We start from the raw sequence: 72,089 nt of genomic DNA on the forward strand, positions 1-72,089 counted from the left end.
TCACGAGCCAAATGTTCGATAATCTCTTTGCTAGGTTTGTAGCTGAATGCTTAGGTTCATTGTCCAGTTCGGGACTTCATCAGGACTACCTTAGTGGATAAGGCATTGTATGTGTCTATTCGACAAACGCACCACTGGTCGAGATCTATTACCCTCTCCTGATAAGTCCAAAACAAAACGGAACCAGTGAGCTAGATCAAGAGTATGATGGATTGGCTTATCCGGGACGCCAATCTTTCTAAGTTAGAGGGTGCAAACCGTAAGTAGGTACAAATTCATGGCAGTTAAGTGTAACAACCTTAAAGATAGGATGATATTTTTTTATTTTGGATGATATTTTTATGTTTGTGAGGTCAAGTGGAATGAAGCAGATAGCCATGGCGAGTTCTTCATCATATGCATATGCAGGCGGCATTTCAGCTCTTCCTCTCTCGCAACCGAAGAAGCTATCAGCTACTCAACTTACATGTAAAGGTTTGTTCGATTTCATATAACTTATAACCTAGGGTTTCAATATATGCATTTGTTACAAGTTGTGACTGAGAAATTAGGTTTTTGTTGTTGCGAAGATTCTTCTAGTTCTGAAAGTCTAAACTTAACTGGTTAATACTAATTACTTATTCTCTCTGGTTGTTTGATTATATTGATTTTGGTAGTATTTAAGTGTGTATAAGATTTAATTAAAAATTGAGGTCTGGTTACATCTTGCAATATGTGAAATTTGGTACTAGTTGAAAGATATAGAGCTACTCTGGTTGGGATTTTTGCTCATTTTTTAGGTTCATTTTTTGTATATTTAAGTGTGTATAAGATTTGATTAAAAAGTTATGGATTTGTTTAACGTTTAGGGTAGAGTGGATCGACTGTTTTTGGTGAATTTATCATAATTTGGTTTGGTAAAAATGATATAACAAGTATCTGGGAATGAGTGAGGTAATTAGAAAAGGAGAGTTACTTTGAAAATGAGGGAGATTCAGACTTTGCCACTTTGGATTATGATAGATTTGAATTAAGAGTAAAGGTAAGCGTATTATGTATACCTTGAGCATGTTGATACATCATATGATGTTAATCAAGTATCAGGCTGTAGAAAGCAAGATCATTAGCCTTAGCTACCTTGTATAGGGGAAGTATGTTTTAAGCCGCTAAGGACTCCTCTCTTATTCGGAAATTGTAAAATGGATATGAAAATGATTAAAACTTCTTATATCTGATGCGCAGAGCCGCAGACATTATTGTTATAAGTTTGCCATCAAAGGCAAATCTATCAAGTTGTTGGTGGTGCACATGCTTGCTGCACCTTTGATGGTTCTAGCATGGCTTATGAAACCTATGAACTAATAATGCATGCATATTCGTGAGAAGAAAATAGAGTGTAGACCAGCTGTAGCAAGAGTTCGAGTCAGCAACGAGTGTTGAACCCTTGCATATATTTTCACTAGTGTTTATGGCATGAATGTGCTTGTAACCAAATGTGGATACTAAGATTTCGATATATGATATGTGGTCTAAGAGGATGGAGGATTACAATAATGGTCCTTAGGTAAAAGCACACAGTTCTTCAATCTTTCATGTAGGAATTTGTAACCTTATTGAATATATATGTCTATGTACCCTACGATCTCTGTCGCTTTCTCTATACAGTGTTGTATGCTTGAATGTGTAATTTAACCAGATTCCGTTATAGAGAGACATTACACTTTAATCTACTTTTAATTTTGTGTTGTACCCGTCAAGTATGATCTAACAGTACATTGTTTTCATGCATCCAGAAAGAGTTCATTTTCATAAATTTTCAACAACGAGAAATTCCGCGTTTTCAACAAAAGAATGTCATGGATTGGTATCGAAGAAAATGATATCCGTAGCTCCCAAATGCAGCAATTCCTCAAGCTCTGATGGCGCCACCGAGGAGTCATCTAATAAAACCAAGGCATGTTACACTCTTCTTTTATTAAAGCAATAGAGTGAGCGAATAGGAAATAAAAAAAAAAAAAAACGATATTTCATAAGGTTGTGATGTGGTTTACAAGCTGAACCAGATTTCATATCCAACAAAAACAGTTGTTATACTTGATTAAATTTTCTGACTTCGTTTATGGGTTGATGTTTGCAGGTTCCATTTGGGTATAGTCGAAAAGATGTTATTCTTATTGGAGTTGGAGTTACAGTTATCGGCATTGGTCTAAAAAGTGGATTAGAGGTATCCCTTTTCATCTATTACCGCTATGTTTGTATTATCACATATACATAATAGTAATTATATGAATTGAGATAATTGTGGCCCAGCAAATCATATATTACATCGTTTACGCCCCTTTAAAAGTAATATCATAATCAATTTGTAAATTCCTTAACTATAGGATTTGGGCTACACTGGTGGTTGCAATTATTTTGTTATAGAGGGAGTATTAAGTAATTCGTGGTGGTTATGAATACAAACATGAAACTTGTGTTCCGAGTTAATGACGTGATCTATGTCTTGATGTTTTGTAGTACCTTGGAGTTGATCCTCTACAGGCTGGGAATGTGGTCCAGTTAGTGTTGGTGTTAGGGCTTACAATCGGATGGATTTCGACGTATATTTTTCGTGTATCGAATAAGGAAATGACGTATGCCCAACAATTACGCGACTATGAAATGAAAGTTATGGAGGTTTGATTTCTTACTTGGCGTTCTCTTGTATCCATTCTTATGCATAGTATATGGTCATTTGGGGGAAGGGACCCGTTTTATTTAAAAGCGTGTAAAAAGTATTTGTTTGGTCACTTTTTTTAATGGTATTTTTTTAATTAATATAGTTCTTTAAATAAAATGATTTTGGTTGTTTAATGTGTTAAATTACACTTCAGGTGAATTTCGACTTGTTTCCTGTTAAGCTAATTTCTTAACTTACCTGTTTGACCCGTTAGTGATTAAACATAATCTGAATTGATCCATTTAATTAGAAAGGATAAGAGTTTCCACCTGACTTTTACTGCATCTATTTAAATAACATTTTTTCTTAAATAACCCAAATCAAAGTAAAAGTTTTTATATCTACAGCTTAATTACTTTTTTTTCCCCCAAAAATAACTAGTAAATATATCTTTTCATTATAATCTTATTTGAGGTTTTATTATGTTTCATTTGTGTATGGAAAACTCAGTAACTTTTAATAAATAATGTATAAAATAGAGATAAAAGTTATCTATGGTCTTTATATGATAACATATGAAATCTTTTTCCATTGATTCCTATTATCGATGTTATTAACTTGAAATTTGTGTGATAATGTTTGACTGCAGAAACGGTTGGAGGGTCTAAGTGAAGCGGAACTAGAAGCGCTGCTTGAACAAGTCGAGGAAGAAAAGCGTTTGGCAAACAGGGATTAGTTAAACCTGGATTGCGTTATCCTAGTCCGGATACTACCAATCTACCATAGTTTAGTAAGTGATTACACAACCAAAATTTGAATGTAATATACAACTCCTCCCTGCAACTATCTTAATGTTGTAAATGATTATGACAATTTTATTTTTGTATAATATGAATTTAAATACTTTAAAAAAATAGATGTAGACAGAAGTTAAAAAGAAAAGCATTGCTATTTACTACTATATTAGTTTATCTGATTTAAGTCTACATTTTCTCACATTTTTTTAAATTAAAATATTATATATATATATATGTGTGTGTGAGAGAGAGAGAGAGAGAGACCACCTAATCCATCCGCTCTCTCTCGTCCAGAAATCGGACAAGGGACGAACACCGAAACGGATCAAATCTCCAAGGGTGTCGTCCCTTTCCGAATGCCACACCACCACCACATATTTGTTGTTTTGCTTCGGTTATAGCTATTCTTAACATATTATTTATGTTATAGTTCTAACATATTATTCCGTTCCATGCTTATGTTGTCTTTTAATTAAAATGTTATAGGTATATTATAATAATACATGTTGGGGGCATTAATGTCAAAGGGGGGACGGGGCACTCCCCTTCTTCGTCACTTAAACTCTCACCATCAACCAATTCTATTGTGACACCTCATTTTTATCACTTGAACTCACGAGATCAAATTAGTTGTGGTGATGTTCTAGCTTATCACTTGAACACCCTTCTCCTTCCCAAGAAATTCCCCACACTTCAACAACCCCATCGCAACACGTCTACTTCCCCACCTTTTTCCTCCATCATGATCGGGTGCATGAACCTGTGAAATCCCATCACGCCAAAGATGGAAAGGGTTGTGACTCTCTTCTTGTTGAACCCGCCGAACCCAAGGCTCTATCATGGGAGTGCACCGGGAGTGCCCCCTCTCCCCAAAGATATTACAAATGTTTTTGATTTTGTTTGTTGAACACACTTTTTACACCTAAATACCAGTTAACCTTGCACTTGCAAGAATTTTAACCCACATTACTTGTGTGTGTGTGTGGGGGGGGGGGGGCACCATACTACTAGACCATTAGGTCATGGGTATACAAAACAATACCCGCAAGAAAACCGCAAACCTGATATATATAATAAGTAACAGGTACCCGACGAGTACGCAACAAAACTTTTATAATCATTTATATATTATAAGTTTGCAACATTTAGTTGCATCACAAGTTGTATATTGTGTTTCAATTGTTTGATGTGCTTATTGTTTTTGTACATTGTTTGGTTGTATATTATCTTGGTATTTAAAGGTGATTTTGATTTTGTTTGGTTTTCATTTACACTCCACCGCTCCACCTATTCTCTACCTGCCACTATCTACCACTCCTCTGGTCGACCACTTGTCAGCTGCTCGTTTATATTGAACTTACACATCTCACATACTCGCACCATGTTTAATGAAATTAAACCATATTACAAGGATGTAATAGCAAAATCCCCTTTCTACAATAGACAACACATTATCCACAAAAAAAAAAAAAAAGAAAAAAGAAAAAAAAAACCTCACAACAAACCAATCCATAACAAACAAATCCAAACCACTCACTTCCACTTCCACTTCACACAACAGAACTAGAACACAACAGCAAACATCCTCATTTTCACCAAACAATCTCTGCAAATGAAAACCATTTTAGCACCTCACTCTCTCTCCTCTCTCTTCACCCCCAAATCCTCTCTTCAACACCAACACCACCACAACCCCAAACCCACTTGTTATAACCTCAAAAAGGTTTCAAATTTTCAATCTTTTTCATCATTTAACACAAACCCAAATTGGGCTTCTCATGTTCAACACGGATTAGCTGCTTTAGCCATCTCATTGGCGCTTAATTTTAGCCCAATTTTGGGTGGTGGGTCTGCATTTGCTACTGAATTTGATGTGCTGAATGATGGGCCTCCTAAAGAAACTTATGTGGTGGATGATGCTGGTGTGTTGAGTAGGGTTACAAGGTCTGATTTGAAGAAGTTGTTGGCGGACTTGGAGTACAGGAAGAAGATTAGGATTGATTTTGTCACTGTTCGGAAGCTCACGGTTAGTGCACACTTTGATTAATGTCACCAAGAAAGATCTTTGAGCGTTTATATGGCAATGGGTTGCAAATGTTTTATCAAACAAAATGTTTTTTTTTTTTTTTTTTTTTTTTTTTTTTTTTTTTTTTTTAACGGCCAACAAACTCAATCCCGAGCACTCTCGGGACATCCACTGGACAAACGGAGTACTCCGAGAGTAACCTGAGTCCACCACCAATTCCGGGGAAAACCCGGTAACCCACCCGCCCGTAGGCACGACAGTGAAGTTACCGGTAAAACCCGTTTGGCTCAAGGATCCAACCCAGGTTTCCGTGGGTCTCCTATCATTGCCCATCAGTGCCTCTGCACCAAGTGGGAGTCGAACCTGCATCTCTCAAGAGAAATGCAAGCCCTCCACCAGTTGATCTAGAGATCATTGGCCAAACATTAATTATCTTTATTTTTAAAATGCTAATCCGTGTTTTAAGTGGGTATTTGGAACTCATTTCTAAAATGATTAATGTTACTTTAAATATCGAAATAAACTAATTAATCTTTGTGTTTCTCAAAAGTAATAACTGTTTCAATGTGGATAACATTAATTATCTTTATTTTTATATATGGTTGTTTTTTTTTACAAAATGAAAATTTTGAAAAATGAGAAAAAGGGATGTTTGGATGATTGGATCTAATCCTATCATTTGATCTAACCTTAAGACACAAATGCATGGTTTTTTGGCCATTTTCTCCATAGAGCTTGAAAAAGGTGTGTTTCTTTGTTATGTGGTTTGTATGTAAGAATGATCATTTGAGTGATTAATGGAAATATAAATAGTTAATCATAGATACTTGAGAAAGTTTGTCCGAGTTCGATTATTCATACAAAATGTAATATCTTTTTATAGGTTGATGGTTTGTTTGCAAAAAAATTAAACAATTGATTGAGAAAGTGATTAGATTTATAATTTGAGCATGGTGTGTGGTTTGCAGAGCAAAGCGGATGCATTTGAGTATGCAGACCAAGTTTTGGAGCGTTGGTACCCGACACTTGAAGAAGGAAACAACAAAGGGATAGTGGTACTGGTGACCAGTCAAAAAGAAGGTGCAGTCACTGGAGGCCCCGAATTCATCAAGTCTGTTGGTGACACTGTTCTCGATGCCGTTGTATCCCAGAACCTTCCCGGTAACCATCTAACATATCTTTCATTATGCTATAAATTGATAATACAACATTTATCTATTTTATTATTTTAGACCATCTTTAGCTTATACATTAGATTTATCGACTATATATAAATTGGCCATATGATAACTAATAATAACAAAAAGTGAGTAGAATGATTATTAGTAATGTTGCTGTTTCCTCTCGTTTTTATATGCCTTGTTATGATACTTTATGACTATGCAGTTATCGGTGATATATCGGCTATTGGTCCCCTGGTGAGATATCGGTACGGTACCTATATAATGGTGATATATCGGTTATTGGTCCTCTGGTGAGATATCGGTACCTATATTATCGGCGATATATCACCGATTTCCCTAATATCAGTACCTTTCTTCTTAGTTATACCATTCGTCTTTCTTCTTATTGCTGCTATTAGTGTTTTAAGTCTTAAACAGTTCCTACTCGCTAAAATAGTTATTGTTTTGCAAGTTGTAAAAGGTTAATTTGTTAATGGTAGGAGAGTATACTAAATTATTAGTGTTAAATTGCAATATATATATATATATAAATTCAGCATGATATTAAAATTACTGATATCTCACCGTGATAACCGATATCCAGTTTTTTTATCTCATTAAGCCATTAACTGCATAGCTTTAAGATAATGTAAGATGTAAAGCAATATTTTGCGTTTTCTTAAAACAATTTCTATCATTTCCAGCCCATAACAATCCGAATATGATGTTTGTGTGCATTACTTGTATATCATCACCATTTCTGAATTTTTTTATTTGTAGTGTTGGCGGTGGACGAGAAGTATAACGAAGCAATTTACAGCAGTGCTAAACGGCTAGCTGCAGCCATCGACGGTCTTCCTGATCCTGGTGGCCCGCAACCTAAGGATGCCAAAAGGGAATCCAACTTCAAAACCAAGGAAGAGACGGCTGAGAAACGAGATCAGTTTACAGTTGTTGTCGGAGGTTTGTTAGTTATCGCTTTTGTTGTTCCCATGGCACAATACTACGCATATGTCTCCAAAAAATAGCTGTATTACATTACCTGTCACCGCCAATGTAATTAGAAATTCAAATTTCGAATGTGGATCCGTTTAGTTTCTGGTTAAGGGATACTGTGTTAATGCTCATTCGGTGTATGGTTTCATGAATAATTTGAACTTAATCGGTCGATTTGAGTTGTATAAGTAGAACAAAAACAGCTTAAACGGGTCAAATTGACAAGTCAAAAGTATCCCAAAATGTATTGAAAATATATGTATAAAACTTCTCAAATCACTATATTGAAAAATTGTTGTAATGATATTAAACATAGTTCACTATATATATTTAAACAAAACAAAAAAAAAAGTGAGAATTTTAACAGATGAGAACCACTTTGCTTGTGAATGCACTTTCAATTGTATTCACCGTTAATATTTTATTTAGTGGTTATCATTTGAGGCTCAATATATGTGGTACAACCGGTGAATCTAATATTAGAAACTAAGTATAGTATATTTGCTAGTGAATACACTTTCAATTGTATTCACCGCTAACACTTTATTTAGTGGTTATCATATGAACCTCATCAATATATGCAGTGTGTTGTGGTTCAAATGAAACCAGTAAATTTTTAGGAACTAATTTTATGCACCGGTGATTACATGTGCGTGTCTATAAATAGAATACAAATCTTAATAATTTAGTGAGTATATTCATTGGTGAGTACATATTACTATTAGGTAGCGTTTGGTACGCAGGAATGAGAGGTGGAATGGAATGGACCATTGCGAGGGAATGAAGAAAAGTGTGTTTGGTTGGTCGATGGAATGGAATCGTCCATTACAAAATGCATTCCATTCCCTCAAAATCATTCCATCCGTCCCCCCTGTTTTTTTTCCATTCCATTCCTTCTTCGCCCTTTATTAACAACACCACAACCCACCACTATTGCCACCACCCACCACCACCACCGCCACCTACCGTCGTCACCCATCTCCACCGCTACAAATGCCCCGCCGCCGACTCCGACCACCACCGTCACCACCCAGCGACGACACCACCACTACCAACACTGCCACTGTAACCATCGCCGCCACCACCGCCCGACCCGCCACCTCCACTACCGCCACCCATCGTCGACACCGCTACCACCTCCGACCACCGCCCACCACCATCGCCACCGCCACCGCCACCGCCGCCACCCACCTCGTCGTCACCCACCACCACCGCCGTTGTCGCCACCCGCCGCCATCACCACCTACCACCGCCGCCACCCACCGTCACCGGTACAACTGCCACCTATCACCATCCACCGTCATTGCCCACCACTGACCACCATCATCCGATTTTATTCCTTCGTCTTTTCTTGCCAACCAAACAACAAAAGGTAATGATTAATTTCATTCTCACATGGTAACCAAACAATACATGGAATGGTAATGATCAATTCCATTACCTCATCCATTCCATTACATCGTCCATTCCATTCCACCGTCTATTCCATTACCCCATACCAAACATACCCTTAGTATTACTTTACTAGGGTGGGAGTGGCTACAAAGTCCATTTTTTCAATAAAGTGTAAAAAGTCATAAAACACCATAATGTTAACTATAAAACACAATCATAACCCACAAATAACAAAGTGACGATTACCAAAACACCATATTTGTGGGTTTTGTGTTATGTTTTGGATGATAAGGCTTTGATTATCGAATGACTAACATTAGTATGTTTTATGTTGATTATCATGTTGTGTTTTATATTCATAGTTCTATGATGGTGTGTTTGAAGTTTTTATGGACTGTTAGGGTTTGGATATTTTGTTTTAGTGATCCTCATTCTCTTAGGGGAGGAGGGGTGGTTCACTAGTGATAGTTTCTATCACTCCCACTATCCAATCAAACCATGCCATGTCATCACCCAATTTTCTATCACTAGTGATAGAAATGTAGGGGGGGTGGTATCACTAGTGATGGAATTCTATCACTCCCAAATTTTTTATTTTTCATTTTAAATTAGAAATTATAAATTTCAATTAAATTAAAACCAGTTCTTCGCCAAACAAGAAGGTTCGTCGCCAAACATGAAGGTTCGTCGCCATTTTCTTTCATATTCAACGCGTTATACAATCAACGCGTTACAAAAACAACGCGTTAATGTTTATACCGGCGGTGGCCTATCACGCGTGATATATCATTCCGTTATTATATAACGCTACCGCCCGACTTCCCTTATTTATGGGTTTTGAGTGTGTTTTATGGCTGAAATTGTGGTGTTTTATGACTTTGTACAATTTGTAGGAAAAATAGACTTTGTAGCCGAACCCCACCCTACTTTACTATATATATTTTTGATCACGGAAGTTTTTGGATTTTTATTTTGACCATGTTTGTATTGATTTTCATTTTATTATTATTATTATTAGAGTTAATTACTGTTTTCGTCCCTGTGGTTTGTCAAAAATCACTATTTCAGTCCATTAGTTTAAAAATTGCGATTTTAGTCCCCTTGGTTTCACTTTCGTAACCATTTTAATTATTCTGGTTTCACTTTCGTAACCATTTCAATCAATTATTTTGTTAAGTAAAGGGACTGAAATGGTTACGAAAGTGAAACCACAGGGACTAAAATCGCAATTTTTAAACTAATGGACTGAAATAGTGATTTTTGACAAACCACCTGGACGAAAACAATAATTTACTCTTATTATTATTATACAAATGTCGTCGATCCTTGAATACAGACTAAATAAGTTTCTTTAACCATAGACTTCGAAAAGTTCTGTTTGTGACTTAAAAGTCACCGAAAAAACATTGACCATAAGATTATGGATACAATAAATTGACACCATAAGGTCTGTTTATCATGACAAAATATCTTAGTATCGAAATCGAATCATGTGGCTTCTACGTAAGTAATGGCTAATGTCCGAAATCGAATGAGGTGTCACCACTACATAATCACATACTAAAAAATGTTAATAATAAATAATCTCATACTACATTAAAATCCAATATATTACAATAATACAATTAATTGCGGTTCTTAGTGAGGGCCAGACGGCTCCCGCCCCCCCTGATTTTCGCTTCGCAGTGTATATTTTTTAAAGATTTTTAAATGTCGCATAAAATATTGGATTTTGAGAGTTCGTCTCCTGATACCGAAAACTAAGTTCAAGATCCGTTAATAAATAGTTAAAGACAATCTATTGAATTTGAAATTATACAATATATGCTATAATCTAGTAACAATCTTGATGATCCAACTTTGATTTGGTTATTCCTAGAATGTTTTCTCAAATACCATAATAAAACATCCTTAACTTGATACACAAGTCTAAACAATTAACAATGTAAGTCATATTAAAAGAATGAAAGGTGCTCATACTTGAACCCCAATTTAAGGAAAAAAAAAATATTATTTTGAGAAACTACACCTTACAAGAAAAAAAACATTTCTTTACACAAAGTTACCCATATTAAGTAGACTTTTAACACACTCTTTTCATGTAATTTGCTAACATTCAGATTAAATAGTGATACAAACCCCCACACATGTGGGGTTTGCTCTTAAGGCTTTCGTTCCGGGTTGACCCAAGTTTCTTGGTAGATATGATGATGGTTGTAACCATCATTATACGCGAACATGGAACCATATTTCCATAAGTGAGAAAAGTACCGCGTTAAAATAGCAATTGAACTTATTGGTGTTAGGATTACCGCCAAAGTATGCTGAGTCGAGATGGTAAACTTTTGTAATCATATTTAATACATTAGTTATTTACAAAATATTAAAGTGTTTACGGGTCAAACCTACCCGTTTTTACCCATTAAATTTACCATGTTTCAACCCGCCCCGCCCAATTTCAGAACCTTTGTCATTGTTCTTTGAGACCCCTCAAGAAATAATCTAACTGTAATCCCACAACTATATTGGCTGTCATATTAAGCTTTTTTTATTTATTTATTAAATTAAATTATCCAATGGATATAATTACAGTGTTACAATGAATTTGGTGTCAGAAAGGAAAAAGGCTTGTTTGTATATCTGTAGGCTTGCTTAACCACTGGCAAAACAACCATGCTGCACCCACCACAGATAGAAGCGAAAGCGTCGCCAAAAATCCAAAATGTGAAATGTCGTTTGCAATTATAACAACACCGAATATTACCGACTCTGCTAAACTGGCGACAGAAACCTCTGTGGCCCCAATAAGATTTGCTTTGGAAGCTGGGATTCCGGTTTGTAGAATCTGTGCTCCAACTACCTCGTATGACATTTGTCCCAATCTTGATAACACCTGCACGGAGAAATGTTGACTTTTATATATATATAACCAGTTTGGAGATTTGACTATTGACTAATAGTCAAACTCATGTATCAACAAACAAAAAAGATACACGTGTGTGTGTGTGTTTTTTTTTAAAAAAAAAAGACGACTTACAATAAAACCAAGAAAGAAAAGAAGTGCGGTCTGCTTCGAAAGAGCTCCACTCCAATACACACCAACCGCCATTGTAAGAAAAGAAGCTTGCAATATGAGTCCAGCTGCTCCAGCCTGCAACGAGAAATCAGTTACAATTTGATGTTTAAGTGAATCGCTTTATGAAGACTATAATAAGTATATAATAAGTAAAACGAAGCTTACCTTTAAAATTCCGAGTTGCTTGACCATTTGCGCAGACATGAACGTTGCACCAACACCCATAAATGCACATAGGCAACTAAAGCCTCCGATAAGAGACGGGCTTAAACCTGTAAAGATTAAAAAAGACATATCCTAAACATATAACTGATTTATAACAATGCAACGAGTATAGTCACACTCAACATATATACAAAAGAGGAAAGGCAGATCATCCTTAGGAGGTGTTTGGATATGCTTTTCATGCGAGTAATGCCATATCAAGTTGGAATACACGATTTGAGCGCTTGGAAAAACCGATGTAAGATTAGAATTTTCTAATTGTTTAGGGTCAACATTTTATTTTATTTTACTATATAACAATTAGCAAGTTTTGTTAACAGTAAATAATTTTGATTGGTGCATATGTCCAAAGCCTATAGGTCCATGTTTTACCTTCTTTTTTTTCAAGTTTCAAATCCACTCCTTGCACTATAGATAATATACTTCTTTAACCCAGTAGTTGTATTTTTTTCTTATAACTTCCGTTCGTTAGTTTTTTTTTTTTTTTTTTACAGAAACTAAATACATCGATATAATTTTGTTTGAAAACGGATCGAGTCGGTACCCATCGAAAAACATTAGTACCGGTATTAGTACTATTAGAATCATTACTGGTATTTGTTTACGATAGTTTTCAATCGATGTAAAACATGTGTCTACATCCTTTTGGACTTATGGCTACTTTATTTTTTAAGTTTTCTCTTTCGGTTGCTATATCGAGTGTTGGTACCATATCGATACCGTAATGAACCGAACCAATATCAACTGGATTTCCACCATTCACGTTATGCGTCTATGTTTCTGTTTAAAATTTATTAAAAATTGGGTTGCCCCGCTGCAGAGTGCAGGTGTAACCCACTAGTAAATATATATCTGTAGAAGCAAAAATTATCAACTATTCATGCCACCATGATCACTTTAATCGGGACATCCAAACACCCCCCTTAAAGTTTTTTTTTCTCCACATAAGATGTCAGAAGAGGGGGGGGGGGGGGGGGCGCATAACCATACCATGTTGTGTGAGGAACGCGGTCATTAGACCGCCTGGCGCAAGAACAACGTTAAAGCAGAGAAGTACATAAGCTATGCTAGCGGGAAGAACAGGCTGCTGCAGGTATTCATTCCACCCGTGTTTAATAGCAGCGATACTGACATCCACTGATCACGATAAAGCACAAGATTAGTAAGAAAAACAAAAATGAAAAATGGCTTTATATATATTAGCAACTTATTAACCTAAATTATCAGCATGTGGCACAGGTTCTCTGGAGGAAGTTCCGCAGCCGGTTTGTGAACATTTAGGGCGGTCAAGAACACCACACGAAAGCTTGTTGGTTAACCACGTGAGACCAATCTGAAAAGTTAAGAATAATACGCGTTACTCTGATACACGTATGTAATATGTGACCGTTATAAACAAAAAAATCATACTTCATTACCACAACAGGCAATGCCCACATCATAAAGGCAGCAGCAAGCTTCAAGCATGTTACCGTTTCGTATTTAGATAAAAGAATGCCAAAAAATGACGCTCCAGCAATCTGCAATCGCGGTAAAGTTCAGAAGCTTTTAATATTTTTTCACTCAACTAAATTTCGAAATTTGCATTAATCACCTCACAAAGGAGATCAATACGACTCAGAATAGCATTCGCTTGAGCAAGAGCAATTGGCCGGTTCGTTCCTGCTAACTGAACACAAAATTTTACATTATTGAATATCGACTGCTTATCAAGACATCGTAGTAGTATTCATAGGACACCAAACAAAATTGATTAAGGACATGCGGTGCAAGAACCATACAAGAACAACCCAATCACGTTCAACTGCAACCCCGAGAGCGAGTCCCGATAGTCTCTCGACAGCCCCTGCTAATACTAATATGATAAACCAGGGGCGCGTGAGTACAGAGGTTTCAAGTGAGGCGTGTGCCGTATGTGCTTGAATTATCATCCCAGCTGATAACAGTTGAGCCGATGCCTGATACAACCAAACAGATATTATTACAACTTCGTAACTAAACTCAAGTTAAATACAACTAAATTCAGGCAATTTTGACCCATTTACTGTAATGGGTCAAATAGATGAGATAAAAAAGATTGCTGAAAAGGAAGTTGGTCGCCCAAAGTGTACTTCAATTTTAGAGTAAAATACCATTTTCGTCCCTGAGCTTTGGCCAGTTTTACGACTTTCGTCCAAAGGTTTGTTTTTCACCATCTGGATCTAAAAAGTTCGAAATCTTGCCATTTTTATCCGGCTCGTTAACTCCATCCATTTTTTTCCGTTAAGTCAGGGATATTTCCGTCTTTTTTGCTAACTTAAAGGGGAATTTGGTCTTTTTCACTTTATGTAAAAAGACCGAATTGCCCTTTAAGTTAACAAAAAAGACAGAAATACCCCTGACTTAACAGAGAAAAATGGATGGTGGTAACCAGCCGAATGAAAATGGCAAGATTTTAAACCTTTTGGATCCAGATGCGAAAAACAAACCTTTGGACGAAAGTCGAAAAACCGGTCAAACCTCAGGGACGAAAATTCTAAATCTTAATTATGAACTAACCTGGACAGTGGTCAAAAAATTATATGCAGGTACACGGGGAAACAGGTCCATAAGTTTGCCAGCCAACGGGCCTCCAGCAATAACTGCAACCTTGGTGCAGAAGCCCATGACCGCAACTGGAAGAAGGCTCGGATGAAGCAAAGCGATAGCAGCGGGCCAAGCAAAATTCCATAGCTGTTCCACCAAGTTCCCAGCTAGGCAACTAGCATATAACGCTGATAATGATATATTTTTAAAGTTTATGAGACATATGCTTAAATTTAATACGAAGAACTATTCTTGTACATGCTTGCTAGAATTGGGATTATTACTTACCGTATAGCCCGGCTGGATGAGCAGGCGTTGCGGCAATGGCATTCTGTTCCTCCTCTGAAAGAATCTGAAGAGAAGAGTGAACAACAAAATTTAAAAATCTGAAGGAAATCAGATAAGACTTGAGAAAGCAAGAAGGTAATATATCTGTTATACCGGCAATGTTGTCAAAATCATGTCTACAAAAGTCCCTTCCACCAGTAAGTTTGTTGATTCGGTATCATGGATTTCGGAATTAAGAACTAAACAACTTGATGCATGTGATGAAGAATCATGATCGACTTCTTCAGTCACAACGTTGTTCAAGACTTCAATATTCGTCATAGAGCATCTTGTATACAAATTGTTCAGCCTGCAGAAACTTAATTCGTTACTAAAACCTTCGGGCATGGCTACCTATCAACCAAATCTTAGTTTTGATGAGCAAACAATTTGTGTTAAAGTGAAACATATATGTGGGTCAAACTGGGTCAGAATACCCCCCCCCCCCCCCCCCCTTCATGTACATGTGGATCAAAGTTGGTCAAAATTGGGGTCTGTACAAACAGCCAAAGGGATGAAGAGATTATGACGGGTTTACAAATAAAAAAAAAACTAATATGTAAAACAAATGAGGCTGATGCAGCTTTCGGTTGTACATAAAGCCTATGCAGTTAATGCGGTAAAATATCGAATATCGGTCAAGGACCGATATTTGAGATATAGGTTATATCTCGGTGAAATATCGGTAATTTTAATATAATGCAGTATTTATATATATAGCAATTTAACACCAATAATTCAGTGATATATCAGTTATATCGGTCAAATATCGCTGACCAATATCTGACACCTAGGGGACCGATATTAAGTGCATAGCATAAAGCTTATTTGTTTGTACATAGAGCAAGGGCCTCGTGTACGCAAAGCTCTCGCCTCATGCCATAGGACAAAATATAACATCATCCTAGTACTTGAAAGTTGTAATAACATAAAAGGCGTAATACAGAGGACAAAATAAGTACAAGGCAACACAGGATAGGGCAATTTCTACAATGAAAAGTGTCATTGTTGAATCTCATTTTCTTCTTCTATCTATCTATGAACCCTAAACCTTATGAGCCTGTTCTATTTGTCAATGATAAAATTCAAAAAAAAAAAAAAAAAGAAGAAATTACCTCAAATTAGGAGAGCGTGGTATGAATTGGCGATTAGAAGAAGGTAATGCAGTAGACGAAGAATCGAATTGACGGCGAGAGAAATAAGAGGAGGACATCTTAATGGAAGATGATAATCTTGTGGTTGGAGAAACAAAAACCAGTGCCATGAGAAAATGAAATTGAAACACGCTGCTGCTGCTTGTAATTTGGTTGACCACTGAGTCATGCAGGTCGACTGATGAATAATGTGATCCGACGTTTGAAGGATAATGCTAGTTTCATGGATGATGAGTTGGAAGAATGATAATGCAGGAGAGATGAAACTAGTGAGGGAGTGTTGTGGATGATGAATATTGTTTGGTGCAACTTGTTTTGGTGATGAACAACGGAGAACCCAAAATCCTGAAAATGTGACGTGTCTGTTGTATTCGCCAGTATTCTGTATATGCCCTATCTCCACCTCACCAAAACTTTATTATATTATTCTCCCCACTCAAATTATACTTTCTCGTTTACAAGCACAAGCATTCAAATCCCTTGCATCAAAATATTTGTGAGTGGTAAATTATAAAATATTACTAGTTTAAGAGAACATTCTTCATTCTTTTTGTTTTTTAAACAAATGCCACTTAGGCTTTCAAGAGAAATTAGCTCTCATAAAAAGACTGAAGATTCATTTGGTGTAACTATAGTATTTAGGAAAAAAAAAAGTTAGCAATGCACACTTTTTTTAATTCAAAACTATTATTTACGAGGTTTCAAACAAGGGCAGACTTACGTAGAGGTCTGGATAGACGGGCGTACTCTTTAAAAAAACTAATGTTTTTTATAGGGCAAAATCACGATCGCCCCCTTGAAAATTTAGTCAAACCCCTCGTTCACATCCTTTGAAAATATTTTCTGGAGTGAATTTCAGGATTGTCCTTTATCTTTATACACATTTTCAGGCGCTGTCCTTTATGTTCAAAATTGACGAGTTTTGTCCTTTATGTTTTCATATCATACACGTTTTGTCCTTTAGGCCTAACCCAGTTAGTTTTTTCAGTTAAATTTGGTCATGTGCTTTGCACATGAGGGCATTTTTGTCAATTCAAATGTAAGTTAAACGGCAGATTGATAGCTCAAAGCTTCTGCAACCTTTGAATTGACAAAAATGCCCTCATGTGCAAAGCACATGACCAAATTTAACTGAAAAAACTAACTGGGTTAGACCTAAAGGACAAAACGTGTATGATATGAAAACATAAAGGACAAAACTCATCAATTTTGAACATAAAGGACAGCGCCTGAAAATGTGTATAAAGATAAAGGACAATCCTTGAAATTCAATCTATTTTCTGAGTCCGCCACTGGTTTCAAACACTTCTCTTGTTTGTCTTTCAAAAGTCAAACAGAGGGCTAAATAACCAATGTACATATAGTGGTCCTTTGCATAGTTTTACTAGATTTTTAATCAAACACATTACATTTTTTTTCTGCGATTAAAGAGTAAAATCAAACTTTTAAAGATTTAGAAACCTCTAATTTGAATGTCTACTCAAGGATCACCCAGCTTATTTCTCATTGTTATCAGCCAGATTTATTACCAAAAATCCTAATTTCCCTTAGAATTAAGCTTTTCAGATGAGTTAAGCCTACTACTTTCCGTTTGTTTAAGCATATTACAGTTTTACTAGATTTTAGTATATTGGGTCTTTAACGAGTCTTATTATCCTTGTCTTTGTTTATGTCTTGGGTTGGAACAAATTACTATAATTCGTCCCCGACGACGGATTAGTCGACATTTTTCACAAATTTTACGAACAGAAGCTCTTATTTTCATATTTGCCACTCCTTACTTTAATTTTGAATCCTTTTCTTAGAAGAAAATAAGTTTATTGTAATTTTCGATTTTGAATCGTATTCCTGCGAAAGAAAAAGAAATAGTGAAGTTGAAAAAAACCTAATCTTTCGAATCTTTGTTGCGGAGTCGATAAATTATACGACCTCTGGTTGAATCATAACGACTTACTTCAATTTTGACTCTATCTCCTGGCAATATTCGTATAAAACTACGTCGGATCTTTCCTGAAACATAACCTAGAATCATATCTTCATTATCTAAACGAACCCGGAACATGCCATTGGGAAGCGATTCAGTAATTAAACCTTCATGAATCCATTTTTGTTCTTTCATTCCAGGTCAAACCTCCTTGAAGTATCAACTAGTGGAGGAAGAACCCTATTAGACAACCCACTCCTTCTCTTTTCTTTTTCACAAAAAAGAAGTTTCTTATTCAATTCGGATATTAGAAAAATTACCATATATAACACAAAATTTCTCCGCCTATTCTTTCTAGTCGATTTGCAAACATATCTGGGCGGGATTAAATAATGATCCTGTATTAAGAGCTAAATTGGCTAAAGGTATGGGTCATAATTATTACGGGGAGCCCGCATGGCCCAACGATCTTTTATATATTTTTCCGGTAGTAATTCTAGGCACGATTGCATGTAACGTAGGCTTAGCGGTTCTAGAACCATCAATGATTGGTGAACCGGCAGATCCGTTTGCAACTCCTTTGGAAATATTACCCGAATGGTATTTCTTTCCCGTATTTCAAATACTTCGTATAGTACCCAATAAATTATTGGGTGTTCTGTTAATGGTATCAGTACCCGCGGGATTATTAACAGTACCCTTTTTAGAGAATGTTAATAAATTCCAAAATCCATTTCGTCGTCCAGTAACGACAACCGTATTTTTGATTGGTACCGCAGTGGCCCTTTGGTTGGGTATTGGTGCAACATTACCTATTGATAAATCCCTAACTTTAGGTCTTTTTTAAATTGATTCAATTGTGAAATAAAATATCACGACGTATGTATCTAGGGAACAGTCGCTTCAAAGTGAATTCTCCCTAGATACATCTATTCAATTAAATTATGAATCTATGCTGATTCCGAATATATGAATTGTCCTAAAGATTCAAAACCGATTTTCGGCCCTTTTCTAAAAAAAAGAGAAAAAATCCATTGGATTTAAAACTTATTTTTCGGTAAATCAATTACGAAATTTTTTTCTAGAATCCCTAAAATTTGTTTGACATCTTCTATGCGAAAATGTTCCATTTTCATAAGATCTTCTTGACTGTTATTCAAAAGGTCCAATAATGTATATATGTTGGACCTTTTGAGGCAATTATAGATTCTGGGAGGCAATTCTGATTGGTCAATAAAAATCGATTTCAACGCCATTTTTTTTTATTTTTTGTTAGTTTAGCCAATTTATCATAAAAGGTAAAAGGGGGTAAAGGAACTATGTGTTGATTGTCCTCTAAACTTAAATTTTCTTCTTTGGTATGTAAAAAGGGAATCAATAAATCAATCAAATTCCGGGAGGCTTCGTGAAGTGCTTCTTTAGGAGTTAAACTTCCATTTGTCCATATTTCGAGAAATAGTATCTCTTTGTTACCATTTTCATAAGAATGAGTACTATGATTCGCATTTCGAACAGGCATGAATACAGGATCTATAGGATAACTTCCATCTTGAAAGGTATTTGGCGCTTTTATAAGATATCCACGATTCTTCTCTATTTGTAATCCAATAACCAACTCAATGGGTTCCGTCAAGCTAGCTATATGCTGTGTATTATCGACGATTTCTACATAAGGCGGTAAGATGATATCTTAAGCAGTTACATATCCAGGGCCCCTGACACAAATAGACGTCTCACAAGTTCCATAGAGATTATTTCTCAATACGATTTCTTTCAAATTCATTAAAATTTCATGTACTGATTCTTGAATACCCATTATGGTAGCATATTCGTGTGAGATTTTCTCAGATTTTGCGCGTGTGATACATGTTCCTTCGATTTCTCCAAGCAAAGCTCTTCGCATCGCAATGCCTATTGTGTCTGCTTGACCTTTCATAAGCGGAGACAGAATAAAGCGCCCATACAAAAGACGCTTACTGTCTGCTGCTGATTCAACACACTTCCACTGTAGTGTCCGAGTAGATACTGTTATTTTCTCTCGAACCATAATAATATTATTTGATCTGATCATTGAATCATTTATTTCTCTTGTTTCTCTTGCTCTCTTGTTTCTCTTGCTATTGAAATATCTTCAATTTTGATTTCTACACACGTCTTTTTTTCGGGGGTCTACAGCCATTATGTGGCATAGGGGTTACATCCCGTACGAAAGTTAATAGTATACCACTTCTGCGAATAGCTCGTAATGCTGCAAGCACATTATGTATGTTGTAAAATTTACAGCAACAACAAATCTAAAATAAATAACAATAAATAAATAAACAATAATCAATACGCTGGTAGTTCATTAACAAAAACAAAGTTTTTAAGTACTTGGATTGAGAAGGAAAAGTTTTGGATTTAAGTCACAAACGAGAATAACTAAAAGAAACTAATAGTTCAAAAAAATAAAAAATAAAATAAATAACATTTAAGCATTTCCCGCACCCCATACATCTTATCATGAACACACAAAACCAAACCACCTTTCTCACCGGAAAACCATGACTACCACCACCACCGAGCTGCCGTACCACCACCTCCCCACCGAAAACCCCAACCAACCCATCTCACAAAAATCACTTCTCAACCTCCTAACCACCAAATGCACCACATCTCTCCACCTCCTCAAACAAACCCACGCTCTAATCCTCAAAACCAACCACTTTCAAGACCACTTCATCGCCGGTTCCTTAATCAAATCCTACTCAAACCCTTTTCACAACCCTTCAACTTCATTTCTACAAGTCTTCCACCAAGTCCCCAATCCAAATGTGTTTGTTTGGAACTCAGTTATCACTGCCTGTGTTGACAACAACGACCCATGTTTGGCTCTAGTTTATTATTCCAACATGGTGGGTTCGAATGCGAAACCGAATAAGTTTACTTATCCGGTGTTGTTCAAAGCTTGTATGGTTATGAAGTGTGTTGATTATGGTGTGCAGGTGCATTGTCATGTGGTGAAAAATGGGTTTATGGATGATGGGTATGTGAGAAGTGCTGCGATCCGAATGTATTCGTCGGTTGGGCGGGTAGTTGAAGCTCGGATGGTTTGTGATTATGGTGAGAAGGATGTGGTTTGTTTTAATGCTATGATTGATGGGTACTTGAAATGTGGGGAGATTGAATCGGCTTCGGGTTTGTTTGATTCGATGACGAAGAAGAATGTTGGTACTTGGAATGCTATGGTTACCGGGTTGGTTAAGTGTGGGATGGTTGAGGATGCGCGTAAAGTGTTTGATGAAATGCCTGAACGAGATGAGATATCGTGGAGTGTTATGATTGATGGGTATAATAAAAATGGGTGTTTTAAGGAAGGATTAGAAGTTTTTAGAGCAATGTTGGGGGAGGAGGAAGTTAAGCCGAAAAAGTTTGTGCTTTCGAGTGTGGCATCGGCTTGTGCGAATGTAGGTTCTCTTGATCAAGGGAAGTGGATCCATGCGTATGCGAAGCAGAATTCGATTGAGTTAGATGGGGTTTTGGGAACGGCGTTAGTGGATATGTATGCGAAGCTTGGACGGCTTGATTTGGCGTGGGATGTATTCGAGACAATGAAAAGGAAAGAAGTTTCGTCATGGAACGCGATGATTGGAGGGCTTGCGATGCACGGTAGGGCAAAGGATGCGATCGAGCTTTTCTTACAAATGGAAAAGAAACGGGTTCAACCGGACGAAATCACATTTGTAGGATTGCTAAATGCTTGTGCTCATGGAGGGTTGGTTGATGTGGGGTTGGAGTGTTTCGACAGGATGCAAGATGTTTACGGTGTTGAGCCAACGGTCCACCACTACGGATGCATGGTTGATCTCTTAGGTCGAGCAGGACGGTTAGCCGAAGCCGAGGAGCTCGTATATAACATGCCAATGACACCAAGTCCTGCAGTTTGGGGTGCCCTTTTAGGCGCTTGCAGGGTTCATGAAAACATAGACATGGGTGAGAAAATCGGGAAAATGTTGATCGAATTAGACCCCCAAAACGGTGGTCGATACGCACTCCTATCTAACATTTACGCAAAGGCGGGGAGATGGGACGACGTCAAGAAAGTACGAACATTAATGAAGGAAAACGGCGTAAAAACCACCACAGGTAGAAGTACAATCGATATAGACGGGATAGTTCACGAGTTCAAAATCGGGGACTCCGACCATCCCCGAGCGCGAGAGATTTATGAGATGGTGGAGGAGATGATAGCAAAACTAGAGTTAGAAGGCTATGTCCCGAAAACATCGGATGTGTTGTTTGATATCGAGGAGGACGAGAAGGAAACAACGTTATGGCGGCATAGCGAAAAGCTTGCTATCGCGTTCGGGTTGATTAGTACGTCGCCTGGAACGCCTATTCGGGTGACGAAGAATCTAAGGATGTGTGAAGATTGTCATTTGGTGATTAAGTTGGTTTCGTGTGTATACAAGAGGGATATAGTAGTGAGGGATCGTTTGAGGTTTCATCATTTCCGAAATGGGAAGTGTTCTTGTAAGGATTTTTGGTGATTATTTGTTTGATGATACATGTTTATACGGAGCTGTTTTATGACATAAACAATAATGCATTTCCATTTGTGTATAAAATAGGGGAATTCGCCTTTAATAATCTCACCTATACAACCTTATTGGCTATTAATAATCACACCTCAGAGTATTTCCCCCACCAGTTTCACATTTCACCTATTTTTCCTACAATGGTCCCCCGTTAAAAAAAGGGAGTTAAGTTTTTTTTTTTTTTTTTTTTTTTTTTTTTTTTCCGAATTACAAACAGATGTTTTAGGGCTTTTAATTAGAACGATGATACGGGTCCATTGATATAAAACTTACTTCGAAATGGTGCTCCAAGTGACTTGATTTTAGTTAATTGGAAATTTAAACACCCGAATTGAAGCGTCGTTTTCATCGTTTGGAGCACCGTTTAGAGGCAAGTTTTACATCAATGGACTCGTATTGTCGTTTTAATCAAAAGCCCTAAAAAATATGTTTGTAATTTGGAAAAAAACTTAACTCCGTTAAGTTTTTTTAACGGGGGACCATTGTAGGAAAAATAGGTGAAAGGTGGGACTGGTGAGGGAAATATTCTGAGGTGAGATTATTAATGACCGATAAGGTCTAGATGAGATTATTACAGGCCAATTTCCCTATAAAATATAACTATGCCAACGTTCTTGACACATTGGGAATTCGACAACCAAAACATTTAGGATGGATACTGATGCGGGTGAACCCGTTCTGGAATGGGATCCCGGTTAAAGATTATCCAAATCTTCGGGTAATCTTTAAACATGAATAAAACCTAGACCCTTATTTATACTAGAAACTAAAAATCTTAAAGATAAACATGAATAAACAAAATAAATAAAAGATATGATAGGTAATAAAAGACTCGATAATTAAGGAATAAAATATTATCCAAATCTTCGGGTAATCTTTAACCGGGATCCCATTCCAGAACGGGTTCACCCGCATCAGATACTCAGGTATGAGATTGGGTGTTGACGAATCTTATACCCATTTACCCATATCTAAATCAAATATTTTATATAATCTTAGAAATTTTTTTTTTTTTTTTGGTATTTTGAAGTTGTAGAATCTTAATAAAAGTTTAAAATATATTTTTTATAAAGTGTAGTTGGATACTTGATATCAGATGGTTGTTTGAGTGAGTTTAAGATTAAGTAAGATATTAACAAAAGTTAATTTATAACCATTTGATTTGATAAATGATAAATGGATGGACACTGGACTCAATACACGGAAAGAATACGTGAACCCAACAAGTATCCCAAACTGTGAATCACGAATTTACAATCGGATATATAAACACGAATTTATAAACCATTTAAATGCGTTGAGTATCCTGTATGAAACACGAATTTACAATCGGATATATTAACCATTTAAATGTGTTGAGCATCAGTTTTTGACTTAACATTAATTAAATTTCATGCCAAAACAACAGGGCCGGCTCCATAGGCTTGGCAACTTAGGCACGGGCCTAGGGCCACCAAAAAGATAAGGGCCTCCAAGTTTTTTAAAAGTTTTTATATAGTATATGTATTAGGCCCAAATAAATACATTTATTTCAAAACTAAACTGGTTTTTCATTGATGGAGCCCAAAATAAATATTGTTTAGCAAAAAAAGACCAAGTTTCAAAACCAATTTCGCCTTGATTTCCAACTATTACAACATAACAACCATCGACCTAATCATCAATATTTAGCGGCCTAAAGCCCCTAATACAACCGCAATCATAGTTCCCACTTCTAATCGCGACCTGCTTTTAATTTCTAGGCTATCGGCTATCACTAGACGAAAAAAGTAAGGGTAATCACCCATGGCGTCGGGATTAGAGGAGAGTTTATCAACGAAATTAGGGCTCTCACTTCATAGTTCGCTTAGGGTCTCCAAAAATGTAGGAACGGCCCTGCAAAACAACCGATTACAAACAACAAGTGGTAGGTAAATGGGTAATAAGGTGTGTTGCGACCCCCTTTTGAATTGTTAAACTGATCCTACTAGTAGACAAAACTATGAGTTAAGGGTCGAGAAGGACCCTGGAATTCTATGGCCTCATAAACTAGGAAACCAAATGTATCAAAAGCAAATGAGATAAATCATGTATAGACCACCCCAGGAGTGGGCGTGAGTTTGTGGCGTTGAGGCATATCCACGCCGTGCACACCACCCCGGGAACGGCTTGGAGGGTGGCGTGGATGTGGAGGCGGGGGTTATTCCACCGGCGTGGAGGGCATAGTAGTGGTGACGTGGTTGGTGTGGGTTCTAGGTGTTGCCCCAACGGATCTTTAAAAAAAATACTTTTCAAAAAAACTTACTCCTCTTATTTAATCTAAACTTATTCTACCATTTTTTACCTTCGAAATCTCTCAACTTTCATCACCTTCATCTCATTTCTCTCTTCAAATAGCAATGAATCCATGGACCGAAGAAGAGGAAATCGCGTTGTGTGAATCTTGGATCACAATAATTACCAATAACGAGCCTCCCTTACCCCCGCATTCGTTTTGGGATCTGATTTTCCAACAACTTTGTATGCATAGGGGTGAGGTCACTTGAACCATTGACGCACTTTGTTCACTTTTCAGGCTTATTCATGTGAGTAGTTCTAGATTTGAAATGCTTGTCAACCCCGTGGAGAACGACGATAGTGAGCTTACAAAAGAAGATGACGTCATCCAAGTCGTCCTCGTCGACTACAGGCACACATACGATCGTGACTTTAAACATGTCGCCACGTGACAAATAAAAGATTTTCTGGTTAAGGATGTTTAGGTTAACGTTTAATTTTAATAATGTAATGTTTCTTTTGGTTTCGTTTTTTTAAGTTATGTAATGTTTTTATCTTTTAAATTAAGTAATGATATTTTTATTAAATTTAATAGATTTTATATAATTTTTAAATATAAAATAATAATAAAAAGTGTGAGTCACATGTCGAACAACACCACTTTTTCACACCCAATCCCACTCCTTTTTTGCACCACGTCACTTTCCTGACACGTACTGATGTGTCATTCACATGTAGCATAGCGTGGGGTGTTCATCGGTTCAGTTTATGGTTTTTATGGGTTATCTGGTTCGTTTTATTCGGTTTTCAGAATTTTGTACCCCAAACTAAAAACCAAACCAAATTAGGAATATGCAAACCAAATAAACCAAATCGTATCTAAATACTTTTTTTTTCCTAATTTATATTTATGTTTGTGTTCTAACTTCCGAACATCAAGTCGGCAACTAATTTAAAGCTAATAATCTATACTATATAATAAAAGAAACTTGTTTTGAGACACTTGTCATTCTCCCATTTAATTGATTAAAATTATTAATAACTATATTAGAACCCCGAGTATTACACGGGTTTAATAAATATAATTTTATATACTAAATAAAAACAATATATTTTTAAAAACCTCATTTATTACATGTATTGAGTAAATATAATTTTATATATTAAATAATAAAAAATTATATCTTTAAGAACATCGTGTATTGTGCGGGTTGAATAAAAGTACTTTTATATACTAAACAATAAAAAAGTTATATTTAAAAAAACCCCTGTGTATTCACAGGTGAAAGAAATATAATTTTATATACTAAATAATAGAAAAGTTATACTTAAAAAAAACTTCGTGTATTGTACGGGTTTAATAAATTTAATTTTATATAGCAAACAATAAAAAAATGTTATATCATTAAAAACCTTGTGTATTACACAGGTTTATCTATTGTTAAAAAAAATCTTTCTAAGTCAAAATGGATTTTTTTATTATTTTTTAAATTAGGTTAATACTATTTTCGTACCATTCATAAAACCTTATAATCACAGTAGCATCATATATAAGCACATCACATAACATACACATCACACTTTCTATACCAAGTAGCATGTGTTCGTACATATAAGCATAGTTTCTGTACTAAGTCAAAGTCACAGTTTCATACCAAGTCAAGTTCATGTCACGAATGCACCTAAAACTAAAGTCGAGGTCGAACCGAAACCGAAACAACAAAAACTTAATTAAAAACTGCGAAGTGAGTTGTACTAACCGATTGCGTGGTGATCTTGGGACCGATTGCGCAGCGAGGGAGATAGAGAGAGATTTTTTATACTCGCATATTAGTATACTTGCAGGTAGGGTTTGATGAGAGTTTTTGATAGTTATAAAGAAGAAAACATGCTCTCACGTAATTTATAAACTAATTTGGTAGTTGGGGCGGTTTGAGGATTAGTGCCTTAAGTTCGGAAGTTTGTTTTGAGGAATCAGATCAAATAACATGCATGCGCCAACAGTTGAACACAAGAGAGTTGGGACGATTTGGTCCTCAAAAGGAGTTGGACCGATAATCATTAAGTGGCAATTGGGCTAAGAAATTAAGTTTTTTTTTTTTTTCTAACTCAATATATGATGAGATCAAAGGAATTATTATCATAAATATTTTTATTATTTTGGAATTCGTATGAATTCTTATTAGATTTGATTAAATATTATTGATAATAAAAATTTGTATTATATTAGATTTTAGATTTGATTAAATATTATTAATAATAAAAATTTGTATTAATTTAGATTAAATATTATTATTATTATTAGTATTATTAATAATTTTAATCAATTAAATGAGAGAATAACAAGTGTCCCAAAACAGGTTTCTTTTATTATATAGTATAGATATAGATACTAAAAATAATAATATTTAATCTATATTAATACAAATTCTTATTATTAATAATATTTAATGAAATCTAAAATCTAATCTAATACAATATAACCATTAAATTTTATCGTTCATGTTTGTCCATGTTTGTGATAAAGGTGTGATTTATATGCCATGCTTTAAACTTATATAAGAAAAAAAGAAAAGTTATTTTAATCATGATCAAAAGTGACCAGTGTGATATACACAAAATTATTATTTTACTCAATGAGATATAAGAAAAAAGAGAATATATAAATCTATACTATATAATAAAAGAAACCTGTTTTGTTTTGGGACACTATATTAACTTTCAAATAAATAAAAAAATCCGCCTAACATCACAGATGTTTCTGTTAAATTCGATTAATTAATTTGTGCAACAATCACTATTATCTTTATCATTCAGTACGGTTAACCGATTTATAATAATACAACCTCCCACCTATTCAATCATATGATTTTTCAATCTTATATTAACTAAATAAATAAAGATTAGTATTCAATCTTATCCTACTTTAAATATAAAAAAAATCTGTTAGTTCAGATTATTATTTAGTCTTATCCTACTTTAAATATAAAAAAATCCGTTAGTTTTTTTTTAAATATATTGTTTTATTATTTGGTATATAAAATTATATTTATTCAACCTATGTAATACTCGGGGATTTTTAAAAATATAACTTTTTTTTTATTATTTGGTAAACAATGGTACATTTATTCAACCCGTGTAATACAATGATTTTAAATATATAATTTTTTTTATTATTTGGTATATAATATTACATTATATAACTAATTTTATTATTTAATATATAAAATTATATTTCTTTAACCCGTACAATGAAGGAGGCTTTTAAAAAGATAATGTTTTGTTATTTGGTATATAAAATTCATTTATTTAACCCGTGTAATACACGGGGTTATAACCTAGTATATAAATAAAAGATATAGCAAAATATAACAAACACATGTCGTACATACAGTCACAAAGTTAAAACTTCAAACATATATGTGAAATGTCACAGAATAGTAACTAAGTTTTAAAACTGTTCTAATTAGGTCACTAATATCATTTTTGTCTCAATTAGATAACTTAACATTCAAATCGAGACATGTCCTTTTTTCCACGTGTCAAGAAAAAAATGGAGCATAAGATATCGTGGTCGTATTATTTTAATATATGAAATTAAATTTATTAAAAATAAAAAACACTTTAATTACATTAAAAATTAAAAAAAACAAGTTACAATCAATGTCATCACTCGACGTTAGCATCAAATAAAAGAGAAAAAAGAAATAAAAGTCCACATCACCATGGTTATGTATGAAATGGATGAAAAAACTTTAATTTTAATGAAAAATGAATGTTGAGTGACATGATTGGAACACATTTGAAACTTAAGTGGCCTAATTGGAACACTTTAAAAACTTGGTTACTATTCTACAAAGTTACCCCATTATAGAAACTATAAATAGTCAACAAGTCTAATGACACAAAATATAAATAATCTTCAAACATGAGTCTTTCTCCAACTCGAATGAACTCTATACATCAAATGAAGAAAATTTAATAAATAAACATGTATTTCGATCGACATTTGATGCAACCATGGGGATGAGATACATATACTTAGATATTAAACTTAGTTTTTTGGGATAATGAATTATATCGTTTACTAAACATCATTATTTTTATTTAATAGTTAATTAAATTAACGGTTTATTTGGTATCCAAATAAACAGAATAAACCAAATAAAACAATATGTGGATCCAAAAACTAAACCAAAAACCATATTTTCGGTTAGAAATCAAACTAAAAATCGAATTCGTTATTCGAATCAGTTTATTTGATAACGATTACAGTTTAATTTACGGTTTTTTAACACCTAGCATAACCCTCAATTTTCAAACCCAGAAATTATCAAAACCCATTCAATACTCGACCTATTAGCATTCTTATCCAAAAGAATAATATTAAAAAAAAAACCCTCTTAATACCTATCAAGAAAACTAACTCAAGAACGTTTTAAATTCGTTGAGCAACATAAGACCTACACGCATGACTTAAATACACTCACTTTATACCATTTTTATACTCTCAATAATAATATCAAGAAGACGCGTATTTCTTTTCTTTTCTTTTACCCCCACCCAATTTATTTTATACTCCCACAAAACCCTACAATTCTCCGCTCACACCATCAACGAAATGTCATCCCAACAGATCCAATCCCACCGTGAAAACGCCGAAATCTTCACCGGCGAAGCCCTCTGCAAGCAAAAATCTCACGAGCTCTTAACCAAATTCTCCCTCCCAAAAGGCCTCATCCCTCTAACTGACGTCACGGAGGTCGGCCACAACGCCGCCACAGGGTTCGTGTGGGTCCGCCGGAAGAAGAAGACGAATCACGTCTTCCGTATGATCAGTCGGAAAGTGTCGTATGATTGCGAAGTTACGGCGTTTGTTGAGGACCGTCGGATGAGGAATTTGACCGGTGTGAAGAGTAAAGAGCTGTTGATTTGGGTGACGGTTTCGGATATTTGTGTGACGGAAGGTGGGAAGATTACGTTTGGGACGCCGGCTGGGTTGTCGCGTACGTTTCCGGCGACCGCCTTTGAGGAAGAAGAAGAAGGTTGATGATAAATTTATGGATTAATGCTTTTTCTTATTATAAATCTTGTTTGTATTTTAATAATATTCCTTTGTTTGTCTTGTTGAGATGCATATACATGAACAACATCATCTTTCACTCGAATCATTAACTCTGGGTGTAAAGAAGGAAAGCTACTCGTGATCAGCTTGGCTTGAAATAGAGCTTGTTTAGTTATTGAATCTGAGCTGGGCCTTAAATACAAAGCTGGTTTAGGTAGAGCTCAAACAAAATTAAGTTATTTTATATATAATATAATAAAATAATAATAATGATGATAACATTGGCGAGCTTTTAGCTCGTTTGAGGTTGTTCTTGAAATAGCTCGAGCCGAGCTCAAGCTTTGGGTTTTACTCACGAGCTCGAGCTCAAAGAAGTAGACTCAGACCGAGCCGAGCTTCATAAAAACCTAACGAGCCGAGCGCGAGCCTAGTCGGGCTTGGCTCGGTCCGGCTCGTTTACACCTCTAGCTCTAGTTAGAATGTTTACAACTAAGCCTAGCGTAGGGTCCATAGACGACTAGGAAGATGTGATAGCTGATGTAGAGGATAGGGAAAGGGATAGGATACCCGTAACCCAAGTTGAAGAAGCGCGCAGAGATGCTCATATTAAAGCAATGGTCTGAAATTAAAGGACTTCACAATGCACCTCAACACATAGATAGGATCTTTGTTGTACCAAGAGGAAAATATTATTTTTGAAATACTTACAAGAGTGGTTCTGGATTTATTTATAAAAGTTACAACATGAACATATCATCAACTGATAATTAGCAGGAGTCTCGTGTGTTGTGTTGCGGCGGTAACAAACATAGCATTCATTTAATTAGGTGTAGAGCAAAGTAAGAAATTAATCTTTGTTAAAAAAACGATTTGGGAAAGGTTTATATTTTAGTTCTTACTTATGTATAGCAATAGTACCTGCGCTACACAGCGGGATGGTTCTTCTATAACACATACACGACGTTGAGTTAAATGCTTGGTTGGTACCTGTGGTTTGTAAATATTGCAGATTTGGTCCTAGTGGTTTAATAATTACAAAGTTGGTTCCGGTAGTTGTAATTTTTGCACTCGGGTGGTCCTTATCACTAACGCATGTTAGATTTTTCAGTTAAATATGTGTAAAATGACATAAATGTCCATGAACAATTAAAAAAAAACTAAAAATATATAAATTATAATTATTAATAAATTTAAGTGAGTCCCATCTCCTACCCCTCCCCCACCTTCTTTTTCTTCTTCAATCTCCTAATATCTTCTCTTCCTAGACCACATAACCACCCATTAACCACCATAACCACCCATTATCAGGTGACAATAAAACCTCGACCACCGGTAACCCACCACAACCATCTCGACCACCGTCTCCCACCATCAACTAAGCCTCAATTCCACCACCCCTTCCTTCCCCCTTTCTCACCGCCGCCACCGTCAACGCAGCCGCAAACCACCACCACCTCCTTCCCCCAGAGAGATTCCAAATAAAATCAGTGGGTTAAAGATTCTTGTGAGGTAAAACATGAGCTGGAATTCACTGAGTGGTTCCATCCCACCATCAATTTTAAAGTTGCAGAAGTTGACTAATCTTGATTTGCAAGTCAACAATCTGAGCAGTCCAAAACCTGAATCGTGTGGAACCGTCGCCGTTGGAGAATGAACGGCAACCCTAGACGGCACTGCATCGGACCATCAAAAAACTACCCTCACTTTCTAAATCGGTACAACTTCCATATATCGCCATCTGGGAACTGTAGAATCACCTGTATCGCGACTCGGGAGGGGCAGCTCCGGTGCACAATCGTTGGACGTTGTTGCCGACGAGTTTCGGTGTGATTCGGTATGTCGTTTGAACTTTTCGGACAATTATTCATCGTTTTCGCTTAACGATCATTTAGTTTCGGTTGAAATTCTGATAAATTTTGACAAAGTTTCAATATAATTTATTGATATTCGGTATTTTTAGTTCGAGTTCTATATATTTTAAAGATTTCAAACAGTTTGTCGCTGATGTTGGTGGTTGTTCGGCTGTGAAGGAGGGATGTTGGTGGTGATGGTGTTGGTCTTGGGCAGAAGAAGTGGCGGAGAGAGAATTATGATTTTAATTGTTGAGGGCAATTTGGTCATTTAACATCAACTTAACTGAGAAATTTAACAGAGGTTAGGTCAGGGGACCAACCGAGTTCATTTTTGACAACTTTTGGGATCACGCGTGTAATTAGTAAACCACTAGGACCAAGTATGAAATTTTTGCAAACCACAGGGACCAACCAAGCATTTAACTCTAAAACGTTTGTTGTTACCATACAGTTGGTAGTACATATAAGTAGTAGTTAACAGGAGAATTGCCATCAAACAGTTGGTTGGGTACATATTTAAGTGTAGTAAGCAAAAAACTGATCGTCTATATTTTCATATCTTGTGTATGCTGGCCAAAAAATATGCATCAAAAAGACTACCGAACGATGCTTCGACTGAGCTTGGTGTGGGGCTACAGCTTTTGCTATACGTCAAACAGAAGCAGAAACTTATAAGCTATGAACGCGCATACCTCTTTTTTATGCAACTGAATCTCCAGAATCTGAAAGCAAAAACGACGAAAAACAGGGCCTGAAAACAAAAGGGAAGCATTTAAGATAAAATCACAATAAATACTTTGACCGCACTCCCTGAAACAATAAATTATATGGGAAGATAGGGCAATAGTCAAAGTTAATTGTAGAAGATGACCCGCAGAGGCTTACCATTGTCTTCATTTCATAATAATGATCCAAAGCCCACTAATATTTCGATTGCTTCGACCCAAACCAAGGCCCCGTGGAATCATCCAAACTTGAATGTGCTGCCATATGAATATGAATTTAGTCAAGCAAAAAATTAAAACATTTTCAAACTTCAATTAGTGGTATACTTTTGAACAGATGTAAAAACTGTTTTAAGAACAATCATGTAAATATACGTTATTCGCATTTAATCGGGTATGCATGCATGAAAAGCATCAGCCAAAAAGTACCCCAATAACAGCTTGTATACATCAAATCGAATAACACGGAATCTACGGAAACAAAGGGAGTAAAAAACGAACCGGACAGAGAGCATAACATCTCAAAAACAAAGCTTTCTTGCCGTTCCGGACAGCGACGCTGGTAGTACACTCATGTTTGCATTCAATCGCGTTGAAGGAGGTGAACGATGGTTGAAGCGGAATAGCGTATTAAAATTACGGCTGAAATTACCATACTACCCACAACAGATGATTCATAAGGTAGTATAGATATACACTTTAAAACTCTAGATTTCGTTTTCCTCTTTGAAACCCTAGATTTCGCGCTCCAAGAGTTTTGTAGTCCCATACAATCTCACCTAACATGTCTTGAGGCGAACAGAGACTTCCGTCTTTCACCGATCTTTGTAGCTCACAAAAGAATTTCAAATCCTGCAATTTGATATAATCAAGCAACACCCGTTCATGATCCGGGACCCACATCCTAGGAAACGGGGTGTAATCGCACGACGGGATCATAGACATATGCGAAAATCTAACTCCTTCAATCGCATCAGCAAGACCTAATCTTAACAAATCCGCATACTCCGGAGTCCGATTGTCCATACTCTGCCGAAGCGGACGGCTGAGATCGCGCGATGCTTTCTTATACACCTTCGCTCTTGACTTCATCTTATACCTAGCGGCGTATAGTTTAGCCACGGAGCTTCGAATAATGTATGCACAGAAACCGACAACCTTCTTTCTATTATCGGCATATTGATACCAATCCGCCATTGTTTCAAGAAACTTGTTCATTTGCGCATTTGTTTGCGCTTGACCGCAATAAAGCATTGGAGTACAGGGTAACGGCTCGGGATCTTTATCACCCTTAACAAACTTAAGCCGTCTAAACTGGCGTATACATTGCTGCAAACTCGCGGTAACCGAAAGCAAACTCCCCACGCTTTTTTGAGTCACGATATGACCGCCATTTGACGCAAACCGAATTTTTGGATAAATTACTCTTTGACATATTACATGATCCAAAAACTGAACCCCTCTGGTTACATGTTCAATCTCCACCTTCGATTCGTCCAACTTTAGTGCGTATTTATTCGCACAAAACTCGATTATCGAATCCCTAATTTCCACCGCATCCTTTCTTGACCCTCTAACCCCAATCAAGAAATGACCCCCGTAACGAATATAATCCATCTTTTTTGGTTTATCTTTTGCACCCCCTCGAACAAACTCGGGCCATGATGGAGTACGGATACCACAATCATCAATCAAATTATCATCGGACGGATACGAATGAAAAAATCCAATAACTTTCTCCTCCATCATGTGATCTAACTCGTTAAGATAAATATTAGCAAGTAAAGGACTCAAAATCCCGCAATAACCGTAATTGGGTACCTTAGCAGCTTCCACAGGTGCAAAATCGTAAAATGTTCTTAACCAATAAGGGTCCGGTTTAGCCTCATCTTCATCAAGAACTTTCTTCCTTTTCAAACCCTTTTTCTTCTTTCGTTTCCTCGTAATCTTTTCATCACTAACATGCCCGGTTTTCGATACCGCTTTCAACCCGGATTTGATCAAGATCAAAACTTTCGGATCCGTCACGCCTTTTTCAACATATTCAACCATCAAATTCACGTCCAGTTTATCAAATACTTGGGTCAAATCCCCTTTCAAGAACCACACATACCCAGCAAAATTACTCCTAATTGTTCGAATCACCGTATGTGCATTCCTTCGCGGTCGAAACGCGTGCGATTTGCGCGAAAATCTCGGCTCAAACACCGGCTCAAGAATCATCAACAACAATTCTTGAACCACAAAATCTTGAAACGGAGGTTCCTTTTCATTCAAAATCATCAAACGCTTTCGACTCGAGAGTTTCGAAAATGGGATTTTGTCATTAGGGTTTTGAATATAGGGTTGTGTTTTCATGTTCCACTGAAATTGACCCCGTACGACAGCGTTTCGGAGAGACAAGAGGTTGTTCAACACGTGCGATTGAACAGCGTGGCGGGCCGGGAAAGAGCCGGTGAAGTGGGCGCACGTCCGTTGGTAGGCTAAGACCCAAAGATCGAGTTTGGAGATGAAACCGGTGAGGTTTGAGAAGTGGGTTTGGTTGCGGTTTGAGAAGGTTCGGACCCATAAATCGGAGAGAACCTGAATTGGGTCTTCTTTGAGAAGAGAGTGTGGGTCTTGTTTGGGTGGTTGTTGATGACGGCGGCGACGGTGCTGCTGCTGGTGGTGGTGGGGAGTGGATATGTGTGAGAAGGTGCGGATGCAGGTAAGGTGTTTGAGTTTAGTCCTAAGAGACATCGGTGATGTGGTTTTCTTTGTGTTGGCTTGCTGGATAGCGTAAACGAAGGTAGTGTTGTGGTTGATGTGGAGAAAACCATGTTCACCGTGAGGCTAGTAGCATCTATGTAGTTGCTTCTATGCGACTGAATCTAGAAGATCTTTATTTACTCTACAAAATCTGCATCAAATGTCAAAGATAAGTTATGAATAAAATTCTTACCCACTTTTTGGGTTTTTCGGGATTGGTATTTTTGGTTCAGTACAGTATTTTGGGTTGATTTACCTTCGAATACCGGTACCGTACCGGCGGCTTCCGGTACCGGTACCCACTTTTTGTGTTTTTTGGGACTAGTACTTTCGGTTCGGTACCGGTACGACACTGAACTCATCCCTAGATAAAAACAAAGTCTTACCTACGTAGTAGCTATCTGAAGCTAGTGATGATAGTTTGATCCGGTATCCGAAATTATTTCTACCTTCAAATCAACCTACGTGACACATTAAATGAATATGTATAAAATCTTTTCTTTTGCATTTTAACTATGATCATGGTTTTAGAAAACGTTTGAGGCGTGCGCCTCAAGGCGAAACGGCCAAAAAACGAGTCTGAGGCGCGCCTCATGGTGTTTTTAATGTATATGCGCCTCAGAGGGGCTGAGGCGCTAAGAAAGCTGCGCCTCAGGGAATTTTGATAGTTGTTTTTGACTTTTTGTGTCAGTTTCAAGCATTTCATGTCTTTTTTAAGTGTGTTTTTGATGAATCTGATGATAAAATTAGTTAGTATTACTATTTTTATAATATACATAATTTTTATATTTATTTATTAATACCGCCTCGGCTTTACGCCTCATGAGGCGAAGGGAAAGCGCCTCGAAACTCGTTTCCGTTCTTTTAAACATTGACTATGATAAGTAATTGACATGTATATATGTAATTTGGAGATACCAAACATGTAAATTAAATACACACAACCATATATACAATCATTTCTTTTGCATTGTAAGTATGAAAAACGATAATTTCCAGATATCAAAACATGTAAACTAAATACACACAACCGAAACCATAAATGTTCATGTAAACCCATACATGGAGATCAAGTCCTTTCGGTGTACAATAATTAACATGTGAAAATGGAAAAGTACGGTATTTTTTATGTAATTTGCCCAGCCTAAAAGTACTTTTTGCAGCAGCCGTTTGATACTAAGATTGTAAACCGATACTTCACAGCAAAAGTGACCTTAAAATACTTTAGTTCTCAACAGCGATTCTCCATCATCTACAACAGATATGAAGAAAACTAACTCAGGTAAGTTTGACCGCTTCCCTATTTATAATTACAAAGAAAACATAATGATTGAAAGGTCGAAAGTCAAAGTTTGAAATAAGCAAAAAAGTTAATTGTCATTTTCGTCCCTATAGTTTGTCCAATCATGTCAGTTCAGACCAAATTTTAAATTTGTACCAATTTCGTCTCTGACATTCTTGAAAATGCTAGTTCCGTCCAAAAAAAACATGAGTTAACTGCCATTTTCGTCCCTGTGGTTTGTCCAATTATTCGATTCACCTTAGTTTTTTGGACGAAATTGGCATGTTTAAAGAACGTCCCAGGACAAAAATGGTACAAATTTAAAATCTGGCCTGGACTGGCATAACTGGACAAACCACAGGGACGAAAACGACAGTTAACTCTAAGCAAAAAAAAAAAAATGATTAATACAGGTGGTCAATGACAACAAACTATCCCAATTGCTGGGCGGTCGTGGTTCGGGTCGGGTCGGTTACGAATGCATTTTTGGCCTCAAGTAACAAAGCAAGCAGAACACTTTATCCGATTTTACATCAACCAATCCATAGAAAATTGTCTTAATCTACCACCAATATCTCGTTTTGGAAAATCATACTCAAATATGCCCAAGACCAATTTCATCTCTTTGGTTAACATGATAAAGATAAAATTAGGGATTTAGAATCAATTTTCTTAAACTTTAGTTTCAATAATCTTTGCATAGTTAGCCCCTAAATTCAAGTTTTAACAAACTAAGTCACAAATTCAAGATTCAAATTCATAGCACACAAAGATTTACATGTTGAACTGATTTCTAAATTCATATTTATTGTGACATATACTTAAAACAACTAAAGAAGTAATAAAACTAAAAGAAGAAAAAATAAGTTTACCTTTTAGAGAGGGAGAGCTCCGACAGAAGGTGGCAGCGAGGCGGATTGGTCGGCGGACGGCGGTCCAGCGGAGAGACAAGGTGAGAGTGAGACTTCTGTGCGTGCTGTGTGTTATGTTGTGTTGATTTTCTTTAAAACCCTAACCTAACCTTTTAATTTACTATGGGAAAGATTATTGCTCCCTTTTGTTTCAAAGTTTTGATGAATTTTAATCAATGTTTTAAAAATCGGATTTTGAGTCATGCCGTGTTGGGCTCTAAAATGGTTTAACCGGTTGAACCGGATTGTATCGGGCGGTTGAACAGAGTTACTAGCTAAGCCTATAAATTCTATAAAATACAAATTCATCTAAAAAAACAATCCAATCTTAACTAGAATTTATATAACTTATCATAGTTTTATCTAGAAACAACAATTTTTATTGTATACTATTAAACATTTTAAGAATATTTTTATTAATTATAAACAATATTGCATTGTACAAGGTGATTAACAATTTCAACAACGATGAAATATTGGAATAGAAGGTACTAGGTTAATTACCGTAAATATGGAAGATCGATATTACCTTAATATGTATTTTATTAAAATTAAGAAATCAAAACTTAAGATAATGCAAACCGGTACAACGGTTTGAATCGGCATAACTGGATTTACCGCCGATACATAAGACATACCGTATTTGGGTTTTACCGGCCTTTATCGTACCGGACTCGTGTCCGATATCCGGTTTAACCGGTATAACCGGCCGGTTGATACCGGTATTTAAAACATTGATTTTAATACTTTAGTCTAAATTTGAAACCTTTTGCATTTAAGTTCTGTGGTTTCAATTTTTTTTATTTTTGGAATAAACTACAATTTTACCCTCTAGGATTTAGGTCAATTGGCACTCTAACCCTCTCTAATGAAATAATTGCAATTTTCCCCCAACGTTGTTGTTATGTCGCACATTTACCCCCCGACGTCATTCAACGGTAGTTTGACTGTTATAGCCTTATAGGTAAGGGTATTTTGGTAATTTTACCCCATATTTATTATTATTATTATTATTATTATTATTATTATTATTATTATATATAAAAACTACCTACACATCTCTCTCATGTCTCTCTCTCATCCACCACAATAATCACCACCGGGCACCACCACAACCACGGCAACTGCCGCTGCAGTATGTATCCCTTCACCCCTCTTGAATATGGTCTGTTTCAACTTACTCCTACCAGAACAAGGTACTGATTTCTATCTTGTTTCAAGATCTTCTTCCCTTTGGTTTAAATTCAGTTGCTTTAAGTTGGGTCTCTTTGTTTTTGCTGAAAGGTTGTTAAAAGATTGATTTTTTGGTCTGATTTCATTTTCAGTTATTATGAGTTGGGTTTGTTCTATGTTGTTAAGATTCTTGAAAAAAAAAGTGATATTTTGATTTGATTTTAGTTATGCTGAATTTGGGTTTTCTTTGTTCTTGTTGAGATTCTAAAAAAATATCTTTTGGTCTGATTTAAGTTAATATGAGTTGGGTTTTTTCTCTGTTGTCAAGATTTTTGATAAAGTTGGATCTTTTGATTTGATTTCAGTTATAATGAATAGGGTTTTCTTTATTTTTGTTGAAATTCTTAAAGGATTGATCTTTTGCTCTGATTTCAGTTATTATGAGTTGGGTTTGTTCTGGGTTGTCAAGATTCTTGATAAAGTTGATCTTTAATTTGATTCTGGTTATGCTGAAATAGGGTTTTCTTTGTTCTTGTTTAAGATCCTAAAAAGCATGTTCTCATATTATTGGAATTGATTATAATCTGAGTGTTTAATTGGTGAGTACAACAATTGTACTCAGATGTTGTGCACATGATGGTGTTTAATTGGTGGTTTACTTATAACCAGGTGGGTGGTGGAGGTGGGTGGCGGCGGCTGATGGTGGTGGGGGTAAGGTTTGCAAGAACTGTTTAATATTGGGGGGGGGGGGTATTGCTGAGTACAACAAACCATATGGTGTAATAAGAAAGGACAATTTAGTCATTTTACACCACGGGGTAATATTACAGAGTAGAACAAACCATAGGGGGTAATATGAAAGAGCAATATAGGCATTTCACATTTCAGTTAACATATCTGTTAACTTATTTGACATCAGCGAGTAATATTGTGACATAACAACAACGTTGGGGTGGAAAATTGATATTATTTCGTTAGAGGGGTTCAGAGTGCCAATTGGCATAAACCCCACGGGGTAAATTTGCAGTTTACTTTTTTTTTTGCCATTTTGATAAAAAAAATGAAATCATTTCATATTTCTCAAATTAAATCCTGCTATTTTGTTATTTTTCTCAGGAGCAAAATGGCCATTATAATTTTATTATAACACATTATTAATAAAAATTATAAAATTAATAAATCCTTTTGACCTTATAAAAAAAGCACAGACTTATCATCCCCCCCCCCAAACCCTAATTCATCCTCTTCTCCAAACCCCATGTCGGTCGGACCACGTGGCCGTATGGCTCCGTTGTATGGTCGAAAAAAGAGTGGGTGTTGCCGGACTTTGATAACGATGATATTATAAGCTGCTTTGAAGGTAACTCGAATATGTTTTGGGGTCGTATTGCTCCGGTGTATGGTCGAAAAAAGAGTGGGTGTTGCCGAAAATTGACAACGATGATATTATAAGCTGCTTTGAAGGTAACTCGAATTTGTTTTGGGCTGAATGCTATGGAATAGAGAATCTCAATGGAGAATAGGGTTTGGAGAAGATGATGGATTATGGTTTGGGTTTGGGGGAAGATGATGTATGTGCTTTTATATGGTCAAAAAGGGATTATTTAATTTTATTATTTTAATTAATAAAGTGTTATAATAAAATTATAATGATCATTTTGCCCCTGAGTAAAAGGACATAATACCAAGTTTTAATTTGAGAAATATGAGCTGATTTCATTTTTGGACCAAAATGGCAAACAAATGAAACCACATGGATCCAGATGCAAAAGGTTTCAAATTTGGAATAAAGTGGCAAAAGTTACCAAATCTCGGGGACCAAAATGGCAGTTTACTCTTAAATTAAGCTTAAACTATCCACACACCCTATCTGCCTATTTGCACACCCTTTGCCTCGTATATGCCTCGTATAGGCCTCTACAGGGCGTATAGGGTTACATCAAATTCAGTGTCTGACTCATGTTAGTTCTGGTTTGGCGGCTCCTATACGTCACGTATAGCCCTATACGTGTCGTATAGGACCCCTCGTATAGGTCTCCTATATGACTCATGCCCCATATATGCCACATAAAGGCCAATATGGGTGTATATAAGGGTTTTTTTTAACAAACATTTTATACAATATTAACCGTTTTAGCAAACTTTTATAAAAAAATAAGTTTTCTATTTTTAAATAAATAAAAATAACAAGTATATGATATGATACAACACATGTATAGGCCTATACGAGACTTATATTATACACTATATGATACGATACGACACAATACGATATTATAGTATACGATACAACACCCATATAAGCCTATAGGTGTAGTATAAGTCACGTATATGACTATAGGTGTGATTTATGTCCCGTATAGGCCTATAGGCCTATACAAGACCTATACGAGACTTGTACTACACTATACGATACGATACAATACAATACGATACTATAGGATATAATACAACACTCGTATAGGCTTGTAGGTGTAGTATAGGTCCCGAATAAGCCTATAGACATATACAAGACCTATAGGTGACCTTTATGAGACTTATACTATACATTATACGGTACGAAACTATAAGATATGGTATAACACCTGTATAGCCCTATAGGTGTAGTATAGGTCCGATATAGCACTATATGTGACAACCGGTAATTAACGACTTATAATTACGTGATTAACAAATGTTTAGGTGATAATAAATAGTGTTTAAGGCACGAATTAACTTAATTAGGCTATTGGAATGCCTAGGAACGCCTATTCGACCTTACAGTACACGAATGATAATCTGCGGAGAAACTATGTAACGATAAACGATAACGAACTGACGTCGTAAAAAATACTGACCACGTTGACAAATATGAAGCTCATACGTATAACTTATACTTATGAATGTGGTTTTGCGAAAATATTATGCTTTCGAACGACACAAAGCGCAAACACGAACGAAAAACGCGGAAACAGTAACGCGGAAACAATAACGCGCCGACAATCAACGATGAAACGGAAGCACCAGACTCGAAATATGTCTTGATATTAATATATTATGATATATTTGGCTTCGTTTTCGAATTTTAATATTCGTTGTTGAAAATCAGATCGAAAAACGAATGAAAAACGACGGACCAGGCTTTTACACGATTTAACGCGACTAATCGAACGAACGCGTCTATTAATGACTTATGACGTAAATTTAAGGAGATTTGACCCTAAAACACTATCCTACGACAATTTATGACGCTCGGTTGTGAAAACGGGCTCTAAAAATGTATCGGGCCACGCATAACACGAGAAGCGGGCTTGTTGGCTTGGGGCCCAAGCCTACTTACCAACCCTAGTATATAAATCACTTTTTAAAGTGAAACCCTCATTACTACATATTAAAATTACTAATGAAATGAACAGTAATTATAATATATTATTATAAAAATATATCAATTTATTAATAATTATTATTATTTTCTTTACTTTATAAGTTGGATAAACTTTGTGTCAATTAATACTAGTATCGAAAATACCGGTACAGTCTGGTTTATTATCGGTAAATGAATGTAAAAATCGGCAACAACCTGATACAGAAAACGCCAAAAGTCGGTACCGGATTGAGTTTGAAAATCCTTTAGTTCGGGAAATTCGGTACTGCTACACGGTACCATTTGCTAATCCCTGATCAGAGCTCCGTGGCAACTGGTACCGAAAATGCCGGTTACAGTACCGGTATATGAAGGTAAAAATCGGTAGCGAACCGATACTAGAAACGCCAAAAGTCGGTACCGAATTGGTACTTAGGATCTTTCTGTTCGAGAAATTCGGTACTGGTACCCAATATTATTTGCTCATCTCTGACCACGGGTTTCATACGAACAACATCATTAACATACAACTTTTTTGGTTGATTTTCTTTCGATTGTTTTTACAGTTTTTTACATTTTCTTTTTATTCTTGTTAGTGGTTCCGTGTGCCACGCGCTTGTAGAGATTTTAAAACATATGTAAACACAGACTAAAAAGAAGTTCGCCGCAACGCTATGTCTCCCTAACGAGTTTTATGGTAAAACGACTCATAACTCTCACATTTTTTTTCTTTTCTTTCGAAATTCTTTTGAAGGTCCGAATGTTATTCAGAAGGTGATATTCTTTCTTTTTTATTTGTTATGAGTGATGATGATGAGGACTGGTGACGATGGTCACCAACGGCAAACAAAGCCTCCGCCGTGCGGCGGCAGATGTGGGGTGTCGAGGGTGACGAAAGTGGATGGAAATGATCTACAGTGATGGTGGTGGCTATTGTTAGGGTATTTGGTTCAACACGGTTCTTGCGCAGATTGTTTTGGTTTCGGTTCCGGTTAACGCTAGTCGTCGACAGTCGGGTCTTGGTTAGGTCAGTCGCTGTCAACCACAACTCAGTTCGGGTCCGGGTCAACACGGTCAGACTCAGTCAGCAGAAGTCAAATCACAGTCACGAGTAAATTCGGTTCGATTTTTGGTTTGGGTCTCGGTCTACATCGGTCAACGAAAGTCAGCAGTTCAACTCGGGTCAACAGCTGGTCAAACTTCAGTTTCGATTTGATGATCGGGTCAATTCAGTCAACAACGGTCAGAGTCATCGCGAGACTCGGTAAAGTTTTAGCGACGTAAAGTTTAGCCATGTTATAGATTTTTATTTATACGCGACCGAGCTTGAACAAATTTAATTTGAGATTAGTTACACTTAATACAGCTAACGAAAATTATATATATAAGTGTTTATATTGTTGGATATTGATTGAATTCTGAAAAAATATATTGACACTTAGTTGTGGGGGTCGTTCAAAACGGAGGAAACTCTGCCCAATTTTCGTTAAAACCCGGTTTACGAAACTTATATTGTTATAAAGACGACACTCATCGAGATACAAGTTTTCTTATAAAAAATAAATATAGAAGTATATTTATTTTGACGACATTATGAGATTTTGAAACCGATACCCAGTTAAAATAAATATAATGCTTGTGTTTATTTCAAACATCGATATCTTGAACGCTTTTATAAATAAACATAATGTTTATATTTACTACGAACGTTGATATTTCCAAGCATTTTTTTACAAACAAATATAATGTTTATATTTATTTCAAACACCTAAAAATTCGGAAATATTTTATAAAATAAATATAATGTTTTATATTTATTCCCAACGTCAACGATTCGGAAATCGTATTTCAGAGGTCTAGTGTTCGGAAAACATATAACATAATTATTTATACTTACTTCGAGTGTCGAGACTTCGGATATACTTACAAAAATCATTTGATTACATACATGTATAAGTATATATCTTATAACGCTCAAAAACTATGTCGACTTCGAGACCTAGTTTTATCCCGGCTATAAACGGGATCAACTAACAATAGTTTAGTTATTCCAAACCAAACTATTAATACCTTCCCTTGTAGAGTCGTTTTGTTAACGACTCGGTAGAGCTCGGACACGTAGTTTAGCTATGTTTAATTAGAAACTAATAATTATTCCTTGATTAGGAATGCTTTAGTTGCACGCTAGCGAGTTCACATTCTTGGAATGACATCACGGAATCACGTTAAGCTAGCTTTGCACATGAATGTCAAGGTGAGTTCATAACCCCCACTTTTTACTGTTTTACATTTTTATAAATGTTTTCGGGGGTGGAAAGACATGCAAGTTTTGCAAAATCACACAAGATTTCGATAAATGAATATCACATATTTATAAACCATTTCGCGACAGGATTTCAATGAATTCAAATAGTTTACAAAAAGGTTTAAGCTAAACTTACTGGTTCTTACAACAATACAAGGTTTTCGAAATATGCATGAGTTTCAATGACATGGGCAACGACCCAATGACATGGGCAAAGGCCCAATAACGCTAGGTATGTAGCTATGGAATTAGATGATAACAGATCACTGTGCGTAAGTAGGAGGATGACATTAGTAACCATTAATCACGTAGTGACCAAGGTGCAAAAGGTATAGATCTATCGAGTTTGAGACGGGCTCCACTCCGGGTTCGTTAACCCTTTATGAGTGCTTTTGTGATCCCAATTGATAACAAAGTTGTCTCGGTTTGGTTACTTACTTATGGCATAGGTCAGTGTATAAGCTACACACTGATTGATCCTTAGATTCCGTAGGTATCCTACATACTATGATTTCAATACCGGTTTACAAAGATAACAGAAAACATTTCAACACGTGTTTACAGATACAACAGAAAACATTTCATTACTGGTTTACAAACTCAACAGTTACATATGTCGGTTTATAAACATAACAGAAAACATTTCGTTACCGATATACAAATACGACATTTCAAATGCTTTGAGATATTAAGACTCACAAACCGGTTTTTCAAATGCAAGTTTACAAGTGTTTTGAAACGCATTTGATATTTAACAAACAAACTATGAACTCGCTCAACTTTATGTTGATTTTTCGCATATTTCTTTCTCAGGTCGCATGTTACAAACTAAGGAACGGTTGGAATAGGAGGGAATTTCTTCTAATAAATGTTAATAACTGAATTTCAGTTACTGTGTTGTTTCCTCTTCCTGTAATCTCTAACGCGTTTTATCACTAATTTTTGGCGTTTTGTATTTAATGGCGTTTTATTTTTTTGAATGGCGTGTTATCATTTTTGTTGGCGTTTTGAATTTGAGCGGTAAAAGACCCTTTTACCCTTAATGAAGCGCGTCTCACATAATAAAATTGATGTTATTTACGAAAACGTCACCGCGCAATTTAGTCCATGGATTGTTTTGATCTGACGATCCATAACCGTTCTCACCGTTCTCACACTTTCCCCCGTTTTCTCTAAATCCAACCCCTATATATATATATGCTGCATACAGGGCTAGACTGGCGTCTACTGTGGTCTAAAAGACCATTATAACCCTGTTTTGCCCCAAGTCTAGCCCTAACTCAGGGGTATAATAGTCTTTTAAACAACCCTAGACGCCAAGTCTAGCCCTGTATGCGGCGTATATTTTTTTTGTTCTCTTTTTCATACTATGTATGACTCATTTATTATAATTTACAGTATTAAGAGTTTTTACATATGTTTCAGATATCTACCAACTACCCACAGTATTTGTCACTCGACCGGATCTGTGACTGTGGTCATATCACCATTGGCTGCCCCAATGAATGACGTATATCACTTAAATTTAGGTTCGCCCACCTAATGTGATTAAAACAGTAGTAATGTGCACAATACCCCACATACTGGCTGTAATTTGGTGATCACATAAACTTAATCACTGCAATTTATAATTCTGAAAATAATTTGGAGTATTGTAAAACATTTGATAAAAAGAGAATGACTCACATTGCAGATTTAACACGGGCAGAATATGGATTAGCCTTGTTAACCTAATTTAAATAATAATGCACACAAAACCGGGTTAGTAATCAATACAGCAGTTACGATAACTCACGAGATCAAATTCTCACAACGAATAACAAAGTGCGATACTTAAACATCCATCGATTTAACGACGAACGACAAAGTATCACCCTGATGTGGGCGGCACTTAAACATCCATTGGATATATTGATCAGTCGGAAAATGAATCGTAATAGCGATCGAGTGATTACCCTGTTTTGCGGCAGCACTTCAAGACTCGTGTGTGTTTAATTGTAATTCTATTGTAATATTTCGACGTACAGAAGGCTTTTGGCCGTCGTTTTAACTCCAGAAAGCTAGTGCCAATGTCTTCTATTTATAGTGATTTTTGAGACATGTTTACGGACCGTATGGCTTTTCCCCTTACGGTCCGTAAGGGGTGCAGTCTAATTACATAGGCTAGCTGGGTACGGGACTAGCTTGGCTGACTCATTTAAAAATCGAATTTCAAATTGTACAACGCATTTTGAAGATAATTATCCACTAGGTTTTGCCCCCCTTGAGTTTTAGGGGCCCTGATCCTGATTCCGATTATTCTGAAAATTTTAGGGTTAGTGCAGAATTACTTGGGTGTCTCAATTAGGGTTTCCTTATTGACTAATTATTATCCTAATTATGGATTTTAATGAGAATTGTTACATCCTCACCATCTTAAGAAAATCTCGTCCTCGAGATTCACTGAAATAGATAAGGGTATTTCCGCTTCATTTCTGACTCCAGTTCCCAAGTATATTCTGGTCCTCTCTTTGAATTCCATTTGACTTTCACCAGTACTAGTCGCTTGTGTTTGAGAAACTTGACCTTCCGGTCTTCTATTTGTAAAGGTTTTTCTATAAATTTCAGCTTTTCATTTACCTCCACATCTTGAAGAGGTACTACCAGGGATTCATCTGATAGACATTTCTTGAGATTGGATACACGAAATACATCATGTACTCCAGCTAGTTCTTCTAGTAGTTGTAAGCGATAAGCTACTGGTCCTATTCGTTGGATCACTGGGAATGGTCCAACATATCTTGGACCCAGTTTTCCTTTCTTACCGAATCGTACTACTCCTTTCCAAGGAGATACTTTCAATAGTACTTTGTCTCCTATCTGGAATTCTAGTGGCTTACGGCGATTGTCTGCATAGCTTTTCTGGCGATCTCTGGCTGTTTTCAACCTTTCCTTAACTTGAGTTATCTTGTCTGTGGTTTCTTGTACAATCTATGGACCTGATAATTGACTTTCTCCTATTTCTGCCCAACATACGGGAGTTCTGCACTTGCGTCCATACAGTGCTTCGAATGGAGCGGCTTCGATGCTTGAGTGATAACTATTATTATAGGAGAACTCAATTAATGGTAAATGGTTATCCTAATTACCACCAAAGTCAATTACACATGCTCGGAGCATGTCTTCTAGAGTTTGGATCGTCCTTTCACTTTGTCCGTCTGTTTGTGGATGATATGCAGTGCTTAGATTGAGTCGGGTTCCCATTGCTTCTTGGAAGCTTGTCTAGAAACGGGAAGTGAAACGACTATCTCTATCTGATACAATGGAGAGTGGGACTCCATGTAAGGATACAATTTCATCCACATACAACTTGGCTAACCTTTCCATGCTATAGGTTTCTTTCATAGGTAGAAAATGAGCAGATTTGGTTAATCGATCCACAATTACCCAAATCGCATCGTTACCTTTTCTGGTTTTGGGTAACTTAGTAACAAAGTCCATTGTTATGAGTTCCCATTTCCATACAGGCATTTCTAACTGTTGTAGTAGTCCTGAAGGTTTCTGATGTTCGGCTTTAACTTGTGAACAAGTTAGACATTTAGATACGTATTCGGCTATATCCTTTTTCATTCCTATCCATCAGAAATTCTTTCTTAAATCTTGGTACATCTTATTGTTTCCTGGATGTACGGTATACCTAGATTTATGAGCTTCTTCTAAAATCTTTGATCTTAAATTTCCCTGTTTAGGTACCCAAATTCTGCTTTTGTGGAATTTCCAAATTCCATCATTTCCTTGTTCTAATTCTTTTAGGTAACCTTTCATTCCTTCAGCATCGTCCTTGATTGCCGTTTCTTGAATTTCCTTCAATTGTTCCATTAAATCTACTTGTAGATTTATTCTAAGAGCACGGACTCGCCTTTGCTTCTCATGATCCTTACGACTTAAGGCATCTGCGACTACGTTTGCCTTTCCTTCGTGATATTGAATATCACAGTCGTAATCACTCAGGATTTCCATCCATCTTCTTTGCCTCATATTTAACTCTTTTTGCCCAAATATATACCTTAAACTTTTATGATCTGTATAAACAGTAAACTTACTTCCATACAGATAATGTCTCCATATCTTAAGGGCAAAAACTATAGCTCCTAATTCTAAATCATGGGTCGTATAGTTTTCCTCATGCTTCTTCAATTGTCTGGAAGCATACGCAATTACCTTCTTGCGTTGCATTAACACACATCCGAATCCTAATTTTGAAGCATCACAATACACTTCAAAGTCTTCTGTTCCTTCTGGTAAGGCTAAGATTGGTGCATTGGTTAATTTCTGCTTCAAGATTCTAAAGGCTTCTTCTTGTTTAGGTCCCCATTCAAACTTAATGACTTTACAGGTTAGCTTAGTTAATGGTACAGCTATCTTGGAAAAATCCTTAATAAACCGTCTATAATATCCGGCTAAACCTATAAAACTTCTAATTTCCATTGCAGTTTGTGGAACCTTCCAATTGGTAATTGCTTCTATCTTAGCAGGATCTACGTGAATACCTTCATGATTCACCATGTGTCCTAAGAATTGCACTTCTTGTAGCCAAAATTCACACTTCGAGAATTTAGCGTACAACTTTTCTTTTCTTAACAAAGTTAAGAGTGCATGCAAATGCTGACAATGTTCGTCCTGACTTTTTGAATAAATAAGTATATCGTCTATGAAAACAATTACAAATTTATCCAAATATGGTTTACAGATCCTGTTCATCATGTCCATGAATGCTGTAGGTGCATTAGTTAACCCAAAGGGCATGACTGTAAACTCATAATGTCCATACCTAGTTCTAAAAGCAGTTTTAGGTATGTCTTCTTCTTGAACCTTTAATTGATGATATCTGGAGCGCAAGTCTATCTTAGAAAAGTACCTAGCGTCTTGTAATTGATCAAAAAGATCATCAATTCTAGGTAATGGGTATCGATTCTTAATTGTAACCTTATTTAGCTCTCTATAATCGATACACATTCTCATCGATCCATCTTTCTTTTTTCACAAACAACACTGGTGCACCCCAAGGGGATGAACTAGGTTGTATAAATCCTTTGCTTAGTAATTCATCTAATTGCTTCTTCAATTCTAGCATTTCGGTAGGAGCTAATCGATAGGGTGCCTTGGCTATCGGTGTAGTTCCTGGAATTAGATGAATCCTAAATTCTACCTCCCTATCTGGTGGCAACCCAGGTAAATCTTCCGGGAATATATCTGGGTATTCTGAGACTACAGGAATTTCCTTAAGTTCTTTACCTTTAGTACTAATGATTACTGAAATCATATATACTATTCCTTGTTTTCGTTCATAATTAGCAACTTTCATTACTGATATGAACTTCAGTGGCTTTCGAGGTTTATCTCCTGTAATCATGATTACTTCCCCAATAGGTGATTGAATTTCTATAGAGTTCTTATCACAAATGATTTGAGCATGGTTGGCTATTAACCAATCCATTCCTAACACAACATCAAATTCAGCTAATTTCATAGGTAATAGGTTTGCAACTAATTTTATGACCTGCAAGTTCTATTCCTACTTTTTGCAAAACCTGATTGATTTTTACTGAATTCCCATCTGCGGTTTCAACTGTAAAAATCTGCCTAATGGTAGTTAAGGGTAACTTAAGAGCTTGGCAGAATGAAGTATTTATAAAACTTTGGTTTACACCAGAGTCAAACAATACTTTTGCATAAACGTCGTGAACTAAAAACGTACCGGCTATCACATCCGGAATGAGCTCTGCTTCTTGAGTGGTTAGCTGGAATGCTCTGGCATTCTTCTTAGTAGCTCCTTCGGTCGCCTTGGGTTTGTTGTCTACTGGTTTGACTAACTTAGGACATCCTGTTTTGAAATGTCCAGCTTCTCCACAATTGTAACAAATTATGGATTTCTTCCTGCAGTTTTCTTCACAATGTCATATTGTTTTGCAAAAATTGCAAAGTTTGTTACATTTTCCAAAATGTTTCTTTTTGCAAATTTTGCAGAATGGCTGTGCTGAAGATTGCCCTACTCCTCTTTTCTTGAAATTACTACTATTACCCACCCTAAATCCTTGGGTAATTTTCTGAGCTAATTCCTTCTTCCTGTCTTCATCCCTTGTGCGTATCAGTTCATCGGTTAGGGTGTTAGCTAATTCTACTGCATCGTCAATAGTGCGAGGTCTCGCAGCCTTAACGATATTTCGAATTTCGCTAATTAATCCCCAAATATAGCGAGAAATGAGTACCGGTTCTGGCGAAGCCAGGTTAGGTACCACTCTCGCATATTCGAAGAATGTCGAAGTATATCCTCGACAATTGACGCTTATCATACGATGGCTCAGGAATTTGTTTGCCATTTGTTCCTTTTCGTATTCGGGACAGAATTTTCTTTCGCCAAGACTCTTAAATTCTTCCCAATTCATCGCATAGGCCACCCTTCTTCCTTTTGCTTGTAGTACTGTGTTCCACCATTCAAGTGCTCCTTCTTTAAACAGATTTGATGCGTACATGACCTGATCATCTTTGGCACACTTACTTATTGCAATTACTGCTTCGGTTTTCTCTAACCAACGCAGTGATGCAGTTGCCCCTTCATTGCCTGCAAATTCAGTGGGTTTACAAGCAAGGAATTCTTTAAAAGTGCAACTAGGTGTTGCAGCTTTTTGTTTCTTAGGGAGCGGCGTGTGCTGAGATTCATTATCATGATTGACATGATTATTACCCCCGTTTATACTATTACTGAAGTTATCTTCAGAAGTACGTTTACTAGGAACGATATGTTGCGGTTCGATTGGACTTTTTACAGCAGCAACAAATGCTGGAATAGCATTGGCTATCCCTTGAGCAACAATATTTTCAATATCTTGTCTAGTCATATATTGATCCCCTGGATGTTGCTCTGATTGATTAACCTTATTTACCGGTTCATTACCAATATTTGCCATCTGATAATATATATAATTTTTATTAGTATTTGATAAATAGCAATTATATATAAACAATCAGACAATTTACAATACACGTATAGTCAAAACTATCGATTTCTCGATTTCATTTTATATTGGTTATAGTATGCATCACTACACACAGATATTTTACAAAGTTTTATTCGGAGTTATGTTACAGACTGATTTCACTATTTACACAACTATAGTTTTACTACCCTCCTATCTCTTGCCACTTGTCGTTCTAAAAACGCATTTCCCTTTCATCATATTTCCAGGCAATTTGTCCCCCTATCTCCCTGATTCTATTTCCTGCATCCATCAACTCTTCACCAAAATGACGAAGTTCCGCCATATTTTCGTTACTCATTGGTGGATTAGGTAGGGGTTCTGGATCGAATTGTGGAAAAAAGGAATAAGGGTCATTGACAATATTTTGAAATTGCCAATCATTTGTCCACCATTCGTCCATTTCTACAGGTTGAGAGTGGACTATTGGTTCTGGAATTGCTGGTTCAAAGTTCATAGGAAGTGGATTTTCACTAGGATAGGTAAAACATTCGTATTGACAGGCTGAATAGTTTCACAGTTTGCCAATAGAAAATCTATTTCATCCTGAAAAGTTATTCCCTGGTTTTGGTTTGAACTCTCTCCAATTTCTATCTAAGTTGGTCTAGAACCTTGTCCTATTTCCATTTCTATATCTTTAGAATATTCCTCAAACTGTTTTTCCATTTGCCTAGAATCTTTCTTGACTTCAGTTTCTATCTCTTGCTGTTTGGAAATTTCTTTGATTACAATTCCTTTTCCTTTTCCTAAAGGGTTGTTTATTTTAGGAAGTTTCGGGGCTGGCTTTTTCCTACGGATACGACTACCCCATACATAATTCTTTCTTTTCTTTCGTTTTGCCTTTGTCAAGGGTGGAGCCTTGAATTCTACAGGTTGTTCCACATCATCAAAGTATCCAGTGAAATCTTGGGAAACTTCTACATTCACCGGGTAAAGATCGAGGTTCTGAAAGGCTTCAGATATCTCATTCATGCTGTGTAGCATATATGCAAAATGCACAAAATTACTAAGTTAAAACTTTGGAACAAAGTTTAACAAATAAACATCAAAGTTTTATTGCACACTATTTGTACAAAATAACAGGAAAGAACACACTCGAATTTATTTATTTATTTACTGGGAAGTGCTATTACTAGACTTAGGGTTTTTAAAGATTTGCATATTCTGCTACTGTAGCTAGCATATACAAATTTGCCCATTTCTCATCTAGCTTGTCTTCCCAAGGTGATTTATTGATTAATTCCTGGGTTTCCCTTTTAATCCTCTTTTCTCGGATTTGCTCTTTACTTTTCTTAATAATCATACTCCTTTTTCTAGGAGAAAGCGGTTTCTCATATTGTGCTTTTCGCACAAATATTCCTTCTTCAGGAATTGTAGGGAGTTTTGAAGATGAACTTCCCTCTTCATAGACTGACCTATCTAATTTAAGATAGATATCTTGCAGCTTTTGCTTACCCATACTGTAACTAACAAATAATCAGTTTAATAAAACACATAATCACATAATAGTAATCAGGAAAAATTAAGTATCTCTAAATACTTAATTAGCTTAACTCAGTGGCTCTGATACCACCTCATTTCTGTCACGACCCCCGACCCGGTTTGACCCGTTTCAGGAGCCGCGGGACAGAAATCCCGTGATATTTAATTATGTGATTTTATTTAGCAGCGGAAGTTTATTATCATCAGGATCGTTTTAAAGCTAAAAACTTTTCCCGATTTATTTTATTTCACAATTCGGGATAAAACCCCGATAATTTATAATAACATGGTTTCTCTGAGAAATCCCTATTTTTACAAAACATATTTCTTTATTTTATAATGAGCCACTACTTTAAGCCTGCACTGCTTCCCAGCACCTTTCCTGAATTACAATAGATCACCTGAAACATGTTTGAAAAAGGTTTTGTCAGCGGGGAAATACTGAGTGAATCATTCAGTTTACTGAAAATGACTCATTTATTATAATTTACAGTATTAAGAGTTTTTACATATGTTTCAGATATCTACCAACTACCCACAGTATTTGTCACTCGACCGGATCTGTGACTGTGGTCATATCACCATTGGCTGCCCCAATGAATGACGTATATCACTTAAATTTAGGTTCGCCCACCTAATGTGATTAAAACAGTAGTAATGTGCACAATACCCCACATACAGGCTGTAATTTGGTGATTACATAAACTTAATCACTGTAATTTATAATTCTGAAAATAATTTGGAGTATTGTAAAACATTTGATAAAAAGAGAATGACTCACATTGCAGATTTAACACGGGCAGAATATGGATTATCCTTGTTAACCTAATTTAAATAATAATGCACACAAAACCGGGTTAGTAATCAATACAGCAGTTACGATAACTCACGAGATCAAATTCTCACAACGAATGACAAAGTGCGATACTTAAACATCCATCGATTTAACGACGAATGTCACACCCCCAAAATCCACCCGCGGAGCACCACCGCTTGGGAGCGTGACTGACTAGGATCAAGCCATCAATCATATCAAACATAGTATTTAATAATAAAAGTAATTAATGTAAATCATCGTGACATGATTGATGTTCCAAAACCAAACATCGTTTAAATAGCGGAAGCATAGCATGAAATCTCAAAATAGTTATAAGTTCAGATAAAGTTCATGATCCGTATCCCACAACGACCTGCTCCTCCTTGTGCAAGCTCCATAATGTACCTAAGGTCCTGCAAGGCATGCAACAAATAATCAACAAACTAGTTGAGCGAGTTCACAGAAAGTAAGTTCATATCATAGTGCATAAGTATAGCTAGTGGGGGTTTCCCATACTAGTGTGTACTAAAGGTGGGGGCTTCCCAAACCTTGTGTTCATATTACTGGTGGGGGCTTCCCATGTTTATCCTGGCTAATGAGGGCTTCTCATTAACGGTACTTACTAGACTAACTTCCGACCATGTGTTCTTCTTTACCGAGAACAGGAAAACGTACAGGGTCACGTAGGCTTTACGTGACGTGCCCTTCCCCGAGGACAGTGGTACGCGTGGGGGCTACGTAGGCTTTACGCAGCGTGGCCTTCCGACCTGGAAGCCAGTAGATGGTATCGGGTTACGTAGGCTTTACGTAACGTGTCCTCCCGACCCGGGAGACATATGGCAAATATACTGGGTTACGTAGGCTTTACGTAACGTGTCCTGACTAACCTGAGGACGATGGTCTATAGTCTAGAGTATGCGTAAGTACGAGTAATCATTCCATATTCAACATATCCAACCCAATTCCCAACCCGGGAATCCCATGCCTTGGCTGTGTGAACTCACCTTGGTTTGCTCGGCAGATACACAAAGAGTACAGTTAAGCTAGTAAATGGTCAACCACGTCCTATCATGGTTATTATACAAGTCAGGTTCGTATATAGCACGTATATTGTATCACATATAATCATGGCAAACACGTACATGTATCATCAATCCGATAAACAATCTAAGTGTTCGGTCCAATCATTACCCGGCCCAAATGACAAAAAGCAGCCCAATGTCATAACAGTCATAAGATTGGGCCCGTGACAGTGTAGGCCCAAAACAGTGTTTGTGCATAGCCGGTCTCGAGTCGCAACGGGGATCTCGAGTCGCAACCGGAGATTACGAGTCGCAACAGCTGGTTACGAGTCGCAATGGTGGTCTCGATTCGTCATGGTCCGGTTACGAGTCGCAACGGGACTCGCAACATGGTCTCGGCTTGTGCTGTTTGTGGTCTCGAGTCGAGACGGTGAGGTTTCGACTCGCAATCTGAGTCGCAACCGTGTGTGTAACTGATTTCCATAATTCCTGCATTGACTTATCCGTGATTCTAGCAAACATCTAAGGCAGTTTCGAAATCAGATCAATCACAGAAATTTCAACAGTTTCATATCAACAATAGATCATGTTCATAGCAATTTCATATTATTAAGAACAGTAACAATCCATTCAAACCACATGCAATCGGAATACCACACAAGCCTTATACCGAATCCTTAACTATCATGCATCCTAGCCGGTTAACAACATATCCGAACTAATCTTCATAAAGCCAAACATACATATAACCGATTTCATGTCAAGTAACCATATAGCTTAATCATTCATGAGAACCGATTAACAATACCAATTAACACCAACGTTCAATCAGTATTACTAGCATACACCCTAGTTACATCACCTAACAGAATGATAACAATCACATGATATCACATATAATCGAAACATATCATCATCACTAACCGGATTTGAGAAGGAAAAGAGGGTGATTCCGAGTAGGGGTGTTCTTGCCGTCGGGTTCCAAGCACACGAGAGAGAGAGAGAGGAAAGAATAGGGTTGTGTGTGTTTGTGTTTTTGCAAAACAATAAAACAAAACCCTTAACTCGGTTTTGTGTTGCGAGTGGGGAGTGGGCCGAGCCCATCCGGTTATCTAATGGGGTCCGATTTCAGAGTGTGGCCCAAAGGGCTTGTGTGACCGGTTATAATGTGCAATCGGGTTTCAGTGTGTGGTTTGGGTTCGTGAACACATAATCATTCATATAGCATGCATACACATAAGGCACATAACATTCATTAGATCATATAATTTAGTTCTCGTAAGCACGTAACGTTACATCAAAGCAAGTCTAAAGTTCGAGTTGTCACATTATCCCCAACTAATTGGAAATTTCGTCCCGAAATTTGGTATGCACTCACTGAGGAAGCTAGGTAAACTATACTGTTCACTGATTTTCCTGGGGTGTCACATCCTCCCCCCATTGATCTGGAATTTCGTCCCGAAATTCCGAAGTAGTAGCTTCAGCCTCAGTAGTGGTAGCATTGGTTTCGAATAACTGGGGGTACTTTTCTGTCATCCTGTCTTCGCGTTCCCAGGTGTACTCTGGGCCACGTTTGGAGTTCCAACGAACTCGAACAAGAGGGATTCTCTTGTGTTTGAGGACCTTCACATCCCGGTCCGTGATTTCTACTGGTTCCTTGACGAACTGCAACCGCTCGTCGATAGTGAGTTCCTTAAAAGGAATGATGAGGTTTTCATCTGATAGGCACTTCTTTAAGTTCGATACATGAAAGACATTGTGAACTGCCCCGAGTTCAGCTGGTAGGTTCAACTTGTAGGCTACCTTGCCAATCTTTTCTATAATTTCGAATGGTCCGACATACCGCGGATTTAGTTTGCCCCGTTTGCCAAAACGAACCACACCCTTCCAGGGTGAGACTTTCAATAAAACCCGGTCCCCGACCTCAAATTCCAATGGTTTTCTACGCTTGTCCGCGTAGGCTTTCTAACGGTCGCGTGCTGCCACCATGCGTTGTCGTATCTGTGCGATCTTTTCTGTGGCGTCCACTACTATCTCTGGACCCGTAATCTGACTATCCCCCACCTCTGCCCTACAGAGAGGTGACCGGCATTTACGCCCGTACAATGCCTCGAATGGAGCGGCTTGGATGCTGGTGTGATAACTATTATTGTAAGAAAACTCCACCAAAGGGAGGTGCTTTTCCCAGCCGTTGCCGAAATCGATGACGCATGCCCGAAGCATGTCTTCAAGGGTTTGGATCGTACGCTCAGACTGCCCATCCGTCTGAGGATGATATGCTGTGCTCATGTCTAACCGTGAGCCGAAAGATTTGTGCATCGCTTGCCATAGTTCTGACGTGAATCGTGCATCGCGATCCGAAATGATAGATGTGGGAACCCCGTGCCTCGAGACAACTTCTTTAAGATAGACGTCTGCGAGAGTGGAGAACTTGTCCGTTTCCTTAATCGGCAGGAAGTGTGCAGACTTGGTGAGTCGATCCACGATCACCCATATGGTATCATTCCCACGCTGGGATCTAGGTAGACCTGTAACGAAATCCATGGAAATTTCTTCCCATTTCCATTGAGGTATCTTAGGCTGCTGAAGTAGGCCAGCTGGTTTCTGATATTCGACCTTGACTCTCGCACAGGTCAAGCATTTTCCAACGTACGTAGCAATGTGGGCCTTCATACTAGGCCACCAATATGTAGTGCTGATGTCGTGGTACATTTTATCCGACCCTGGATGTACCGAGTAGCGAGACTTGTGAGCTTCATCCATCACAAGTTCGCGTAGGCCGCCATAAAGTGGGACCCAAATACGCCCCGTTACATAGTAGGCGCCGTCTGCCTTCTGTTCCATCTGTTGTCGTGAGCCGCGTAGAGCTTCAGCTTTAATGTTTTCGGGTTTCAATGCTTCTACTTGAGCATTTCGTATTTGTGCTGGAAGGCTAGACTGAATCGTAAGCTGTAGCGCTCGCACTCGCCGAGGTAAAGTGTCTTTTCGACTTAGAGCGTCAGCCACAACATTGGCCTTGCCTGGATGGTACTTGATAGCGCATTCGTAATCGTTAAGTAACTCGACCCATCGTCGTTGACGCATGTTCAAATCTTTCTGCTTAAGGATATGCTCGAGACTCCTGTGATCGGTGTAAATCGTGCACCTGGTACCGTACAGGTAGTGTCGCCATATCTTAAGCGCGAAAACAACAGCTCCCAGCTCTAGATCGTGCGTCGTGTAGTTCCGTTCATGAATTTTGAGTTGACGAGAGGCGTAAGCAATAACCTTGTCGCGCTGCATTAACACACATCCCAGTCCCCGAATGGATGCATCACAATATACCACGAAGTCATCTGTGCCCTCTGGCAATGAGAGGATAGGTGCACTGCAAAGTCTATCCTTTAAGTGCTGGAAAGCAGTCTCCTGGGGCTCTCCCCAGCGATAGGTAACACCCTTCTGTGTCAGTGACGTAAGCGGCTGAGCAATCTTCGAAAAGTCTCTAATAAACCGTCTGTAGTAACCTGCCAGACCCAAGAATTGGCGTATTTCTGTCGGCGTACGCGGTGCAGGCCAGTTTCTGATCGAATCTACCTTGGATGGATCAACATGGATCCCATCCTTGTTCACTACGTGGCCTAAGAAGTGGACTTCACGAAGCTAGAAGTCGCATTTAGAAAGCTTGGCGTACAGCTGTTCCTTTCGAAGAAGTTCCAATATAAGGCGAAGATGCTGCTCGTGTTCCTCCTGACTCTTGGAGTAAATCAGAATGTCGTCGATGAACACTATGACGAACTTGTCGAGATAGGGTTTACACACCCTGTTCATAAGATCCATAAATACTGCAGGCGCGTTCGTTAACCCGAACGGCATGACAAGAAACTCGTAGTGACCGTAACGAGTTCTGAAGGCTGTCTTAGAGACGTCCTCATCTCGGACTCTCAGCTGATGGTAACCAGACCTCAAGTCTATCTTCGAATAGTAACACGACCCTTGCAACTGGTCGAATAAGTCGTCTATGCGTGGAAGAGGATAACGGTTCTTCACCGTCACCTTGTTGAGTTCACGGTAGTCTATGCACATCCTGAACGTACCGTCTTTCTTTTTCACGAAAAGTACTGGAGCTCCCCAAGGCGAAGAGCTTGGACGAATGAAACCCTTTTCCAAGAGTTCCTGCAGTTGCTTTGACAATTCCTCCAATTCCGATGGAGCTAGACGATATGGTGCGCGAGCTATGGGTGCTGCTCCTGGAGCGAGCTCGATCTGAAATTCAACCTGACGATGAGGCGGTAAGCCAGGTAAGTCTTCAGGAAACACCTGAGGGTAATCACGTACAATTGGAATATCCTCCAATTTCTTTTCCTTTGCTGATGCGTCTGTAACGAGTGCCAGTATAGCTGTGTGACCCTTACGCAAGCATTTCTGAGCCTTCAAGAAAGAGATGATGCCAACCACTGCACCACTCTTGTCGCCTTGAACTTCTAGAGGTTCTTGACCAGGACGTGGAATGCGAATAACCTTCTCGCTGCATAAGATTTCTGCCTGGTGTTGGGATAACCAATCCATCCCAATCACAACATCGAAACTACCCAAAACTATGGGAACGAGATCAATAGAGAAGGCTTGACCAGCTAAGATAAGATTACAACCCTGAACTACGTGCGTGGCTTCTAGACTTTTACCGTTAGCTAACTCTACTACATGTTTGGTGGGTAAAAGTGTTGGTGCACGTTTTAGCAGTTGACACATTTTCACAGACATATAGCTTGTATCCGCTCCCGAATCAAATAAAACAGTAACGTAAATATTGTCGAGGAGAAACTTACCCATAACAACGTTGGGATCGTTCACTGCGTCGCCTCGACCTAGCACAAAAGCGCGTCCCCTAGCTTCGTTGCCATTATTGTTGTTGTTTCCACCGTTGTTGTTTCCGTTGCCCTGATTGTTGTTGTTGCGGTTCTGGTTCAACTGAGGGCAATCACGTTTGAAGTGACCTTCAGCCCCACACTGGAAACATCCCCGGTTTCCACGCTGTGGCTGCTGTTGCTGCTGCTGGTTCTGTGGAGCTGGTTGCTGAGGTTGTTGATTCTGATTCGCAGGCCGTGGACTCCTACAGTCTTTGGCCTCGTGACCCATCTTAAGACACCTTTGACAACGACCCTTGTTACATGGGCCGTGGTGATGCCTGTTGCAGTTGTGGCACCTAGGTTGACTACCCTGATATCTCCTCTGTCTGTGACCACCAGAGGATTGCTGACTGGGACTCTGATAGTGGTCGATTTTCTGCTGCTGAGCTTGTGGCTGAACAGTCGCTGAGCCTTTACTAGAATCTCCTTCCCACTTTCTTTTACTGTCACCAGACGTAGCAGGAGTAACTGAGGTGGTGACATTAGCAGTAGCATTAACACGCTTGGGCAGTTTATTCTGATCCACTGCCTGATCGGTGATGCGATGAGCGAGGCGCTGGATTTCCTGGATGTTTTCGAGGTTAGCCGACGTCACGTGGCTCTGAATTTCTGGCGCCAATCCCTTGAGATACAACTCAATGCGCTTGTATGGAGGGTCCACCATAGTAGGACACAGAACGGCCAGCTCATTCGACCGTTTGGTATACGCTTCGATTTCCGATCCGACCATTTTCAAGTTATACAGCTCGTCTTCCAGCTTGTGAATATCTTCACGCGTGCAATACTCACGCTTGATGAGTTCCTTAAAATCGTTCCACGGGGTGGCGTTAGCAGCTGCCAACCCTAAGATCTGAACTTGGGCGTTCCACCAAGTTAACGCTATTCCTTCCAAAGTGCCAGTAGCAAACTTGACCTTGCGAGCCTCAGGGCACTCGCACATTTCGAATACTGATTCTAACTTTTCAAACCAATGGAGGAGTCCCACTGCCCCCTCTGTGCCGCTGAAAGAATTTGGACGACAGTCCATGAAGTTCTTGAAAGTGCAGACAGGCTGCTGCGCGTGTTGACCTATTGTGTACGAATAGGACGAGGTTAAATACGAGAGTTAATGTAGGATCTAAAGATCCTAGTGTGTGCCTATACTGCAGGATATACTACCTGCTTGAGCTGCTGCAACTGCCGTAGCAACTTGAGCTTGAACGAGAGCCTCTAGCTGGGCTTGTGTCATGTTGATTCGTCCAGACATGATCTTCATTGTAACAAGTAGCATACGTAAGAATGGTTCGCGAGTAGGGCGATGACAGAAAAGTGTAAGCACGTAGGGATTCTCATGCTATAGTATCATGTGTATCTAAGCGTATTGCGAGCAAAGTTCTAAGCAGTTCTAGCAAACAGGCAATAAATATAAACCTTATTACCTAGGATGTCGAGTCTTGCACGTGGAGCGAAGCGTCGTTGTGGATCGTTGAGAGCACTGTTCTGGTTATAGTCCGGTTTTAATAAAAACGTTTTCCCATATTAAAACCAAGTTCTCTATAACCAATGGCTCTGATACCAATCTGTCACACCCCCAAAATCCACCCGCGGAGCACCACCGCTTGGGAGCGTGACTGACCAGGATCAAGCCATCAATCATATCAAACATAGTATTTAATAATAAAAGTAATTAATGTAAATCATCGTGACATGATTGATGTTCCAAAACCAAACATCGTTTAAATAGCGGAAGCATAGCATGAAATCTCAAAATAGTTATAAGTTCAGATAAAGTTCATGATCCGTATCCCACAACGACCTGCTCCTCCTTGTGCAAGCTCCATAATGTACCTAAGGTCCTGCAAGGCATGCAACAAATAATCAACAAACTAGTTGAGCGAGTTCACAGAAAGTAAGTTCATATCATAGTGCATAAGTATAGCTAGTGGGGGTTTCCCATACTAGTGTGTACTAAAGGTGGGGGCTTCCCAAACCTTGTGTTCATATTACTGGTGGGGGCTTCCCATGTTTATCCTGGCTAATGAGGGCTTCTCATTAACGGTACTTACTAGACTAACTTCCGACCATGTGTTCTTCTTTACCGAGAACAGGAAAACGTACAGGGTCACGTAGGCTTTACGTGACGTGCCCTTCCCCGAGGACAGTGGTACGCGTGGGGGCTACGTAGGCTTTACGCAGCGTGGCCTTCCGACCTGGAAGCCAGTAGATGGTATCGGGTTACGTAGGCTTTACGTAACGTGTCCTCCCGACCCGGGAGACATATGGCAAATATACTGGGTTACGTAGGCTTTACGTAACGTGTCCTGACTAACCTGAGGACGATGGTCTATAGTCTAGAGTATGCGTAAGTACGAGTAATCATTCCATATTCAACATATCCAACCCAATTCCCAACCCGGGAATCCCATGCCTTGGCTGTGTGAACTCACCTTGGTTTGCTCGGCAGATACACAAAGAGTACAGTTAAGCTAGTAAATGGTCAACCACGTCCTATCATGGTTATTATACAAGTCAGGTTCGTATATAGCACGTATATTGTATCACATATAATCATGGCAAACACGTACATGTATCATCAATCCGATAAACAATCTAAGTGTTCGGTCCAATCATTACCCGGCCCAAATGACAAAAAGCAGCCCAATGTCATAACAGTCATAAGATTGGGCCCGTGACAGTGTAGGCCCAAAACAGTGTTTGTGCATAGCCGGTCTCGAGTCGCAACGGGGATCTCGAGTCGCAACCGGAGATTACGAGTCGCAACAGCTGGTTACGAGTCGCAATGGTGGTCTCGATTCGTCATGGTCCGGTTACGAGTCGCAACGGGACTCGCAACATGGTCTCGGCTTGTGCTGTTTGTGGTCTCGAGTCGAGACGGTGAGGTTTCGACTCGCAATCTGAGTCGCAACCGTGTGTGTAACTGATTTCCATAATTCCTGCATTGACTTATCCGTGATTCTAGCAAACATCTAAGGCAGTTTCGAAATCAGATCAATCACAGAAATTTCAACAGTTTCATATCAACAATAGATCATGTTCATAGCAATTTCATATTATTAAGAACAGTAACAATCCATTCAAACCACATGCAATCGGAATACCACACAAGCCTTATACCGAATCCTTAACTATCATGCATCCTAGCCGGTTGACAACATATCCGAACTAATCTTCATAAAGCCAAACATACATATAACCGATTTCATGTCAAGTAACCATATAGCTTAATCATTCATGAGAACCGATTAACAATACCAATTAACACCAACGTTCAATCAGTATTACTAGCATACACCCTAGTTACATCACCTAACAGAATGATAACAATCACATGATATCACATATAATCGAAACATATCATCATCACTAACCGGATTTGAGAAGGAAAAGAGGGTGATTCCGAGTAGGGGTGTTCTTGCCGTCGGGTTCCAAGCACACGAGAGAGAGAGAGAGAGGAAAGACTAGGGTTGTGTGTGTTTGTGTTTTTGCAAAACAATAAAACAAAACCCTTAACTCGGTTTTGTGTTGCGAGTGGGGAGTGGGCCGAGCCCATCCGGTTATCTAATGGGGTCCGATTTCAGAGTGTGGCCCAAAGGGCTTGTGTGACCGGTTATAATGTGCAATCGGGTTTCAGTGTGTGGTTTGGGTTCGTGAACACATAATCATTCATATAGCATGCATACACATAAGGCACATAACATTCATTAGATCATATAATTTAGTTCTCGTAAGCACGTAACGTTACATCAAAGCAAGTCTAAAGTTCGAGTTGTCACAACGAACGACAAAGTATCACCCTGATGTGGGCGGCACTTAAACATCCATTGGATATATTGATCAGTCGGAAAATGAATCGTAATAGCGATCGAGTGATTACCCTGTTTTGCGGCAGCACTTCAAGACTCGTGTGTGTTTAATTGTAATTCTATTGTAATATTTCGACGTACAGAAGGCTTTTGGCCGTCGTTTTAACTCCAGAAAGCTAGTGCCAATGTCTGCTATTTATAGTGATTTTTGAGACATGTTTACGGACCGTATGGCTTTTCCCCTTATGGTCCGTAAGGGGTGCAGTCTAATTACATAGGCTAGCTGGGTACAGGACTAGCTTGGCTGACTCATTTAAAAATCGAATTTCAAATTGTACAACGCATTTTGAAGATAATTATCCACTAGGTTTTGCCCCCCTTGAGTTTTAGGGGCCCTGATCCTGATTCCGATTATTCTGAAAATTTTAGGGTTAGTGCAGAATTACTTGGGTGTCTCAATTAGGGTTTCCTTATTGACTAATTATTATCCTAATTATGGATTTTAATGAGAATTGTTACAATAATAGTCTTTTAAGCAACCCTAGACGCCCAATCTTGCCCTGTACTCGAAATATATTTTAATTTTTTTGTTTTCTCTTTTTAAAAGTTTGCTAAAATGATTAAAAATTTTTAAAAAATAAAATGGCAAATTACCATTTTAGCCCTGAGACACCCCAGTCTAGGTCTAACTCAGGGCTAAAATGGTAATTTGTCATTTATAAAAGTGTTTTTTTTCTAGAAAACCCTTTGTATACATACGCTTCATACATGCCTATACTAGGCATATAAGAGAGGCAAAAAAGACCAATTTAACCACGCGTACAACCCAATCAGGGGTAAAATGGTCTTTTTCATCTATATACCCCGTGTAGGCCTATACGAGGCATATATGGGGCATATAAGACAAAATATGACATAATCAGAGATTCTCTTGGAAATTGAAAAAGGTTGTATGCGACGAATAGATCTATACGAGGGTGTGTGAATAGGCACTTGGGTGTGTGAATATGTAGACCCTAAAATTAACACCCTTAATATAGACCTGTATACTATAGTAATAATTCCTAAGGTCAGTTGCTGATACTGTTATCACATGTGAACTCTATACGGATCGTATAGAGCTATACGTGCCGTATTAAGTACGAGGTATTATGATGTAACTAACAGAAAGTGTTGGATGTGATATTATGTAAGCCCTATACAACAGTAGAGGGCTATACGAACCGTATAGGACTTTGAAAAATGAATTCAACTTTCGGCTTTTATAAACGACGAAGGGGAGATGAACATTTCATTATTTCTTCTTCTCTTCTTTCTTTTTTTCTTTCGACAAACAAATATACTATGTCTTGGTTTGATTTGAATAACGTATTTGGCGAATCGTCTTACAACAACACGAGCATGTTTATTCCGGAAAGCAGTGTGGTATGGTATAGGGTATAGTATTTATTAACATGTTTTGTTTATGAAATACTTACCATGCCGTTGTTTTAGGAGGAGTATGTCGTCCCTAATTCATATCATGGGAGAGTAAATGATGATCACAAGAAGAATGTCGTGTCCAGCTTTCGTTCTTATCACAAGGAACCATTGTTGCCAGATCTGAATGAGGTAAACATTTATTTACTTATTTGAATTAGGTGTTAGATTTACCGTCATCTTTTACCCGTTGGACCGGGATGGACGCCCACCACGCCCGTACTGAAGCCCTTTTGATGCGAATGATCCATGGCGATATCCAGGCGGCTATTGACCGGGGATCGACGCTCGTACGGATGTTGTCAATGCCGCCACGCCCTGGACAGGATCCATAGCCATCTGGCACCGCTCAGGATCCAGGGCCGTTAGGCACTACCCAGGATCCGGATCCGGTGGTTTAGTATAGTTTGTTGTCCTTTTTTTATTTTTACTTTTTATGTATTTTGGATTATGTCGTGTATAAACAACTTACTATATAGTTAAATTTGCAATTTAAGTTTATTTATATCTGTGAAATTTTTTACAATGTTTAGATTAGTTGGTTGGTTACATATAATGTATAATACGAAATGACATGTCACGATACGTCATAATACTTTACGTTACAATACGTCATGATACGATATGACACGTCAATATAAAATATAATACAAAACACAAATCGATACGATACTTCATGATAAAATATAATACGAAATACAAATATGATACGATACGATATAATACAATACGCTACTATAAGAATATAATTCAAATTATAAAACACATAAAACCAAAAATAACCAACAATAAACACTAACAACCACACCCAAAACACATAACTTTAAACTCAAAAAGATACCCGGTCTTTATACGGATCGTATAGCCCTATACGATTTGTATAAGACTAGCAAAGACTGACCTTGGCATACTGCCATGTATAAAGTTAACCCTATACGACTCGTATGGGGCTTTACGATTCGTATTGAAAAGCAAAGTGTGCGGATAGATTTTAGGGTGTGCCAATAAACCGAGCCATTTTAAAACATGTGGATATACCTCGTTATTACTATAGACGTCCATAAAAGAACTTTTGTCGTTTTACATCGTTAACATATCCACACGCTATACTTTATAACCTTCTATCCGTTGACTGTTTGTTTCACCATCATCAACAAGGGCATTTCCGTAATCTTGCCTCTTGTTTGTTTCATGTGTATCGATCCTCTTGGTCCACATGCGCACTCATGTTGCCTCTTGTTTGTTTCATGTGTATCGATCCTCTTGGTCTACATGCGCACTCATGTTGTGTCGGTGTTCCCAAAGCCTATCTTCCTCTGTATTGTCCTCTTTGCCCTTAGTTTGCTTAGGTGGCATATTTGCACACATAACACAACTAAATGTGTAATGAGAAACAAAAGCTTGTCCATTAACCAAACTTAGAGAAATTTCAACGAAAAGTTTCACTAAGTGTTGATTTCAAACAATATCATCAAATAACAACACATGTGACCATAATTTCCCAATTATACTGTCCCATCACAACCAACAGGAGGTTAAACCCAATAGTTGATTTGTGGTAGTAGTGGAGGGTTATTTGTGGACTGTGAAGGAATAAGAGATTTAAGCCATGATGTGGCATGGTTTGTTGTGGAGGGCTATTTTGGTTTACGTTCTTTACCCAATCCCACGAATTTGTACCCATTTTATCCGAAATCTTAAGCTCGTGAAAAATTTACCTAAGTCCGAAAGACACTTAACTTTCAAAGACAAGGCTGAAATTCAAACAACACCCTTTTCGGTCAAACAACAACCCAAGGTGTCAAACAACACCCTTAGGTCAAACAACACGACACTTGGTCAAACGAGACTAGATGCCACACGATAAGGTGGTATCGTTTGAGACCAAACAAACGATAAGGATCGAATGTCGTATGATATGTGATCTAAATGACTTTTGGTGTCATTTGAGGTTATGTGGAGATGTTGTTTGCCTTTTGATTATGTTGTTTGAAAGGAGGATTTCAAACAACAACAATATGTAGTTTGGAAGGAATCCAAACGACACGGATCTAGCACGCTGTCAAAAGCTGCAAACGACACATGGGACAAAAAGATAGGTTTTGACCAATTTCAAACATGCAAGCCCACCAATAGCCTTCTAGAATGAACTTGTACTTTTACAACGAGTTTTCCGGCCACCTTGGTCAACGGAAACAATGGTGGAATAATCTTATGCTTAGAACTCAACAAAAACCATATTTAAGTTGTCTCCACAAGTTTTAACAAGTTTCAATCAATATTATCATTAAATAACATCATTTTAAGGTCCTTTAATCCATATTTCAGCCAAGAACAAGTTTTAAGGGTTTTATCCAAGAAAAGTCCAATAATTACTCAAAAACCAAATAAAATCTCACAAAATGCTTGGTTTTCAACAAGAAATCAAGCCTAATGCTTTGATACCACTTGTTGGTCCAATTTCAATCTTGAACAATGAATATTTGTTGTTGCAAATGTGATAACAAGTGCGGAATCTAAGCTAACACACCAAACCAAGCAACACAATAAATACACAAAGGATATACTCAAAAGTTCTCGTATATTGATTTCAACAGAGTTTCGGTATGAGTATCAAAGAAAAGCTCTCAAACTCTCTGTTCTAAGGCGTTACATTACAAAGGACACTGTTGGGTATTTATACTAACCAATCAACAGGTCCAAACGACACTGATATGAACCAAACGACATGCTATATCATTTGGTTTCTTTCTAAACGAGTCGTTTGGTGGTAACCAGACGACAATCATCAAACAACTGATAGCAAGTTTCATTTGTCAAATCCAAACACCCCATGTTTGGATAATGACATATCATTTGCACTTATGCTAGCCATGTCAAAAGACATGAGGATGTCATTTGACTTTGCTAAACACACACAAAGTCAAACAAAATACAAAGTTTAATGTTTATACAAAGACCAAAACAATTACATAACAACTTATTACAAGCTAAAGACATAAATGCATCAACAAATATGATCACTTATTTTCACATCCATATATGTTGCTAGTCTCAAACAAATAGAACTTACAATGGAACTATCAATACAATTTTTAAGACAACTACTAAATGAACTATTAATGTGATTATTCCTATTATATTTCGTGTGATTCATGTAACATCTAATTTTCAAGTTTTTTTTCACTTAATATAGGCATGAAAACATAATATAATGAAAAATAAATTTATTGACTATGAACAATGAGAAAAAGAAAAAGAAAAAAAAAACAGATTTGTTATCCGTTCTCTTGAGTATGATGTTTGCTATTCTCTAACAACAATAAACGATCAATAATTGAAGATTTAAATGTCAATAAGCATCCATTCAAATAGAGAAAATATATGTCAGCTACACTAACCTTAACTAATTTTATTTGTTAATTTACTTTTGTTTTTATACTCATAAGAGCCCATCTATTCCAATCAAAGCCATCATATATGTTTTGCAATATCTTGATTTACATTAATAATTCTATCATTTCCTACATCACTAATTTTAGCATTTCCTACTTAAGTTTTCACACCCCGTCAAGGCGGAAACTTGTGGCGCGCCAGGAAAGCAAACATACATATGACTAAAAGGTGATTCAATACTAAATGTTAAGAGCTTACAACTCCAAGACAATTTGTTCAAAAGTTTACATCACCAAAAAGAAGAAATATTAAACCCCAATTTCCATGACTCCAATCACTAGCCTAAAAAACATGCTCAAAATCATCAACAATATGTTGGTGAGTTCACATGTTTAAAATGACTCAAAGGAGACCTGAACGTTTGAAAAACCATATATGTAGCCAAAGAAAATCATGAGGATCAAATTAGTGCCAAGCTACGACATTGGCGAATGTGTCTATATGAGCCTATAACCAAATTAATACCCCGCACACCATACACACTAGACCATGCAAACAATTTTGGATACAACATGCCCTTTTTTCTTTAAAGGGGTTAGAATGACTAACCAAGAATTAGCAGTGTCAATCCCAATAGTACTATTCAGCTGTTCCATGGTCACACAAAGATTAATGGTTAATGTTTTGATACGACATGAGGACTTTCTAAGCTCAACAAATACATGATACAACGCATGCGCAGATAAATGATACGAGAGATTCCATTTTGATGCTACCGTACTATGTAAATAAAGTATGCCTTTCCCCAAAGTATAAAACATTAAAACGAGTCGTGAAACACACCTCAAATCCGTGTAAGTGTAGCAATAGAAATAAGCCTAAGAAATGAAAACCGACCTGCACATGTCCTAAAATATTAAGACACTTCAGGTCTATCAATGTTTCTACAAGGCAAGTTGTTCACCAAACTCGCTAGGCTCACATGAGATGTTTATCCTTATGAAAATTGTTTAACTTAACGACCTATATTGGTGTTCATTATCCTTGTTTCCATTATATACATTTGCACACAACATATATAATTAACATATTGATACACTCATCGTTAGGATCCCATCTCAAAACCTTGTTTGAAAATGTGTGTCGTCACATGTCTCAATCATATAATAAATATATTTTTCAAACTAATATATTTATTATTTGGAAAAATGTTCCATATTCATGGTAACCGAACTTGTCTTAGTATTTATACTTATTTTTATATAATATACTTATTGAAACTCATCAAATAGTGTGGAAAATAATATATTTTATATCATTATATTGTTAGTGAAATCTTAAGTTAAAAAATCACCATTAGGTATACACACACACACACACATATATATATATATATATATATATATATATTTAGGGCATGGCTCTATAAAAAACTCTATCTTTTTTAGAAAACTATGCAAACCCATTGTCATCTATTGATTATCTTTCATCTAACTTGATCAATGGCTCTCATAATTTTGGTAAGAATTATATTTAAAAGAAATCTTATAATACATATTAGTAAAGGAGAAGGGCATTTAAGGCATTCAAAAATCTGACTTTTCTCTTACACACATCAACTTTATTTCTCTTACACACATGTTATCTCTCTCTCCTCTCTCTTCAATCAAGATCAAGATGAACACCAAACACAAGTTTCGATCTTCAAGTTCAGATCTACATCGTGTGAAAGAAAAAATGTTTGAAGATTGTTGTTTTAGAGAGAGAACGACGGCAGGATGAAGGTTTTTAGAGAGATGAATTTTTTTTTTGTTTTAGGGAGAGAAACAACAATCTTCATTATGTTCATTTATAACACCAAGAACACACATACAAGTGTGTGAGAGAGAAGCAGTTTGAAGTATGTTGTTTTAGAGAGAGAACGATGACACACGCACGAGTGTGTGTGTGAGAAGAAGGTTTGAAGATTTTCTTCGTGTTCATCGGACGGTTATAGATCTGGTAAGTGTTCTTGAAATATCATTTCACACTTGATTTTTTGTTGAAATGGTTATTAATATGTTTTTGTGTGCTGAAAGTGTTTTAGTAATGGTTGTTAATATGATTTTATATTTTAAATAAATCAAAAACTTTAGGATGAGATTTTGAACGGGTTTTTTTGTTGGTTTGGTTGCTTGTTAGGGGCTTTTGATCTTAACAGTAGCTGTTTTTTGTTGGTTTGGGTTATTTGTTTGGGCTTTTGATCTGAACAATAGTTGTTTGGTTGCTTGATTCACAGACTCAGGCCCATAACATGTGTTATGCCCCACTGTTAGAATGTTATATAACTTGTGTTGATTTACAGAAACAAACCCATAAAGATATTCAATTGACAAGCTGGATAGATGTAGGCGAAGTTAATGCGTGGTCTAGTAATGGTTAATGTTCATGTATTTTAAATAAATCCAAAACTTTATGATGAGATTTTGAACGGGTTTTTTTGTTGGTTTGGTTGCTTGTTTGGACTTTTGATCTTAACAATAATTGTTTTTTTTGTTGGGTTGCTTGATTTACAGAGACAGACCCATAACATGTGTTAAGCACCTGTTAGAATGATATATAACGTGTGTTGATTTACAGAAACAGATCCATAAAAGATATTCAAATGACAAGCTGGATGGATGTAGGCGACGTTAATGCGAGGACATTGAATAAGTCACATCCTTTGGAAAAGAAGTCTTCGTTCATTTATAACATGTGTTGGTGGTTCATGCTGTAACAGAACACCATGATGTAACCTGACATGTGTTCATGTATAACATGTGTTAAGCCCCTGTTAGAATGATATATAACGTGTGTTAACCTTTTGTTAATTATTAAAAAAAACAAGTCATATCTATTTTATTTTTGTTGATGTTTAAAATATATGATAATGTGGATACTGAGCGTAAAACTTGTACAAGTAATAAATGTACAAGTTAGTATGTAACGTGTAATATGAAACGAGCCATTTATGGTAACACATGTAGCGGTAATTTTGGAATATATAATATGAAACGGGTCTTTTGTTTTGCACATTTTGGAATGTGTAACATGTGTTAAGCCTATGTTATAATCTTTTTGTAACCTGACATGTATTCATGTATAAGCTAGTGGTTTACAAAACACCATGATGTGTATATAACGTGTGTTTCCAGAATGTGTTAAGTCCATACCGTTTTAACATCATGTACTAGACAAAACAATAAGAGTCTCACATTACATATTACTAGTAAACGAAAATACGTAGCACTAAGAAAAATGGGGGGCCGTTTACTATACCCATAACCGTATAACTGATATAACGTGTGTCAAGCCTCTATTATAACGTGTGTTAAGACTTTCAGAATGGATGCATAAACTCCAATAGTAACTTAATAACAACAAAGTATACCTGCTATAACGTGTGTTAAGCCTCTATTATAACGTGTGTTAAGACTTCAGAATGGATGCATAAACTCCAATAGTAACTTAGTAACAGCAGAAGTACAAACACGGGCGACTCCAACACAAAATGTTTTAAGTCCATACCGTTTTAACATCATGTACTAGACAAAACAATAAGAGTCACACATTACATATTACTAGTACACGAAAATACATAGCACTAAGAAAATGGTGGAGCTTCCTTTGACAACCTGCCTTA

The 72,089-nt window shown here is 37.3% G+C and overlaps 6 protein-coding genes across 8 annotated transcripts; 4 read left to right on the forward strand and 2 right to left on the reverse strand.

Moving 5' to 3' along the window:
* Positions 1-317: 317 nt before the first annotated feature.
* Positions 318-3,580, forward strand: LOC110912195. Its single transcript, XM_022156868.2, has 5 exons — positions 318-474; positions 1,773-1,933; positions 2,117-2,203; positions 2,497-2,655; positions 3,288-3,580. The coding sequence occupies exons 1-5, from the start codon at positions 342-344 to the stop codon at positions 3,372-3,374; spliced, it is 627 nt and encodes a 208-aa protein (XP_022012560.1). The 5' UTR covers positions 318-341; the 3' UTR covers positions 3,375-3,580.
* A 1,390-nt stretch (positions 3,581-4,970) lies between these two features.
* LOC110912194 (UPF0603 protein At1g54780, chloroplastic) lies at positions 4,971-7,805 on the forward strand. Its single transcript, XM_022156867.2, has 3 exons — positions 4,971-5,461; positions 6,430-6,622; positions 7,405-7,805. The coding sequence occupies exons 1-3, from the start codon at positions 5,048-5,050 to the stop codon at positions 7,650-7,652; spliced, it is 855 nt and encodes a 284-aa protein (XP_022012559.1). The 5' UTR covers positions 4,971-5,047; the 3' UTR covers positions 7,653-7,805.
* Positions 7,806-11,540: 3,735 nt separating this feature from the next.
* LOC110912193 (solute carrier family 40 member 3, chloroplastic) lies at positions 11,541-16,771 on the reverse strand. Its single transcript, XM_022156866.2, has 12 exons — positions 16,324-16,771; positions 15,323-15,518; positions 15,170-15,233; positions 14,855-15,069; positions 14,098-14,274; positions 13,911-13,985; positions 13,735-13,836; positions 13,532-13,649; positions 13,307-13,453; positions 12,257-12,363; positions 12,053-12,166; positions 11,541-11,908 (listed from the first exon to the last, which is right to left on the reverse strand). The coding sequence occupies exons 1-12, from the start codon at positions 16,470-16,472 to the stop codon at positions 11,627-11,629; spliced, it is 1,746 nt and encodes a 581-aa protein (XP_022012558.1). The 5' UTR covers positions 16,473-16,771; the 3' UTR covers positions 11,541-11,626.
* A 3,982-nt stretch (positions 16,772-20,753) lies between these two features.
* Positions 20,754-22,876, forward strand: LOC110912191 (pentatricopeptide repeat-containing protein At5g48910). Its single transcript, XM_022156865.2, has one exon. The coding sequence runs from the start codon at positions 20,830-20,832 to the stop codon at positions 22,813-22,815; it is 1,986 nt and encodes a 661-aa protein (XP_022012557.1). The 5' UTR covers positions 20,754-20,829; the 3' UTR covers positions 22,816-22,876.
* A 6,754-nt stretch (positions 22,877-29,630) lies between these two features.
* On the forward strand, positions 29,631-30,342 carry LOC110912190. Its single transcript, XM_022156864.2, has one exon. The coding sequence runs from the start codon at positions 29,741-29,743 to the stop codon at positions 30,167-30,169; it is 429 nt and encodes a 142-aa protein (XP_022012556.1). The 5' UTR covers positions 29,631-29,740; the 3' UTR covers positions 30,170-30,342.
* A 2,100-nt stretch (positions 30,343-32,442) lies between these two features.
* LOC110912189 (nuclear intron maturase 1, mitochondrial) lies at positions 32,443-37,799 on the reverse strand. Of its 3 annotated transcripts, XM_022156861.2 has the most exons (5): positions 37,665-37,796; positions 35,897-35,971; positions 33,264-35,661; positions 32,923-33,020; positions 32,443-32,788 (listed from the first exon to the last, which is right to left on the reverse strand). In XM_022156861.2, exon 3 carries the CDS (start codon positions 35,499-35,501, stop codon positions 33,462-33,464), a length of 2,040 nt encoding a protein of 679 aa, XP_022012553.1. In that variant the 5' UTR covers positions 35,502-35,661; positions 35,897-35,971; positions 37,665-37,796; the 3' UTR covers positions 32,443-32,788; positions 32,923-33,020; positions 33,264-33,461. The 3 variants fall into 3 exon arrangements, with proteins under 3 accessions (XP_022012553.1, XP_022012554.1, XP_022012555.1); XM_022156862.2 differs by lacking the exon at positions 35,897-35,971 and having other exon boundaries at positions 37,665-37,799; XM_022156863.2 differs by lacking the exons at positions 35,897-35,971; positions 37,665-37,796 and adding an exon at positions 35,767-35,868.
* Between the last annotated feature and the right edge of the window lie 34,290 nt (positions 37,800-72,089).

This window comes from Helianthus annuus, chromosome 15 (assembly GCF_002127325.2).
Source record: "Helianthus annuus cultivar XRQ/B chromosome 15, HanXRQr2.0-SUNRISE, whole genome shotgun sequence".
NCBI lineage: Eukaryota > Viridiplantae > Streptophyta > Magnoliopsida > Asterales > Asteraceae > Helianthus > Helianthus annuus.

What these genes read in the sequence shown, in the direction of transcription:
- LOC110912195 (XM_022156868.2), top strand. Translation starts at nt 342, where the DNA reads ATGTTTGTGAGGTCAAGTGGAATGAAGCAGATAGCCATGGCGAGTTCT. An exon ending in TACTCAACTTACATGTAAAG is followed by an intron (nt 475 to 1,772) that starts GTTTGTTCGATT and finishes TCATGCATCCAG; the next exon opens with AAAGAGTTCATTTTCATAAA. An exon ending in AGTCATCTAATAAAACCAAG is followed by an intron (nt 1,934 to 2,116) that starts GCATGTTACACT and finishes TGATGTTTGCAG; the next exon opens with GTTCCATTTGGGTATAGTCG.
- LOC110912194 (XM_022156867.2), top strand. Translation starts at nt 5,048, where the DNA reads ATGAAAACCATTTTAGCACCTCACTCTCTCTCCTCTCTCTTCACCCCC. An exon ending in TCACTGTTCGGAAGCTCACG is followed by an intron (nt 5,462 to 6,429) that starts GTTAGTGCACAC and finishes TGTGGTTTGCAG; the next exon opens with AGCAAAGCGGATGCATTTGA. An exon ending in TGTATCCCAGAACCTTCCCG is followed by an intron (nt 6,623 to 7,404) that starts GTAACCATCTAA and finishes TTTTATTTGTAG; the next exon opens with TGTTGGCGGTGGACGAGAAG.
- LOC110912193 (XM_022156866.2), bottom strand. Translation starts at nt 16,472, where the DNA reads ATGGCACTGGTTTTTGTTTCTCCAACCACAAGATTATCATCTTCCATT. An exon ending in TGATTTTGACAACATTGCCG is followed by an intron (nt 15,234 to 15,322) that starts GTATAACAGATA and finishes TCTTCTCTTCAG; the next exon opens with ATTCTTTCAGAGGAGGAACA. An exon ending in TTTTCTTTCTTGGTTTTATT is followed by an intron (nt 11,909 to 12,052) that starts GTAAGTCGTCTT and finishes TTCTCCGTGCAG; the next exon opens with GTGTTATCAAGATTGGGACA.
- LOC110912191 (XM_022156865.2), top strand. Translation starts at nt 20,830, where the DNA reads ATGACTACCACCACCACCGAGCTGCCGTACCACCACCTCCCCACCGAA.
- LOC110912190 (XM_022156864.2), top strand. Translation starts at nt 29,741, where the DNA reads ATGTCATCCCAACAGATCCAATCCCACCGTGAAAACGCCGAAATCTTC.
- LOC110912189 (XM_022156862.2), bottom strand. Translation starts at nt 35,501, where the DNA reads ATGTCTCTTAGGACTAAACTCAAACACCTTACCTGCATCCGCACCTTC.